Below are 72,089 nucleotides of genomic sequence, written 5' to 3' on the forward strand. Positions count from 1 at the left end.
GCCCTCCGTCAGTCCCGTGCACAGTGGTAATAAGCATTGTACGTGCTTATTACATTTGTTAAATAAATGGATGGATGAATGTTCTAGAGCCTTACTTTCATCGCTGCGAGGCTTGGCTTCCACAGGAAGTTGGAGAAGCTCTATGAATGAAGGAGCTAGAGGGTGTGCAGAGAGAAAAGCTGGTGAAGACAGAGCCTGCGGCCAAGTGTCCAATCTTGCCACATTTCTGCAGCTACCAAGCCAAGCCTCAGGTCTGTCTAGCCTGGGGGTTCTACTGGAATGTTTTAAAGGTGGAGAGTGTCAAAATGCCATCTGGGCACCACATGGTCGCACTCTCCCTTTAAGCAGAACCTCAAGTGTTCGCAGCAGGATGCTGCTTTCTCTGCCAACACCCTACAAAGTGTCTTTGCAGATGTCTCCATTTGACCAGTGAGCATTACAATGGGCCCATTCATGAAATGAAAAAGTGCCTTATTGCACATGACAGACGTTTCTCGCTACACCCAAAATGTGGGCTTTCCAGCCATCATTGTCCCTTTCAAGTGGTTGCACAAGGGCTGTATTTTCTAAGCTCATCTTACATCTAGATGGCTTCATTTGACAACTTCTCACCCATATAATTGTGGCAGATTGTATGATCTAAAGTCATCCACACCAAGAGGTCCCATTTGGACATAGTTTTATAATGTGATGCTGTATTCCTATATCAAGCAGTGAGCTCTGTGTTCTCTCCCTTTCATCTGGGTGAGCTTGTGAGGTTTATCAGGCCAAATCATAAAAGGTGACACTGCTTCTTCCCAGACCTCTTGGGATACTCATGCTGTGTGGCATGAATCACCATGCTGTATGGCAGCCCAGCAGCCACATGGAAAGTCCAAGTGTAGATGTTGTGGCTACAGTCATAGCTGATGTACCAGCAGACACCAGCCTACAATAGAAAGAGGTGAGTTAGCCAACAGCTCTAGCCCTCAGCCTTCAAGCCATCCCAGGAGACACCACACAGAGAAGAAGTAAGCTGTCCCCGCAAATCCCTGTCCAAATCAGAAATACATGAGCAAAGCAAATGTCATTGTTGTAAGCCACTAAGTTTGGGTGATTTGTTACACCAGAACCAGAACAGGCATGTGAGTGAAATTAATATATGTCACTTCCAAAATGAGGCATTGAAGAACTAGGGGTGTCTTCTCCATATCTTCTCTCTTTCCCCAAAGTCTTAGGGCAGCTGGACTGTAAGAGGGAGTGACCCAAGTATCTTGGTTGCCATGCTGTGGCAAGTTTTCCATTACTCAAGAATGCCTGCATCAAACTGTTCTGGAGATAGAAATAAATTTTTGTTGTGTTAAGACATTAAAATTAAAGGGTTTGTATTTTTACAGCATCTAGAGTTATCCTAATTAACTCAATACATTCTTTCTAGTCTCCCCCAAATCTTCTACTCCAACCATTATCTTCCTCTCCTTTATTTTCCCAGTTATCTGTGTCATACTGACTGTTGTCACTTGGGTTTCTGTTCAGTTATCCTCACACCTATAGATGAGTCCTGTGTGTCCTCAGAAGGATAATACTTAAAAACTTCACATCTCCTGGAGGATGTATTGCCAGAGGCAAAGGAAGGATAGGAACTCTCACCTCTTATCTCTCAACACCTCGATGACAAAGACAGCACTGGCACAGGACACAGAGGAAAAGAACCACTCTGGTCCATAGAATAAGCCAACACAGGTCAGCAGACTGGATCACTAAGCTCCCTTCCAGAGGCAGTCTTGTATAATGAAGCCAAAAGTAGCCTATGTTGATATCCTTGCCCCATTACATAACCAGTTCAGGTGGGTAGATCTTTGGTTCCCATGGGCTTTGGTGCCAGCTAGAAGGCTAAAAATTTAGAGGTACAGGGTGGCATCTGCACCCTCACATCAGGTGCCTCTTCCATAGATGTCAGGGATCTGGGTCTAGTGCTTATTTCCTCAGCTCTCCATTGACAAGAATCTTCCTGCTTCCCTGGTTCTCAAGGATCACTCACCCAACCCTCCTATGTAATAACAATGCAATGTCCTATAGCATCATGTCTGATACTTGGGAACACAAAAGCAGAGAATGCTGGCTCATTTTTAAATATTAATATTAGTTGGTGCTACAGGAAGCTTCAATGTGTCTCCTTTTGCATTTCTTTCTTTGTATTATTACTTTTAAATATCATTTATTGTCCAATTGGCTAACGTACAGTGTGTAAAGTGTGCTCTTGGTTTTGGGGGTAGATTCCCATGGTTCATTGCTTAGATACAACACCAAATGCTCATCCCAACACCAAATGCTCATCCCAAAACCAAATGCTCATCCCAACAATGCTCATCCTCAATGCCCCTCACCCATTTTCCTCTCTCTCCCACCTCACCATCCACCCTCAGTTTGTCCTTCTGCATTTCTGAATGCTCAGAGATCCTCAAAGGTCTTGCCCTCTGCCTAGTATTAAAATTTACTCCCTACTCTGGAATGTGCTTGGAAAAAACTGGAGAAATTCTGCTGGGGAGCTCAGATTGTGGCCCTGACACTGTGGAGGGGAATCTTGGTGTGAACCATGCTGTTCCAGGAAGTGGCTTTTCGAATGTTCAGCATAAAATATGTTCAGCATAATATATCAGTGCCTGCCCTGACCTGATACCTTCCCCGTGTATCTTCCTACGCCAGGGGACCTGCCCTTCATCCACCCGCAGCTTCCTTCCTGATGATACCTCTCACCCCTATTACTTAACAGCTGCCTAAAGCCTTCTCTGCTGAATTTTTTCTTTTTCTTTTCAACACTGAATGACAGCTGCCCACAGAGCACTTGGGATCCAATCCAAGATGAGAAAGCTTTACCACTAAATGGAAAAGTACAATAAAAATACCCTTGGTTCATGTTTACTTTTTGAATTACCTTATCAGTGAGTTCCAAATCCTCTAAACTCACAACTGCCTGGCATTTTGGGGAGTATGATCACAAGCCAAGGTCTATGGGGTTCACTCTGGATGTTGCTAGCCCCACAACAGTATGAGACCAGATCACGTGCCATTTCCCCAAATGGCCTGTGGGAGAATTTTTTTGTTTTTTATGCTTCAATGGAGACCACAGACTGGAATTTGGCTTTTCACAGTTCATTCCTAAGTTGAACAAACCCCTTTTCTATGGGGACCTCAAGAATGTTAGAGATTCCCTCATCTTTCCATAGTTCCAAGCATGGTCTAATCCCTTATCTCTTCATGAGCTGTTTGGCTCATGCTGTTTTGATTTCACCGGAACGGCTGAGCCTCTGAGATCCCTAGCTCTGGCCTCCTTTCTTCAATGGGTCCCTCTGGGCCTCTGGGCTTAATGTCTTCAATGGAGATCTTGTGGGATAATGTTTCCAAATTTGTTTTCCAGAGCCTCAGCCCCTGGGAGCAGACTTGCCTGGGTTTTGTCAGCCCCTGCCCGGCCCCTCCCCATCAATCTCTTTCCACCCTCCTTCCCCTCCATCAGCAGCTCTGTCCCCGTTGGCTCCATCACTCACTGCTGACCTTGAAGAAGCGATAAAGGCTTTGGTGGCTGTGCTCAGCCAGGGTGACGCAAAGGTGCCAAAAGCCAATTTCTAGGTTTCAGCCACGACTATCTTTCACTATCTCCTAAAAGATTTGAGGGTTTTAAAGGCTTTGTCACTCCAGGAAACCTCTTTCCACTCATCTCTGTCCTTGAAACTCCTCAGTAAAGCACCAACTCCCTGTTGACAAGACTCTATCTTCTTAGTAATGGAGCCAAGCATGATCTACTTTTGTGCTGCCCAGCACTGGGTGAATGGTGGCCTCACTGGACCCCCAAGATTAGGTCTAGCCATTACCCCATTTCCGATATTCTAGTCAGCCTGAAAACTATGTAGGGATTGAGGGTCTTCCTAGGTGCCCCCCCCCAGCAGTGCTGCCCCCTCCTCTCCTACAGACATGGGTCCTGTTTCCAACCCCAGGTTTGTTGGGCAAATACAAGCATCTGTCCGAAGCAAATGAGCCGAGAGCCTTGACAGATCCAGGTTCTTTAGGAAATCAGATGAAAAGGGATGTAAATCAGGGATGAAGCTCATTATGCTTTAGACCCAGCATCACTCAGGCCACAGGCTCACAGCTGTGGGACTATTTTTTGCTTTCAAGTTATACAATCAAGTTTCAAAACTGACCCTCCACACCTTGCCTAGCACATTGCACAAGCAGAGGCTGTTAAAGGCTTAGAGTCACAAAGGAAATGAAGGACAGACTGTTCTGACATTGTATTTCCCAGAAACAGACCCTCACACCAGAGAGGATGGCTTGATCAAAGCCACCTTAGAGTCACTGGAGCTCTCAGTTTAGGAGCACTTATAAAACAGGGGGGCTTTAATCAGGGGAAAGACACTGTCCCTGGCCTCAAGGAAGCCCCAGCCTATTCAGCAAGATGAGTTTGGAAAACCCAAGCTTCTCCCACACCCAGCCCCCAACCCACATCACTGAGAATCTCTGGAGTTGGGCCTCAGGATATGCATTTTTTAGACACCACAGATTATCCTGATATTCATTCTAGGGTGGGAAGTCCTGGAAATACACACCAAAGAATGTGATGGCAGAATGAAGGAAGAGCAGCTTACCTATCCAGAGAGAAGGAGAGAAGAGTGCAGAGGGCCAGGGGAGTTAAGTAAAGAAATCATTCATTCATTAATTCATTTATTTAAGAATTCAAGGGGCGCCTGAGTGGCTTAGTTAGTTAAGCATCTGACTTCGGCTCAGGTCATGATCTCATGGTTTGTGGGTTCGATCCCCACGTTGGGCTTTATGCTGACAGCTCAGAGCCTGGACCCTGGTTTGTATTCTGTCTCCCTCTCTCTGCCCCTCCCCCATTCACATTCTGTCTCTGTCTCTTTCTCAAAATAAGTAAACATTAAAATATTCTTTTAATTCAATAATTTACGAATCCATTTATTGAGAATTGGTTATATGTCAACCACTCTTCTGAGTACATAAAACAGATTTTAAAAAATCCTTGTTCTGGGGCACCTGGGTGGCTCAGTCAGTTAAGTGTCTGACTCTTGATTTCAGCTCATGTCATGATCTCACAGTTTTGTGGGATTGAGCCCTATGTTGGGCTCCTCATAGACAGTAGAGCCTGCTTGGGATTCTCTCTCCCTCTCTCTCTACCCTTCCCCTGCTTGCATGCTCTCTCTTTCTCTCTCAAAATAAATAAATAAACCTTAAAATAATCCTTCTTCTCATGGGGATGATGGACGTTGGTCTCCATGAATAAGGTCCAGCTTGGGGAGAGGTGAGGGAGGGAGAGTAGATTCTCCATTCTGTGAAATTGAGGAACCCAAGGCTTTGACACTTATAAACGGCAGATGGTAGGTGCAAGGCAGGCCTCCTGACCCTACTGCCACATAAAGGGATCAGTTAAGATGAGGTCATAGAGCCCTGGCAAAACCCACGCAGATGTTGGCATTTAAAGTGGATGAGGGTTTACCCCTTCAGTTATTTTTCCCTTCCTAACAAAACTTTATGGGGTTATAAATGCACCCATCTTTTTGCTCAGCACTTTTAGTATTACCTTCTAGGCCTATTGAACAGACCTTCATCTACACAAATAACACAATTCCCTTAAGGAATTCAAGACATTTTAGAAACTGCAATCAAATTTGTAATATAAGGCAAAGCAAAGCATAACAAAAAAAAAAACAACAAGAAACATCATGTAACCATTTTTTATTATGCAAAGCTATAATTAAGAATAAAATTAGGCAAATATACAAGGAAAGAGCACAGAGTTTATCAGTGCGTTACTTTCAGAACAAAATATAAAAGCAAACAAGTGTATTCAGAGGATTTTTTTAATATGTGTGATATCCCAGACAAATTGAAAAATTCCTGTTTTAACAAAAAAATTATCCTCCACTAGAGAAGTAAAGCATGGAATTCATTGGTACTTTCCAGCAATTTCTTTCTTTCAATTCTATACTGGCTACAGGAAAGCATACACTTTGTTATGACAATTCAATACCAGCTTGGTTTTAAGAGGGAAACTGAGATACATATATACCTACCCATGGTTACTTCCGTTCAAAGAGAAAACAAACCCCAAATGCTTGAAGTAATAACAACGGTTAGTTTTATTTCACTGCTGATAACAGTGTCGTTTCATAGGTAGAAGATACAAAAACAAGACGGTGTGTGACTTCTGTTTCAGCAGATAGACAGGTCCATGTACTTCACTTCTCTGACAGTGGCTCCTACCTCTCTGCCTGGCCATCACTCAGCTCCTACTAGTTACTCCACCTCAATGCCACTTCCCATGGGCACAACTTAAACCTTGTCATCATCTGCCACATGTTCTGTGCCCCTGTCTTGACCTCCCTGTCCCCTCAGTTCTTCCTCTTGTGCCCCCCTTTTCATCTTGCTTACCCTTCCAGCCATCCCTACTCAGGAGAGTTGCTCTTCTTCTCTCACTTACACCTCTCCCATCTTGTTCTGCTACTCTGTCTTTAGAATCTCCTCTCCTTCTCTCACCTTTCCACCAAGGTGGACCCTATTCAAGGAGATCAAGTCTTGCCATTTCCATGAGAACAGGGATTTTTAAAAAAATATCTGTTTAATTCACTGCCATAGTCCCAGCACCCAAAAGAGTGGCTGGCACATAATCAGTTCTCAATAAATACCTACTGAATGAATGAATACACAGCTGNTTACTTCCAGGACTTCTCAATCTTGAGTGAAGTCTGGTGCATAGCAAACACTTGCCATGGGTAGCTGTGTGAATATCATGATCCTAATGTCTATGGGTCGTCTTCTCCTCATCCCCAGCAACCCAAGAGTCTGGCAATCAATCCCAAAGCCCCCTTCACAGCTTCTCCCACACAGTGGAAACTCAACTTGTGGGGGAACTAACATTCTGGCCAAAAACCCTAGACCCCTGTGGCAGTATGGTAGCATCCACATGGAGTCCCAAATAATCCTAGAAAAGAAAAGTCTTGTGTTTTGATCTGTATGGTTTTCCAAAGGAAGCTAGTATATTTCAGAGGGAAGAGCATTGGGTTTGGAGACCTGAGACTGGACTTTGTGATATAAGGAGACTCACTTAACTTTTGTTAATTGTCTTCATCTGCAAAAGAGGATATTATGAATAGCCAACTCCAGGGTTTTTGTTAGGATTACATATAAATGTAAAAATTCAGTATAAACATTGACCAAAAAAAAAGAGAGGGATAAATCAAAACATAAGTAAGGATTCCTTAATGATTACTAAGTAATCTATGTATTTCTTCTCTTTCTTATCACCTTCCCAAACTACCCACACAGCCAACCCCTTGGTCACTTGACTGCATCTTCCAACAGAAAGGATGTATAAGAAATAGTATTCTTACTCTTAAATCCTAATACATTACTTAATGAAAGACAGAAGTTATGTCTGTTTGGGTTGAAACAAGTTTTATGAGCAAGTTGCAGATTGCTCGGTTAGCCATGCCCGCCCCACAGTTTCCATGGAGAGGGGCTGCACTCTGCACCTGGAGCATAGACCTGTCTCCTGTCGTGTTGTATCCGAGTCAGCTCTTCATTTTACACGAGCAGACTTTCTCTTCAAAACACTCCCATTTTGCTACTACATGACCCCCTCTCGTGCAAGGGAGTTTGCCACACACCACTCCTCAACACGGGTCTGTGCTCATAATTGCATCATCTTCTCGCCTTGGCACATCTACGCAAATAGCTTTGATTAGTTTCAGTCACTCTTAACAGTAACAGTTGTGTCTGCCAAGGAGGCTAAACTTGTGCTTAGACTAAACCAATTAGCAACAAGAACCCCACTCCCCATGCCTTTCTGTGCTGCTCCTTCATCGATGCCTGCATTGGCAGCATGAGCAATCGCCACAGTGGCTGTGCCAAGTTCTAAGCTAGGACCTTTCAAAGCCCTTTCTTGGCCACTGTCCTTGCTGGACACAACCTTTGAGAGCACTGGTTGGTCTGCACTGAGCCTAGCCATCTCTGTCATGAACGAACTTTTCTGTAAGGTGCTTTTCTGATGGTTTTTGTTGCTTATATCACAGTTGAATGCCAGCCTCAACTTTTAGCTTCACCCAGTAGAGCAAAGTGGTGACATGGTTGTTTTAAATGTTATTCCAGTTATATAATATGCTTTACACTGTGAAACACAGTGAATATGTAAAAGCCTCCAATTTTAGGTCAGTGCCAAGAGGCTGCACTGGTAATAGATGAGCCACAGGGTGTGTGTAAGCTGGCAGATAAGCTGGAAGTGAAAGTGGCTGCTTTGCCACCTCCAGTCCCTTTGGGCTGGCTGTGCCTCAGAGCTGAGCTCCAAACACAATCTAGAGATGACTGGTTATCTCCTGTTTGTTGATGATCGTTGACTGGAAAGTATTACTGAGTGTTGAACTGGCACAATCTTACCTTGAAATGACTAGGCTTGTATGACCAGGATGAGTCACAGGCACTGCCAACTTTCAGGCACAGGCCCCAGAGTTGGGTTTTTATTACCGAGTTGAGGGTTCAGACGTCATCCAGTTGGGACTCAAGGGCGGCCTATTCCATCTTCATTACAAAGGAGGTGACAAAGTTGAGCACAGCACGGGGTGGATGACAATTTTTATCCCTGGGAAAAGTAAGATTTTTTTTTTTTGCCCCTGCTCATCATTTCTGGTAAAGATTTAGCAAGTCTATGGGTGCCTTTGCTTCTTGCTCATAGCCAGAACTGAGTCCTAACTGATAGTTGGAGAATTTGTTCCTTTCCTTACTTGGTCACCAGATCCTAACTCTGAAACCTCAGGAGATTTGCCTTCAATGACCAGTATATCTTCTTTCTCTTCCCTTTGTATTTTATTTCCAAGGGGGAAGATAGTAGTGGTATGGCACATTTTTATTTAATTAGCTAAAAGGCTCTGTGTCTACCTCCACTTCCCATAAATTAATACCCACTGTAACATGCCATGTATAGAAACATCCAAGGTTAGGATTAGCATGTCAAGAGCTAGAGTTTGATCTTCATCATTAGTCCCTGTCCTGTCCAAAGGAAGCAAGTTACTGAATAGGCCAAAAACAAGGATCTGTGAATCATGTAACATCACATAAGCAAAGCAAAGTAGGAATCACATCGTCTCCAGCTAAGATGAGCAGCTGCTGGACTAGTTTCCAACTGCTCTGCTATTGATAAAATCAGGATTCTTGTGGGAACTAGGGAGGGACATCCAATCCAGTTTGGATGAACATTAGATGGAGGCCACCCCTGCATGGAGCCCCAAGGTTCAATAGGGATTAGCCATTTGCAGGGTGTGAGGTTATCATTTAGAGAGAGCAGCAAACATGAAATCTCAGAGAAGTAAGGAAGTTCAGCATAGCTACAGAGGTGGAGAGCGGTGAATGAAGGCTCTATAGAGGAAGACAGGACTGGATCAAGAAGGGCCTGTGTGGCTTGCAGGAAGGAGTTTAAGCAGGGAAGCAACATGATCAGAAGTGCAGTTTATAGAGCTCACTCTGGTGGAGGAGTTAAGGAGGTAAGAGTAGAAATAGAGCTGTCAGTAGGGAAGCCAGGAAAGAAACATGGATTACTTGGAATCTAGCCGTGCTGGTAATGGGGAAAGAAGACAGAACAGAGGAATGGTGAGATGCTCAATGATATGTGGGGGTTGGTGAGGAACCAGAGGTGCATCTGGTCTCCAAGGCTTGGGGCTTGAGCATCTAGAGGAACATCAGAGCCATTTGCTAAGACTAGGCACACAGCAAGGGGAGTGGGTCAATAGAAGCAGGGTATGAAGGGAGAATGTAGTGAGGACGAGTTTCGTTTGAGAATGTTAACATGTTAAACTGGAAGCTCCTGGGCTCCTCAATTTCTGGTCAAATCAGCATGCACATGTTTGGTCTAATTGCACAGGCTTAGGTAGTTGTAACCGCTTCTGTGCCCTATGTGACCTTCACCACCACCCCTCCCCTGCCCCCAGTAACATAGACTGCAACCTAGTATAGTGCCAGGACTAGGGGATACTGGTGAGCTACTGGCATTCTGTGAATCATAAACACAAAGGAGCTGCATTAGTGTACACCATCAAAATGCTATGCAGTTCATGCAGTCCTAATATAAAGGACTATAATCATTTTTGCCACACAAAGCAAAAACTATAGCTCCATTACAAATTCTGAAAGAGCTGACTGTTAGCATTCAATATTGCTACACTAGTAAAAATTTCAAGATTCAGGTAGCCAACGAGTAAATAATTAATTGTGTTTATTATGTGCAAAGGCATCTAGGAGACACAAAGAGGTGGTGATGGTCCACATCCTGAAAGAATTTGTAATTTTAAAGGCATTTATGAATACAAATGGCTATAGATAAAGGTAATATTTCATACGTATCGATGGCCAGCCATCAGCGAAGCCCGAGGGTCGGAGAGATTAATTGTGATTGGGATGGTTGGGAAGTCATGAGGGGCTTTGCAAGCCTAGGGTGGCATGGGTTACCCATGCTTTCTGAATCAGACTGCACCTTTGAGCAAGAGTAGGATTTCATTCTAGATGCCACGCAGGGTCTTACCGCCACCACGAAATGAAAAGATCACAATCAAGTCTCAAGTGCACACACTAAGTCAAATCACCTTAAACTGTCGTTTTGTATAGGTAAAAATGGTCAAATATCAACAATCTCATGAAGCTCAATATAATAATCCTCTCTGATCTGAAGCCTCAGTTCTTTGAACCCTAACATGTGTTATAACTCCCACAGCCTGCTGAAGAGGCATGGCTGGTGGTCACTACCGGCAGCTTCACATCAGCTTCCAAGGGAGGAGCAACATTCCAAGGAGCCGGTTCTTGCCACTGGAACAAATTCACACGGTTGGAAGCCTATGGACAGTTTGGAAAACTCACTGGTGACATCTACGTCATTCCCCAGATTCAATTCCCAGTCTTGTGGACAGCGAAGGAAAATCAATTCTATTACATCACATTCCTGATGGCAAATGATCCTGACAGTTTCTTGCAGCTGAAATTCTCACTAAAACAAATTCTTCTAAGCCTCAGCAGCTTCTGTGAAATCCATGTTAACTTCCTGCTTAATCTTTTGTGGAGGAGATTAATCACAAGCACACTGCCACTGTCTCAACCTTGCTTTGCTAAAACTTGCCCGGTGTGGAAAAAACCCAGTTTGATCCCAGACTTGCATCCCGCAGGAGAGTCCTGTAAAGGCCAGGGCTGAGTCAGGCCTTTTGAAGCACACATGCTTTTTGGAGCTGACTGATTACTGATGCTGTCACCTGATGAGGATGTAAAGATTCCCGGAAGCTGAGGTCATGAACCCAGAGCTTATTTTTAAAACTGTAATATCAGAGAACCTTTTCAATATCCATGTGGGGATGAGAAGAAACACTTTTTTATATATAAATAATTTAAATGGCTATGTTTTGGCCCTGCCCAGGATGGTGGATTCAACCATAGCTTGTCTATGGGATTACAGTGCACAGCATATTTGAATTCACCCCACAAATGGCCTTGTTTCTTTTTTAAAGGGACAGGCTCATTCTAGAATTAGAAAGAAAAATGCTTTGCAAACCCAAAGATCTCCGAAATGTTTGCAGACATTACTTCATTGGCCCCCACAGCACCTTTTATAGCTCCTGTTTGGCTCGGCTCAGATGCTGAGGCAAAGTGGGGAGCTGAGCCAAGGTCATCCCCCCACACTTGCACTGGCAGGGTATGCCTCGCACAGGATGGCACACGCGCTGTGACAGCCAGAGAAAAGGCTGCCTCAGCAGCTTGGTGGGATTAGTAACTGCTTTCCTTCTGCCCCCATGGCACCAAATGTGGGCAGGAGAGAAAAGAAAAATACTGTTAGAGCTGACTCCAGGGGTCGAATGATTTGGTGATTTGGAGCCTGCAAGTTCCTCAGAGGCTCTCTGAAGCTGCCCGGCTGGGTTGGTCAGGGCCGTTTAGAGAAGGCTCCGGACCCTTGGGCATCCCTTTAGCAAGCTCAGCTCTGACTTTCTGTTCCTAAGCTGTAGTCCAATCTCCTGCTTCTGTGCATGAGGAAAGTGGAGCCTAGCCGGGTAAGGGTCCCTTCTAAGGTCACAAGGGGATGGCAGCAAGCCAGATCTCCTTGTTTCAAAAAACTGGGCGAGGAAGAAAATTTGGGCAAGCAGAAGGGAGACAAAGGGAGAAAAGGGGTAAGATGGAAGAAAATGGGCAGAGGAGAAAATAAAGTGTTGGAAGTGTCAGAAGCTTTTGTGTCCTTGACAGTGGTCCGCGGCCTGCTGGGACCACCCTGTGTGTACGCGTGTGTGGCCTGCACGCGGCCTGACTGGCAGTCTTGTGGAAACCTGCCACATGGGAAGTGGCTCCGGGCATCCAAGGGAAGCATGAACCCCAGCCCCCGTCCCTGCAGGAATGGAGACTCGGGAACTGAGGCCACCCCTGGCCCAGTCTTTATGCATACAATGGATGCCCTTCCGCCTGCCCTTTACTTTTGTGATCCCAAACGAGAATCTTCCACGTNNGGGGGGGAGGGCTGAGAAGGAAGTAACATTGTTTTCCCCAACACTTGAACTCTAAATGTCTGTTCTGGGACCCGGTGTGTGTGTTTGAGGGAAGAGGACAGTTTGTTTTTGTTTTTCTAATGGTGGATAGTGAAGGTTTTCTGGACGGCCTGAACTCCAAGGGGAGACAGTGCTTTCCTGAGCCTTGCGCCGCACCTACTGAGAAGGCTATGGCAGTTCCTCTGCAGGGAACAGAGAAGTATGATCACCAGGACCGCTGGTTAGAGTGGGGGGAGCTCCAGGGGCCCGAAGCTCCTGCAACAGCAGAAGCTGTCGTGCTACATCCTGCCTCTGGGGTCACACACGGCACTTGTTCAGTAAGGACGTGTGGTCAGAAACGCACATGGATAGAAAAGAGTAAGTCTGGGGCGCCTGGGTGGCTTAGTCGGTTAAGCGTCCGACTTTCCGACTTTCGCTTGGGTCATGATCTCGCAGTTTGTGGGTTCGAGCCCCGCGTCGGGCTCTGTGCTGACTGCCAGCTCGGAGCCTGGAGCCTGATTCAGTCTGTGACTCCCTCTCTCTCTGACCCTTCCCTGCTCGCGCTGTCTCTCTCTCTCCTAGAAATAAATTTAAAAAAAAAAAAAAAAAAGAGTAAGTCTTTGTGCCTCTGACTGAAGGTGATTACCAAAGGCTCAGTGTATCAACTGACTCTTGCAGCGGTTAAGAGGGACCCTGAAAGTGAATGTTTTATCTTGCTTTGCATGCTGTTTTTCCTCCATGACTCCCAAACTAGGCTACACTCTCCCTGAGGTCAAGAGTCTTCTGATCGATGGTCCTCCTTTCTGGAGCTGCAGAAGACAGTCCCAGATAGCCCAGCTGTCCCCTGGGTGAGCATGAACATAGCAGAGATCTGGGCATTGGTTACAACTGTGAGGATAAGAGGCAAAGTGGAGTATCTGAATGTCCTTGGCAGGCAGGAAGTGTGAGCTGGTCTTCTTCATATGGCCTAAGGCCTTATGTAACCAACACAGATTTGTGGATAGTGTGTGCAAAGAAGGGTGAGCAGCATGGCAGTGTTTCAGCAAAGTCTGTCTTACACCCAGGGAAAGCCCCGGAATGGAGGCCTCCACCCTCTTCTCTTCCTTTTCTCAAAGGCCTGGCTGACGCATCTCTTGGCCTGACTATAAATTCTGAACTGACTTCCTAAGAACATGTCGGATCTCAAGAGAAAGAGGGTGCTGCCTGAGGAAGCACCACCACATGCCACAGACATGAGCAGGAAGTGGAGGCAAGGACACAACTTGTGGAAATAGTTCATGCAAAGGGAATGCCTTGGAAAATCACCTTCCACTTGCCTTTGGAAGTTATTAAACATGAAAGGAAATTCCCAGAGGAAGAGGTGAGGTATTTGTCCCAGTCCATCTCTACAAATAGCCCAGACACTCAGCATTCTGGAATGATTTGAGACGTGATGGCCCTGGCTGAGGGTGAGGGAAGGATGAGGCCACTCTTCACAGTTCTCCACCCACAGGAGTGCACACTAAAGCTCTGGGTTTGTTGCTCCGGCCAAACTCACAAGACACATATTTTGAGAATTTTTATTCACATTATATAAGTACAGCTGGCTTTTGAACAACAGGGGTTTAAACTGTGAAGGTCTACTTACACACAGTCTTTTTAATAAATACAGCATAGGACTGTAAATGTATTTTCTCTTCTTTTCTCTCTATCTTACTTTATTCTAAGAATAAAGCATATAATACATACAAAGTACAAAATATGTGTTAATGGACTGTTTATGTTATCAGTAAGCCTTCTGGTCAGCAATAGCCTATTAGTAGTTATGTTTGAGGGAGCCAAAAGTTACACATGGGGTTTTGACTCTGCAGGGGGTTGGCATCCCAACCCCAGTGTTTGTTCAAGGGTCAGCTGTAACTTAGTAAGCATCACCTAAGCCTTCCTGGTGCTTTGAAAAGAATGCCCCAGCTATCCACACTGTCCAGGAATGTATGAAGGACAATGTATCTGCAGATCAGCCTACTTCATGGCCTTCAGTGTTCATACCTAAACACCCCTCTCCAGTCCTGGATGTTCGGGCTCCACTTCCGTGCTTCAAATCTTGGCTATTCATTCTGCTTTGTTCTCCAAGCTCTGATGACTGGGCAGTGCGCCTATTAATCTTGAATGGAATGAAGTCTCCGCCACTTCCATTTGAAAAAGAAATAGCTTTGCCTTTTCCATTTGATTCAACAGTATAAAATATTTATGATTCCTCTGGCACCTCCAAGCCCCCTCTCTCCCATCGATTCTCTCAGTCAGCACTAAGTGCTCACTTTGAGGAAAGTACTTCCCGTCCATCAGGGACAAGCCCAGGATGACAACATGCCATGAGCCCAGCTGCCCTGAGTCCACTGGGTCACCAGCAAAGCTCTTGCTCTTACCTTGGGGGCTTTCATGGGTTTCCAAGGCACTCCGTGGAAGAATGCATCCCCTGGGGCTCCGGGGTCCTGATTGCCCTTATACCGCTATTCTTCAGGCAGACAAAAGGTTTTCCTCTTGACTCTCAGGGGTGACTTCTGCTCTCCCCTTGCTGATCACTACACCATACTTCTGCCTTCACTGTGCCAGTAATTCCTCCAAAGTCACTCACTGCCATAGGGGCAGGAAGTGGTGTGGGACACTAACCCCAACTGACCCAAAGAAAGATGTAAAGCTCTTTAAGTCCCTAAATTCTTCTGTGCCTCAGTTCCTGGGGGTAATAACAGTAGTCACCATCTTGAGTGATTAGGATTTATTATAATAAATGTAAAGAGCTTAAAACTGTCTGGCATTTGCTAAGTACTCAGTAAATAGGGGCTATTATTGTGTGATTGTTCTCACTTTTACTAGGCACGGCATTATCAACCCCAACCATCAATGACAAGGTTAGGTCTTTGGCAGATGGCAGAGAAAAACAGTGGGCAAGGAGAACTTAGTATGGGAAAACTGCTGCCTCCGCCCTGGGAGCCCTTCTATACTTCCTTCCATTAACCCAGAGCCAGCAAGTAGAGGCAGATGAAGTATGTTGGGCCATGGGTTACTTAGGCTAACCCCACACCTCAGTGCCTGCAATAACTCTCTGCACATAGTATATGTTCAATAAACCCCAAATGTGTGCCCATATGTTCTTCGCCCCCCCTCCCCAACACATATCCTATTTTTGCCTCTTCGTAGTGTCCTGAGAGTTCTCCCTAACGAAGAATATCATACTCTTTCTCTGTCCTGGCCCTCACTATCAAAACATGACTGCACATATTCTGAACTCCCAAATGCCCAGAGTCCTGCACTTTGCCAACTGGGTAACTGTGCAACTGTACAGTTACACAGTAACTGCAAACTGTAAACAAGAGTTTTAGGGTAGGACAGACTTGGGTTCAAATCCTGACTCTGATATTTTATCCATAGTGCCCAGGGCAAGCTATTTAACCTCCAGGAGACTCCGTTTCCTTATCTATGAAACGAATAGGAATAGTGATTGACTCACAAGGTTGTCACTCATTAGGGATTTTATGAGATACTGCAAAAAAAGAGATCAGCAAAAGGGTCTGGCACATACTAAGTGCTCAATAAATGTTTATTATGGCCACCATTGCTCTTGAGTTAATACACTTAGCTGGAGGACACTTGAATTTACTGAACTTTCTAGAGGTGACTATGCCACAAGACTATCAGAATGGCAGTTAGTTGTGGACATCTTGTTCAGGCCATAGGAAGAGAGATCTTTCAATATGTAATTTTCTGGGCAGACACCCCTTTATTGCCAACAATAGAGTGCCACCTCCTCTGGCCCTGACCAAGGAAAACAGAGGAAAGAAAACCCTGCCACTGGACTGGAAGGTGAACCGAACTCACTCAGTCTTTCACTGTGCCAAGGAGGAAGGATGGGGAGAGACCGAACAAACAGAAAACTGATTTTGAGTCAAGTGTGGTCAACCTGGCAATAGGACCAATTTCAGTCATGAAATTATTTTAAGTGGTGGCAGTAGGAGGCTTGAGGTTGCTTAATTCTATTGCGAAAACTCCAAAAGCTAGAGAACACAAAAGAAATGATTAAAAGTCACTGTGGCAAACACAGTATAGTCCCCCTGAAAGCTCATAAACCGGCTACTGCTCAAATGTCTCCTGCACTGAAATGGTACTGCCCAGTCTCTCCCAGGTGGACCCGGAGAGAGTATTGGCTGTGTGCCTCCCTGATGTGAAACTTTTGAGCCCTCCTGGAAAAGGCTGAGCAAACACAGTTGTTTAATGCAGCTCCATTTGCCCAACCAGTGTCAGCATGTTACTGCATTAGAATGTATTATGCTCGGCCATGCTGGCACTTTCTCCATCTGTTTACATTTAGAATGGGACTCATTGCCAAAGATTAGGAATCCCAGTGCCCACAATCCAGAAAGCACGAGCCAAAGGGTAGAAATAAAAACAAATTGAAAACTACTTGTAGCTTAGTTGAATTCTGAAGGACTAGGCATTTTTTTCCCTAGAGCATTCAGTCCTAGGAGAATGGGCCTTCGTGGCAGAAAACCCAAATGGGCTTCTCAGGGTCCCTCTCCAAGCTTGTCACCTTGACTCTCAAGGCTAGCTTTTCCATCATGACCAGACCGTGAACTCCTCAAGGCAGGCAGGGACACAGTGAATCCATTTTAGTTTTCCCAACCTAGAGCCTGGAATCTGTGCTTAACAAATGCTGGTTGGTTGAATAAAGAAATGAGTAGTCAGTTCTTGTGCTGGTTTTCAAACCTGGCTGCAAACTCTTTGACACTCTTCCATTAAGAAGTAATGTCTGCAGGGGCACTTGGGTGGCTTAGTCAGTTAAGCATCTGACTTCAGCTCAGGTCATGATCTCAGAGTTTGTGAGTTCAAGCCCCAAGTTGGGCTCTATGCTGACAGCTCAGAACCTGGATTCCACTTCAGATTCTGTGTCTCCCTCTGTCTCTACCCTCCCTCCCACCAACTTGCTTTCTTTCTCTCTCCCTCTCTCTTCTCTCTCTCTCTCTCTCAAAAATAAAATAAATATTTTAAAAAAAGAAGTAAAGTCTGCATTCCCTCATTTTGAATCTGGACTGGATTCTGACTACTGTCACCATCCCAGTTGAGCAGAACTGACATTTATATGATTCCACAGCTAAGTAATATAAGGCCATGCAGCTTTTGCATTTGCTGTTGGAGACTAGAGCCGCGTAAGATGTTCAACTACTCTGAAGCTGCAATAATAACATGCAATATTGACATTAGTCTTGATACTACAAAAACAGAGATGCCCAACATGATCCCAGGCATTTGACACATGAGTAAAGAAACTTACAACGATGTCAGCCCTACATTGCAAGTTACTCCTAGCTTTTTAAATCTTTCCAACTGAGTCCCCAGCCATTGTGGAGCAGACACAAGCTATTGTTGCTGTGCCTGTCTGATTCCCTGACCCGCTGATTGATTCCATGAGCACTATGAAATGGTGCTTGTTTGTATTACCCGTGAAATTTTGGGACAGTTCATACATGACAATAGACAAACGTAACATTTTTTGAGACTCAAGGTAGAAGAGCCTGTGCTATTCTAGCCCCTTCTAGTTGGTAAAAATCCCCACAGTCAGGAAGTTGATCTTAAAAAAACTTAAATTCTCTGTTCAGTTGAAGCCCATAACTTCTGTATTTGACCTCTGCAGAGATGGGCAGCAGCTGGTTTCCGCTCTCACTTTATCATAGGACTGCACATACTTGAAAATACTGAGTAAGTCGATTTTCAGGGCTTTTTTTCTTTGGGTCAAATACTCTGAAATCTTTGCAGATCCTTTTATCTTTCTTCATTTTACCTTGTATTTGCCATTCTCTAAAAACAGATGTCAACAGCTTTTGGAGAGATGGAAAACATCATCATGAAATGAGAGCCTTTGATCAAAATAACAATCCTTTTGGTATTTCAGGCCCCTTATAATATGTAAATCATTTTCACCTGTATCATCCTCAGATTTCCATAGCTACCCAGTGACATGAATGAGCTGGACAGTTATTCCCACTTTATTAAAGTTAAGCTCCTTTCTCAGAATCGTATTTGTTAATAGCTGAGCTGAGACTAGAAAACACACCTCCTTGAATTTCAAGCATATCTGTGCAGGACAGAAAGGAAATTAAAAAGAATAAAGTCAGTTGATGTATTTGAATAGTGAATTATTTTTGCTTCAATTTTCCTTAATTACAATTTTGTCCTTTCAATAAACAAAATCAGGATACTTTTTAAAAAGAAATACAGGTTTTTATAAAGTATTTGGACAGTATTGACATATCTTGAATTATGTAATTTTAAGCATAAATTACTCAAATCATAAGCACAACAGAAACTACACAGTGAATTATGTTCTCATTGCTGTCATTGACTTTAATTTTCTAGTTCTGGAGAAAAAGGTGAAAAAAAAATTTTGTTGGTCAAAATTAGAAATATACACTGAGCATTACTAGGTTGGATGTAAAAATATATCTGTACTTACATGCCAATTACAAATGTGTTCTATTACATGAACAATGTAAATATTAGACCATAAAGATGAACCAGGATTTTATGGATACCATGTAACATCTTCACCAACAAACCCTTGAATCAAAGTCCCAGCTTTGTCCTGTGCTATCCTGGAGACAGAGCATAGCAAGTTGAGACATAATGGCGTATGCTTTGTATTGAAGGCATAGGCTCACACTTTTCTCAATGTTAGACCTTCCATAGGCATGATAAGGCAAACAGCTAGATAGGATGTGTATTTCTGTATCCTGAACAGAGCCAAGGGAGGAGAGAAGTGATGATCCAGAAGACAGAGGGATGGAGACGGAGTGTAAGGAGAACAAGGCTGACCAATATTCCTACTTAGTAAAAGGAAGCTACACTCTCAGGATCATATTTGTCAATGGCTGAGCTAAGACTAGAAAACAGAGTGAAGAGACAACTGCCTGAGGCTGTTCCATCACAACCTCAAGAGTCCCATTTGTCTCCACAAAGTGTCCCATGAAGAATGGCCCATCGAAACCTGAATCCCAGCTCTGCTGGAGTATTGGGAGAGAGTCCAGAATCTGCACTTTTAACAACTATTCCAGGCAATTCTGAGGCACACCAAAGCATGTGTGTCTATCCACGTCATCTTCTCAACAAGGTAACAAAGAGTAATGCACGACTCAGAGAGGTTCTGTTGAGTGGTCACCAGAGGAGTCAAACTTGAACCCTTCAGAGTTTAGAAGCAGCTTCTGTTCTCTACCGCGCATTCTCTGGTGGCAACTTACTACCCTTCTCTGCGGTTCAGTGTTCTCGTACACAAAGTGAGAGGTTGAACTACATTAGCTTTAAGAATTCTCTTGTGGATGACATTTGATGATGACTTGAGATGAAACAGTGGCTACGTCCAAGGCACCTGGACACAAGGTGCCATTTTGGACCAGAGAAACTTGTACAATCATTGGGCCAAATGTTTTTCTAGTGGTCTCTGAATCCCTCGGACTGATTTAAAATCTATCCAAGAAGAATAAGCGTATGGCGCCTTTATATCAAGATCCAGCTCTAATTGGCAATGTATCCACCAGATTTTGCAGAGAAGATTGCCACCAGCAACCCAGCTGCAGCGGAAAGGATGTGGGCACAAACCTTTCAAGACTTGGGTGTGTCAATTTAGACCAGGCCAGGGCCATCAAAGCACTGTGCTTTCCTCCACCCTTTCCGACTGCCCCAAGACTGGCACAGGGCTTACTAAGAGTGAAAGTAACACTTGCCTATCTGGGGGCCAACAGTCTTTTGTAGATGGCTGAATGAGGTGCCAGACAGAGAGCTGCCACCAGAGATGAATTTTTCACAGCCTCAAACCAGATACTTCTGCTGCCTGATGTGCCAGCTCACCCAGGCCTGACCTTCTGCTCTACCAGACCACACTGCAGGAGCAAGTACACGTGTACTGTCAGGATTTGACTGCAAATTCTTGTCACTTTAACTTGTCATTCCAAAATGTATAATGGCACCTACTTAGGCCCTAAAGCCTTCTTTTGCCTAACGGTATTTTAGAGATAAATTGGCAACGAGAGGATACTGCATAGTCACGAGGCTGTTTGTCAGTTGATTTCAATTATCAATTTATCAGTGCCATTTTGCAAGAAATAGTCTCCACTTTCAAGATGACACTTCATACATAACAGGGGAGGGTTTGAGTGTTACTCGATCGCCAGCACATTACATAATAGAACGTGTCACCGGGCTTCAAATGAAGCAGTAAGGCTGTGTGTGTAGATGACACCAAAGCCAATATGTGATTAGCCAAAAAATGATTCAATGCCTTCAGAATGTGGGATGCAAAGTGAGATTCTGTAGGAGTCAGGGGTCAATGATGTGGCGCGCAAGAGAAAGGTCTGACAGCTCCCAAGCTCTGGGCAATCTGTTCTCAGTTATCCTGTAGTAGGGGGAAACAGCGAAGGATAAAACACTAATACTCCTAAACGCTTGAATCAGTTTCACTATTTGGCCTGATTTTATGTGTCTGTTTCCCATCCCTCCCTGACTCCTTCTTCGGGCTGCAGAATAGGCCTAATTAGGTGGTTTGGTCATCAGCTATCAACTTTAAGGGAGATAAATGGCAGTTAGGGGATGGTGGAGAAAGGAACCCATCTGTGAAGTCCCAGTGAACTGCCAAGCCAGACAACCATCCCTAATTAATCAAGAGCAAATGAAGGTTGATGGTTTTCATTCAAAGATAGCACAGTGCCATTTTGGGAACTCGTCGGCATATAATACATATAATGCAAAAACACTTAGTTTTCTTTCTAGCTTTCTCTGGTGCTAGACTGAATGCCCCAAACCATCCAGTTAGCCTCTCTGGATCTGTCTTCTGAAAAGGGAGTCTAACCTGCATGTGGGCTTCTGCAGAAAAGGACTGGGGACGAATGATTAAAAATTATTATGAAGCCCTTTGCAATAAAATAGTGGTCATGAAGCAGTAACAAGCTTTGACTAGAAGTTCTATTTTTCATGAAGCAGTTGCTTTAATTGTTCCTGTTTGTTATTAAACTGGTGCCAGGGTGTGGAGGAAGACTGGAGGGAAGTGCTTTGGTGGTCTTACGAGGTTGCAGAATGTGGCTTTTGCAGATATGCAACACTGCCCTCTGTCGGCAAGCAGCATATTAACATGCCGTTGGAGCTGAACAGTCCATTTTCCTCAGCCATGTGTCTTTGTCGCACCGCACAGCAGAGGTCTAGAGAGCTAGTGTGCAAGGGCCTGTGACCAGACCACGCTGCGGAGGGCTTTTGCTTCACAGAGTGTGGTGTGCGTCCATTAGAAAGCTGCTGAGTGGAAATTTTATTCCCTGGGATTTTAAACAGCCACATTTTCTGGTATTTGACATCAATGGGACATTTAGCAAATGGAGTGCCAGATGGAGCTCCTGGCTCTATTTTCTGTAAGACACTTGAGAGTCGGAAACCTCCGGATGTTTGCATTTGATAGGCTTGCTCACCAGAGGGCTGGCTATGGCTCAGTGGACGTGGGGCATTCTGTGGGCTGTGAGCTGAAGGAAGAGCTGAGACACACAAGACAGCAAGAGGCAGCTCTGCCCTACAGTGTTACACATAAAAGCATCCTTGGTAACTCACTTTAACACTCATACACTCACTTCCCTCTGACTTTCTTAAACCACAGGCAAGAATTCAGATAACTGACTACTGCTTTCACAAGCCTCCAAAGGAAGTTAGGGCAGATATTAGAAACACTATTCTACAGATCAGAAAATTGGGCAGAGAATGGTGAGGGATTTGCCCACAGTTCTACATTTGCCACAAGACCATGTAAATACAGGAAAGCAATGAACTCTCAGGTCTTCTCTCATTGCTAAGCAGCCCCCCACCACTTTTTAATGTGACCACATGTACATATATAAGTCATTTTGATATGTAGTGTTACTAGTTCATAGCCCAAGATTATAGTCCCTTGAAATTGCCTTATTAATCACTGTGTTTATGAAGGCTTGGAGAAAATCTGAGTGGTGATATTCCAAGAGTCTTTGGTATGTTCAAAGTTGTCCTATAATTATGCTGAAGATGGCTGACAATGATCAAGTCAATGGAATAGTGATTTTCTGAGAAAGAAGATTTGGATCTTTTCTTCCCATCCAGTTGCTACTGCCTTTGGTGTTTAGGCAAGTAGATGTCACATGGCTTTGTTAAACTGGCATGATACAGAATGGCTGTTGTTCTTTGTCTTATGCAGAGATCATCTAAAATTCTAGAGCTATGATTTATCCCTGAGGATTTTTTACTTATCACACAATAACCAGAAATTGTTTAGGACTCAAACTGTTAAATGGGCACAGCCCTGTCTTTCTGAAGTTTGCATGCTGTTGTTTTTACAGAGGCTCTCCTCAGTTCCCACCTTAATTCAGGTCAGGGGAGTTACTGGGAAATGAAACTGTGTTTCCTCTGTTTCCCTCCTCCTTGCACGGTTGACTTGAATTGTAAGCCCACAGATGTACTCTACCGGTCCACTTTTGAGTTGTTTATCTTCTCAAACAAGAGATGCAATCATTACCTGTTTTTGCTGGCTTTAGATAAGGGTTGCTTTATCAATATATGGGGAGATGGTCCATAGGTTGGGCACTTCTTACCTTCAGCTTGAATTATCCAGTGATACCTACTTCCTTAAAGAAAGGCTACACCAGTCTCAGGCTGCTCCTACAGAAGAAGCTACAATATGTGTCATAATTTAAGATGATTTCCCACACACCAAACAAACTGAACTGCTCAGTTCTAATTCCAAAATAAAAAATGTCATCCCATATGACTCTCTCAACAACAACAAAACTAATAAAGAACACTTTTAGTTTTCAAATAAAACTCATAACAACAACGACAACAACAAAAACCTTCCATTTACATTTATGACACTTCCCTTGGCGCACCTACATTGAACTAAGTGTCTGAGTCGTTTCAGCAAATCTGAAATTTCAGAAAGAATTTTAGAAAGTGTCTCTTCTAATCTTCCAGTTAACACAGAAACATGCTCCCTTTATCAATACACCCCCTGAAAAAGAGTCCTCTCTTTAAAAGGTTGTGCACTCCATTTCTGAAGAGCTCCAATAAAGGATAATCAAAAGGAAAGGGCTTTCTCTTCCTGGACTTTGTAAGTGTTCTTTTCAGATATATTCAAGAGTAAAAGGAGAGTGAACTACAAGACTCAAGAACAGGCCATTTCTGTGAAATAACAGCACAACAGACAATTTGATCAATTTTATCAATTGTGAAAAAAGAAGTCTTTTAGAAGCAGCCTGGGCAAACCCCAAAAGTGACCCTTTTACATGCTTAGTGATCATCTGGATAGAGTTGTGGAATGTGGCATTTCAGTCTAACATAAGCACAGAATATAACATGTAGCCTACACCCAAATTAAGTGAACCACTAGCGAATGGGTCCTGAAAGTCTACAAAAACCAACCACAGGACTGTAATGAAAGAAAGTGATGACAGACAAGTTATAACATATAGCCAGCCAATTTCTGAACACAGTATTTTGGCTGACTAGTCTTAGACATGGGAAGAATTATGTTGCTCAATTTACAACTTATTAAAGAGGGAGAGAAGCCGTCGATACAGATGGCTGGTTCTATATCAAAGAAGACTAGGAGAGGTGATATTACAGAGCCTCTATTGAGCAAACTGTCAAGCAGTCCTTAACTCACTTTTTTCCATACCTAATCATTAGAAAAGAATGAATTTTCAAAAGGTTAAAAAAAATCTGCAGTATTCTTAGTAAGCCCTGGCTTTGCTCTCTTGTTATCTGCAAAAGCCTAGGCATGCTGATAGAATCAGCTTCAGTCCTTAGGCAAGGCAGTAATTACTTTTTCACATGGTGCATGTTCCTTGCAAGCAGTTGCCAACAACATGCAGAGAGGAATGCCTTTGGGGGGGGGGATGAAATGGAAGTTTATGACAGTGTTTTATGCTAGTAGATGAAATCTTCCCCCAAATATAACATAAAGACTACTTTTGATTTACCAGAAGAAACACATTGTACCTTATGTACAGTCTATGAACACTTTTAACAGTAAGCCCCAAAATAGGCACCAGAAGTATCGAGTATATGAAGAAAAGAGCCATCCTGGCCTAAATGGATTTTGAATTTGTTTTATTACTCCATAAAGGAAATTGTGATCACTATTGCTTTTGGTTGATGTAATGGAAGAGCCAGAAGACTCATGTTGTAGGCATGAGTTAAGCATGCATCCCTGATTTTCGATAATCTTACAGAGGCCTTATATAATGGAGAGAACTGGATTAAACTATCTCCAAAATTCGTTCAGTCTTTATGTTCTGTGATTTTATCTTCTCGGATGAATAATTTCACCACCTAGCTGTGGGAAACAAAAGACATCAGAAAACTCTCACACAGCCTTGGTCCATTGGAGGCTTCTGGATAATATATTTCACAAGAGGAATACGATGTTAGTCCCTCCACTTTTGTGTAGGTGTGAATTAATCATCCCCCCACTGAATCATGTGTGACCTTAGAGAGACCCTTAAATTCCCTTTGCTTTAATCTATTTATAAGTGGTGGTAAACTGTCTACCCAATCCAATCTCATTTATAAAAATTAATTAGATAACATTACATTGTTTATTCTATGAAAGTAAATGTTCTAAAAATGTAACTAATATATATTTTTTAAAACAACATGTAAGCAACTTATTGTGATGCCCTCTGTAAGTTAAACTTTCCAAAAGAATATTTTGAGTGCACTCTTGACTCATGAATCAATTATCACTTTTACTTACAACCATGATCTCCAATTTTTTTCCCTGAATTTATAAGCTGTTTATCAGAATAAGTCACCAGCGTGGGCTATATTTCCTTTTCTCTGCAAAAGGATTTCACATGTTGAGTTGGAATTTCCTTAGTTTAAGATGCTTGGAAAATCTGGAATGGTCTCACTGGTTCATTTCTAGAGTGGGGGTATCCAACCAAGAGCCAAAACTTGACATTATGCCTAACAGGTCTCTATGGCTTGGCAGTAATTTATATTTTGTAAATGAGTGGTTAATGCCAAGCAGTTGTTCAGCACATGCAAAACCAAACTTCATAGAATAGAAACTCCTGAGTCAGGAACAGCCTGATGTATTTCAGAACTGGGTAAAGGGCCCAGCACATCTCTAGAATAGCTGTGTAAACGGTGGGGAACCATTGGGCTTTAACTGCCATTAACAAAAAATCCAAACAGTTCCATGGGACTTTGCAAGACTTGTTAGCAATTATTTGGTTTCTCTCCTCCTGTTTGATTTGCATCAATTTATGTGGAGACCCATTTATGTTGAATTATAATATTTCAAGATAATAAATTATGTCATTCATACTAATATCACTGGAACAAGATAAAAAGCAATTGATGATTTTTTATTTGAAGTTAACTCTACCATGACTATTCTTTGCCTTCAAAACCCAGTCACAATTTAGACCAGCAAATTGATTCAGGCCTTCTGTTTGTCTCACATTCTGGGTGGGGTGGGAGGAATTTGTAATTAGTTTCCCACAGGTACACAAAACTGAGAAATACTTTTAGGTAGTATTATTTTTAGGAACGAGTCAAAAAACTTCATTGAATTAATTGAGCTATTTCTGGACTTGAAATAGAAATTTGAGAATTATAGCATGTGGGACTCCAGTGGGATCTTCCCAGTGGGGCACACTCCCCTCAGGAGGGGGAGAATGCCAGTGAGGCAAGGGGCCAAGCCAAAAACACCACTGAGAAGCTAGGACTCAAAAGGAAAAGTTAAAGAGATTGTCTGGTTTTGGTCTGCCAAAGGAAAGGGCAAGGAACTACTGACTCTGAGTCTTCAAGTTTGTGCAGGACTTTGACACACAGGCAATAAGGGGATGTACTCCACCTCCCTAAGGACTCATCAGGAGATGGCAGACACAGACAGCAGCACCCAGGGAAGCATTTCTTGACAGTAAGGGCTGTTAAACACCAGAACAAGATACTAGAGGAGGTTGGACAGGCTCCATTCTTGGCAGGCTTAGAAATTAGATAGATTCTTATCTGCTGGAATCAAAGCCATGAGGAGAGAACTGAACCACCTCGAGAGAGCCCTTTCAAGCATAAGAATCTTCACACCGCTGTGGTTGAAGGAGAGTAAATCATGTAAAAACGAAGAGAGCGCTCAACTGACTCTATTTAAACCTTTCTTTTCTCTGTCAAAATGAGAATTTTTTTTTCTTTGCTGAGAGGATGTGTATCCTGAGGAAATTATTATTTTCTATTTGCTCTTGATAAAAATAGTGCCAACCACTTCTGGGTTTTTAGCAGAAGCCATGGCAGGGATGATGGAAGACTCTATCAGTGGCTACAACAGCTCAGTTATGAGGCCTCCAAGAAGTTTTTCATTAAGTGAGGAGCAAGGGGTAGGGCCACTCCATGTCAGTTTCCAGGACCCCTTAGACTGTGTATCTGTGTGGTTCTTGAAAAGATAAAGGTAATTTGGGTTTTTTCATGGCAGGTACCAGAAGGATTGGGTCACTGCCAATCCACAGCATTCTGAGGACCAAGCAAATTCAAAAGAAGCCTTTTCAGGCCACACTTGCTTTCTATCAGGGTGCTTCTAAGAAACTTGCACGTGTTTCTTATCAACTTCCAGATAAGAATTGTGTAGAGTTGTATTGCATCAAAACATGTGGTTTTCACACATACTGCTACAGACATCACAAGATTTGGACACTTAGAAGAACATCTTAGGAGAAACACCAAGAAAGAAATTTGAACCCCTTTACAGCCTTTCTTCCCATTAAGATTAATCTTAGCCCAGATGTGATCTGCCCCACTCTGTCTGTTCCCATGCCTTAAACCACTAGTGCTATAGTTTGTTACATAAAAATGAAGATGTCCTTGCAAAACACAACACAGCCATTCCTTTAAGTAAGGACAGGAATCCATTTTGTCTCTTTTAAATTGTAGAGTTAATAGTAACTTCAAGATTGTTTCTACAGCCCTTTGTGAGGGAGGTTGAAGCAAATGCCCTTAGGGAGTGATTATCTAGTCTCTCTTGGTTGTTGGTTAGGGTACAATATGTAGTTTTTCCCCTGGCAGCTGGGAAATTATGTTGTGGCAGGAAGGACATCATTCCACTTGTCTTGAAAGGCTTTTCCCAAGAGATCTCAAGCTGAGGCTGTGTTGATAAAATGCGCATAGAGAAAGAGAAGAGATCTTTCTTTGTTTTTCTTTTTCTTTCCTTCCTTCCTTTCTTCTTTCTTTTTCTCTCTTTATAACTTTTTGGTTACACATCTTGGGAAGAAAACTAAAGATAGAAATAAAATGGAGATTAAAGTTGAACACCTAATTTGACTTAGGCAGCCTCTGCCTATGTAGGGAATGGACTAAATTATGGCAACTTTTGGGGCACCTGGGTGGCTCAGTTGGTTAAGCGTCCAACTTTGGCTCAGGTCATGATCTTATGGTTCATGGGTTCAAGCTGTGCATCGGGCTCTGTGCTGACAGCTCAGAGCTTGGAACCTGCTTCCAATTCTGTGTCTTCTCCTATTTCTGCCTCTCCCTCACTCATACTCTATCTCACTGCCTCTCAAAAATAAATAAATATTTTTAAAAAATTTTAATAATAAATAAATTATGGCAACTTTTATAGAACTAGTTCAGTTCCAATGGAAATTGTAGATTGACGCACCTGCCTGCAAATAAACAGTTGAACTTCAACTCTTCAAAGGTTGTTTATGCACACACATCTGAACCCTGAACACAACAGATTGATGAAACCCTCAGGGAACGAATTGTACTGTCTTAATAGGTCTTCTTGACTCTCAAAAGCTGTGTTTCAGAAGCTCTTTCACTCCTCCTACTAATGAACTTCACTGTAACACTTATTGTGTTTACTGACAACCACAAACCACTTCAAGGCCCCATCCCTATAGTCACTTACAATGCAGGTGGTTTTGAAGAGTTGCTCTAATTACTCTCCATGCAGGAGGACAGCACTCACTTAACTATGACTGCAGCCCTCTGTGAACAGACCAGACTGAGAAATGAGTGCAACAAAACAAATTCTTAGCAACTTTTGGATAAATGAGTTCCTCTGGCATAAACTGTTCCCTTTCTGTCCTCCAAGACCCTGGAATAAGTAAAGCAATGTGTTTAGGCGTTGTATTCTGGTAGACCTGTATTTGAACGTCAACCCCCATATCTGAGTTGTATAACTTTAAACAAATTGTTTACCTTCTTTGAGCCTCAGATTCCTTATCTATAAAATGAGCGTTTTAGTCTTTTCTTTACAAGGTCACTGTGAAGATCAAAGGAGATGATAAATATTAGGCATGTGGTGCATAGTAGGCACATTGTCCTGTTGTTGTCCTTTGGTCCATGGGTAAGGATGTGCCCCAACCCCAGACACGTATGAAGACTCTTAGAAGAAAATTAGAAATAAGACTTAAAAGAATACAAAGGAAAGATAAACCTTAACATTAGCACACTAGACTGCACAGAAACCCAAACAGTCCATCTTTCCACTTATCTTTCTGACTTCTTTCTCTTATTTCCCAGATCTTCTGCATGTGTTCCTAGATGTAGAAACTGGTTTAAAGTCTGAAACTTGCAACCTTCATTATAGCGATTTGACTGTTCTGTTCTCTCTTTCCAGAAGAGTTCAAAGTGGCAGTGACCACAGGCTTTCCTAACCAGTTCCCACATTACTGCTTTTCCCATTTTCTTAAAAAGAAATAAAATAAAATAAAAACCTTCTGGCCTGATCCAAATGGAAGGTTATTGTAGCTTTCCGGGCCAGGGTCGCCTGGGGTCAAGTACATTTATAGCCATTCCCTCCTCTGAACCTTCCTGGGAATTTTAGAAACCTCTCTGGTCCATGGTAATGAGTTTTAAGGGCCCTACTTCCCCTTTCCAAAGGACTGTGGAATTTGATTTTACCAGATATACAGCAAGGCTGCATTACCCTCCTTGTATTTTTCCTTCCAACTCCATCAATTTATCATACACCATTTGATAATCTGAGAATTTATGATATCCTCCATTTCTACAAAATATTTTTCCCATTGACTTAATTTTGTTCATTAAAACGAAGTCCTTTTCCAGGAAGGGCTCTACTAAGAATTTATTGATAGGTCTTCAAAGTACTTAGTATATTTATTGAACACATACTTCATAGCAGAGATGGTTCTAAGAACAGCATCTCAATTACTCTTCCTAACATTCCTATGAAACAAGTACTTTTGATTCAGGTAAGGGAAACTGAAAACTGGAAGTCACAGAAGCACCTAAAGACAGGTTAAAGAACAAACTCTGCCACCTGATATCAGAGCCTAAACCCCTTCTATGATCTTCCCCTGCAGTTACTACCCTAAGACATTCACTCTTTTCCTTGAGAGAGCTCTACATTTATGTTTCAGAGAAACTAAAGTCAATCATGAAAAATACTGACACAAAACTGAAGAAAATCCCAGAACTATCAGACAAAAAAAGCAATCTTTCTGTTTGAGCCAAATCACCATGTCTGTTTCCAAAACCCAACAGGTCTTCCACAAAGTTGAATGGGTCCTACAGGAATTTTAAACCATTATTAGGAGCAAACAATCAAAGTCATTTCACTTTGCCATGGCAGCTATTTAATTATGGTGCACAGATTTCATCTCGATCTGCAACAAACAGGTTCCAGTGTCTTTCTACTTTGAGAAAATTAGCATGGGTAGCATGGCGATTATATAGGAAATGTTAAGTTTCTATCAAGTGCAGGAATCAGTTTCAAAACCAGCTCCTAAACACTCACCTCCTCTGGTTCTTGTTGGCTAACCAGCTGTGGTCTCAGTGCCCTCCTCCTGAACCACATAAACTTTCTAGCCAAGGTGCCAGCATAGGTGGCTAGAATCTTGTGAGAACAGCCAGCACAACCAAAGCACCAAGGACGTTTCTGATGTGTTAAATGTCACCTATACAAGAAGGCACTCCTGTATCCTAATAAACAGTGAATGTTTAGTTTTAAATAAACTGCTAATTTGCAATGTTGAACTTGAGTTCAAAACAGTGCTAGTCACCAGTTTGCCTCCAGCTAATTCGAAATCCACTCCCAAATGTCCTTCAAGTACAATGGTAATAAGACCAAGTTTGACGTCTGCCCTATGAGTGCAGTTTAAGAATATGTTCTCTTGGGGCGCCTGGGTGGCTTAGTCGGTTGGGCGTCCAACTTTGGCTTAGGTCATGACCTCGGGGTTCATGGGTTCCAGCCCCACGTCGGGCTCTGTGCTGACTGCCAGCTCAGAGCCTGGAGCCTGTTTCAGAGTCTGTGTCTCCCTCTCTCTCTCTCCTAGAAATAAATAAAAATATTAAAAAAAAAAAAAAAGAGTATGTTCTCTTTGGGGTGCTTGGATGGTTCAGTTGGCTGAGCATCTGACTCTTGATTTCAACTCAGGCCATGATCCCAGGGTCGTGGGATACAGCCCTGTGTGAAACTCCATACTGAGTGTGGAGCCTGCTTAAGATTCCCTCTCTCAGGGTGTCTGGGTGGCTCAGTTGGTTAAGTGTCCAACTTTGACTCAGGTCACGATCTCAGGGTTCGGGAGTTAGAGCCCCATGTCAGGTTCTGTGCTGAGCCTGGAGCCTAATTCCAATTCTGTGTCTTCCTCTCTCTCTGCCCCTACCTTGCTCACATACTGTCTCTCAAAAATAAATAAACATTGTGTTGTATAGAAAGCAACATGACAATAAACCATTAAATAAATAAATAAACATTAAAAAATATTTTTAAAAAAGATTCCCTCTCTCTCCTTCTGCCCCTCTCACCAACTCACTCTTTGTCTCTAAAATTAAAAAAAAAAAAAGTATATTGCTTTTCCCTTCGATTCTACAATTAATGCACATTCACTGCAGGAAATTTGTAAAGCAACAAATATACCAGCCATAAATTCCATAATCCATGTTCTACACATGTGTTGGTGAATATAATTCCAGTATTTTTCATATATATCTTGGACTACATAATACAAATTGTTTAGTAACAATTTGCTATTCACAAATAAGAGTATATTGTGAATATTTTCCCATGTTATTAAATAGCCTTCTACTTTGTTGTTTTAATGACTGACCTATATCCTATCACAAGGGCATACCATAACTTTATCCCACAAAGGCTATTAATAAATGTATTAGTTACCTACTACTGTATTATAAATTATCTAAAACTTAGTGGCTTAAAGCAGCAAGTACTTATTGTCACAGTTTTTGTGGGTCAGAAATCCAGACACAGCTTAGATGGGTTCTCTGACTTACAGCCTCCCACAAAGCTACAATCTGGGTCTTGGCTGGGGCTAGAGCCATCTCAAGGCTCAAACAGGGGATGAGATGCTTCCAGGCTTATTCACATGGCTATTAACAGGCTTCAAGTCCTCACTAACTTTTAGCTGGCAATATCAGTTCCTTGCCATGTGGGCCTCTCCATAAGACTTGTCATAATGTGGCAACTGTCTTCCAGAACAAGGGTTCCAAGAGAGAGGACACCCAAAATGGATGGTACAGTCTTTTTGTACCCTAATTGAGGAAATGCCATACCATCACTTTTACCATACTCTAAATGCTAAAAGTCACTACATCTCCCCACACTCAAAAGATCACATAAAGGCATGAATTCATAAGACAGATATCACTTAGGACCATCTTAGAATGACTAACACAGTGGACATTTAGGAACACACACGTATACACAGTTCAAGTATTAATAACAGAGAAATATGTTTATAATATCTTAGAGGAAATGACGAGTTGAAATTTTCAAGACTTGATGTTTCAAATATTGAGTAAAAACAAGAAAAGATCATCTTGGCAAATTTTTCAAGTCTGTTTAGAATGCAAGCCAGAAAATCACCTGTGAAGTAGATAATTTGTTGATTTTTTGAAAAATTTTTAACATTTATTTACTTATTTAAAAAAATTTTTTTCTACGCTTACAGCAATGGATAGGTCAACCAGACAGAAAATCACTAAAGAAATAATGGACTTGAAAGACACATTGGACCAGATGGATCTGACGGATATATTTATAACTTTACATCCTGAGGCCAGGGAATTTACTTTCTNGAGAGAAAGAAATGTTCATTGTTGAATACAAAAAAAAATGTTTTTTAATGTTTTATTTATTTCTGAGAGAAAGAGACAGCATGAGCAGGGGAGGGTCAGAGAGAGAGGGAGACACAGAATCTGAAGCAGGCTCCAGGCTCTGAGCTGGCAGTCAGCACAGAGCCCGACGTGGAGCTCGACCCCACAAACTGCGAGATCATGACCTGAGCCAAAGTCAGACGCTCAACCAACTGAGCCACCCAGGGGCCCCATGTTTATTTATTTTTTAAAAGACAGAGGAAGACAGAGTGTGAGCAGGGGAGGGGCAGAGAGAGAGGTAGTCAGAGAATCAGAAGCAGGCTCCAGGCTTTTAGCTGCCAGCACAGAGTCTGACATGGCACTCAAACTCAGGAACCATGAGATCATGACCTGAGCTGAAGTTGGCGGCTTAACCAACTGAGCTACCCAGGTGCCCTTGAAGTAGGTAATTTGTAAACATTTTACCAGTGTGGTACTGGATTTAAAGAAGCAAGTTCTACATTAATGTACTTTTATCTTCTTCCTAAACTATTCATCACCCCATCCCCAGCTCATCTTCATCAGGTGACCATAGTGATGGGAGAAAAGCAACACTCCTCAGCCTAGCATTTAGCTCATCCACAGTCCAAGCACTGGCTGTTTTCCAGTCTCTTCACTACACGGTCTCTCTAGTCCATCCTTCAACCCTAAAAACAACAACAACAACAACAAAAACTTTAATATTCCCTTCTTTCCCACCTATCTAAATCCAATCCACCCTTCCAAGTTTAGCCCAAATTAAGACAAACTTCCTTCTTCCTTTATGTGATAGTCCCTACCATTGTCTCAGTGATCACTCCAGTCTTTGCTTTGCGCTCCAGGATTGAAAAGAATGAGACAGCAAGAGTCAAGACAGGAAATGGAGTAGCATAAAGAGAAACCATGGTAGCATGCCTGGTGCACCTTTGAAGATGTATTGAGCTAAAGAAGGGCTTGAGAGGTCCTCATATCAAAAGTGAGGGAATGCTGAGAAAGACTAAAAAATTAAGAAAGCAAAAATCCAAGGACAAAATATTCAGAGCTAAGACCAAGATGTAGATCCGGAGTGAAATGGTGATCAATGAGAGAGAGAGAGAGTTAACCCCAGTCATCATGAAGAACTGCCAGTTACAAAAGAAGACCTATCTGAACACAACATATATAATCAGCCACATGTTTCTATGTAGTCCACCCACATATATGTTTGGCTGTTCTTACACATGTAATTTTTTTTTAATTGCTAAGTGAAAAATCTCCACTGAATCCAAAGCAGTGAGTAAGGTCCAGAAATTCAGGTGCAGTCACAGGAGTTGCATAACCAACCTCAGAGCACCCTATCCTCATTCCCTCAGCAATGTGACTCTATCAATAAAGACACAATGGACTGTACTACACAATTAGAAGGAAGTAAACGAGGCAGCTTCTCAGTCCTTCTATCACTTGGAAAGACAGCAACAACTCAAGTGCTTATTAGGTGCAGACTGACTGCTCTTCAGTCCCTGGACACATAAGAACATTGGGATTAGCTTAATGGAGGACCACAGGGGAGGAGAAGGGGAAAAATAGTGGGGGAGAGAGAAGGAGGCAAACCATGAGAGACTCTTGAATGCCAAGAATAAACTGATGGCTGGTGGGGGTATAGGGAGGTGAAGGGGGGTGATGCGCATGGAGGAGGGCACTTGTTGGGATGAGCACTGGGTGTTATATGGAAACCAACTTGGCAATAAAGTATTTAAATATATATATATGTATATATATATATGTGTGTGTATATATATGTGTGTGTATATATATGTGTGTGTGTGTGTATATATATATATATATAAAATAAAGTACTTGATTGTGCCTAGAAAAAAAAGAACATTGAGATTAGTGTGAGGACTGCAGAATTACTAGAGATGGCCCCCACATCTGGAGTGCCTTTTTCCTGAAGACCTTTTAGAAACCGCAACAACTATGGGACAGAGTTCTCCAGCCTGCATGTATTTCTTGGCTTCTTTCTATGTTTATAGCAATTGATGGGAGTCCATGAGAAGAGCAAAGATGAATAGACGATAGTCTTTGTCCTCAAAATGCTTACAATCTGGTGAAATGAAACACATTCACCTTAAAAATGAAGTGGCATGTGCTGCAGTGTATGATTAAGTACCAAATGAGTAGGTGATCCATCAGTGACATGTCAGGTTGTTAATCTGCATGTTGGTCTGCCAGCTACAGCTCGGTGCACAATGACATGAGTCAGGATGCAGGGGAACTGCAGGTAAAAATGACTCAAGGCACTTAGATGTGTATAATCAACCCAGAAAAGCAACTACATCAGGGAGGGGAAGGGGGGCAATGCAAGAGAGGGAGCTTTCACTGCCTGCATTCCTCTCTCCCTCCCACCTCTACTCCCTCTCCCTGCCATCCTTTGTTAAGAAGGATCCTTGCATCTCTTTCCATCCCCCACCTCATTATAAGGAAGAGGTATATTTAGGTTCTTTTTCAATTTTTCTCAGTGCATTTCAGTTCTGCTTTTTGGCTTGCTCTATCTCAAGCTCATTAAACATGATTTAAAATATTTTACCTTACTTCTTTATTCATTTAGTTCTTTAAAGTTTCCCTTCCCCACTTGTGTTTTATTATCAGCTCTGCATTCTAATCATGTTCCCAGCTGCAAATATCCTCACACAGCCTTGTTTAAGCAATAGGTCTCTCTTTTCTTTCATCTTCTAATTGGAATTTACCTTCAAAAACCTTCCAAGACTCCTTCCTGTAGACTCCCCATTTTATTACCAGCCTTCCCTGTGATTCACACTCTCTCATGTCAAAGCTCCTTCCCTTCAGGAAGTCAAACACTAGCGTTTTCTCTAAGTTTCTCTGTATTCAGTTACTCATTTCTTAGAAAGACCTGTATTAGAACCTGAAATTCAACATAAAATGTCCAGCTTAAGTTGTAATGGAAACCAGCTAATTTCTGTAGGATGAACCAAGAGTTCACTTTGATTCTACTATGTAATAGGCATCTATGAAGGAGGGTTGAAGGCAGAAAGAACAGAGAAAAAGAAACTACATTTGATTGTAATGGTGCCTTATGTGGGTTTTTCCCCCTAAATAAGAAACTAAAAATAGAAAATTTATCTGTTCCTTAATTTGCTAGTGAGCAGTGTCCAGATGGCAAGGAACAATTGACTATTTAACTCCGTACAGAAAGAAAACCAACTGTGAGCATGTCAGTCCATGACTCGAGGAAAGGCCACAGATGACTGTCCCCAGCTAGAGGCCATCTGAGAAACAAGGAGGAACTTGTCCTTGCCAGGACCAGCCAAGTGCCTTCGAGGGGTAGTGATTGCCAAGACAGGCTGTAGAGGCAACAAAAAGGAGGCTGATCCTTCTCAGTTTTTCTTTTCAAATTTTCCCACCCCTGAGAAAATGGGCCAAGGATATATCCTGATGAGGCAATGGCTGCATTTAGAATTAATATCCTAGAATTAACATTCAGAATGGTGGGAGTGGGAAAGACAAGCCTATAAAGTAAATTCTGAGAAATCCCTGAGTGTGGGGAATGGGTGAGCCTAAGTACTAACTAAATCTGCAGTTACACTCACCCAGGGCTGAGATACATTCCCAACAGTGAGATTCCATGGTCTATAATCAAGACGCCTAAATTTTTGACACAAAATAATCAGCAGGATGATATTCTTTAACCATTATAAACAATTTCCCTTTAATAATTATGTGAACTCAGAAGGAAAATAGAGGGAGGGAGGCAAACCATAAAAGGCTCTTAAATACTGAGAAGAAACTGAGGGTTGATGGGAGGGGGTGGGGGGGAGTGAGGGAGAGGAGAAAGTGGGTGATGGACACTGAGGAGAGCCCTTGTTGGGATGAGCACTAGGTGCTGTATGGAAACCAATTTGACAATAAATTATATTTTCAAAAAAGTGAAAATACGAAAAAAGAATATTAAATGAATTAATATTGACACAGCCATTAGAAGAATATCTGGAACATAAATAAAATGCTGGTTTCTCTGATTAAAGAAATAAATGTGATTACTCTCTTTTAAAAAAAGGGAAGGGAAAATAGAGCATTGAAAGATGTATAAGTCATAGAAAGAAATTCATATGTATTCTCAGTGGAGGAGCAACAAGCCCCAAATTAGTGGTAAACATTTCGTGTTGAATGGTGATGTCATCCATCTTGGAAAGTCTTAGAAAGTGTCCTGAACTGGAGCGCCCGGGTGGCTTAGTCGGTTAAGCGTCCGACTTTCGCTTAGGTCATGATCTCGCGGTTCGTGGGTTCAGGCCCCACATCGGGCTCTGTGCTGACTGCCAGCTCAGAGCCTGGAGCCTGTTTCAGTCTGTGACTCCCTCTCTCTCTGACCCTCCCCTGCTCACGCTGTCTCTCTCTCTCTCTCTCCTAGAAATAAATAAAACATTAAAAAAAAAAAAAAAAGTGTCCTGAACTAATCCATAGGGCCTCCATATCTAATAGCAGCACTTACATTTTTTATAACCACTCTCACCCAGCCTCTGTCAATGTCATAGAATTAGCAGACAGTGTCAGTCTTCCAGAATCTGTAGTCATCTGTTTAGAATCTCTTTCTTGACCATTAGAGTCATAGAAAAGGCCATTATACACAGTCGCTGTTTGATAAATAAGTATGAATGTCTAGATTCTTCATCAGTATTATAAACTAGTCAACATTTGATTTTGTCCCTAGGTAGCTATATTTTATTTGAATGTGCTGAGGGTTCTAATGAATGTAATTTCTCCACTAAAGTCTATGATTCTGTGTGCTAAAAACATGTCTTACACTTGGACAATACAAGGACCAAACACAGAATCAGAAGAATGACCACCACAAGGACTGAAAGTCCAGCCTAGGAAGCAGAGGTAGTGTACTAAAAGGCAATGAACAATGAGCCATGTCTAGACAAGCAGTTGGCAATGAGATCCAAGACAAAGAAGGGATATCCTGAGATTGAAAAATTCAGGGTCACAATTCCTATGCCTAACTATCATGAAAATAAAAATCATGGCATAGACTGGGAATAAATCATTTGCAAAACACATCCCATAAAAGACTTATATCTGGAATATAGAAAAAAAACCTCCTATAATTCAATAATAAGTCAAACGACCTAATTTGAACAAACAAAACAAAGATATACAGATGGCATTTAGGTGCATGAAAATACTCATTAGTCATCAGGGAAATGCAAATTAAAACCACAAAGAGATACTACTGCTACCCGCTTGAATGGCTAAAATTAAAAAGACCAACCTACCAAGGGTTGGCAAAAATGTGGAGAAACTGAAACTGTCAATGACTGCTGGTAGGAATGTAAAATGGTTAAACCACTTTGGAAAACAGCTCAGCAGTTTCTCATATAGTTAAATACACACCTATCCAACCATATAACCTAGCCATTTGACTCCTGCGTGGAAAACTGTAATTGTATAACCACACAAAGACTTGTAGACCACTGTTCATAGTAACTTTCTTGGTAATAGCCCAAACCAGAAACATGTCAAATGTCCATCAATAGCTCAACAAATAAACAACTGTAGTATATTCCTACAGTGGTAAACTATACCACCATAAAGAGGAACAGATTATTGATACATGTCCTGAATATAGGGTAATATTGTATGATTCATTTATATAAAAGTCTAGAAACTACAAACTTATCTGTAGTGATATAAAGCAGATCAGTGATTGCTTGAAGGTGGGGGAGGAGGATGCAAAATGAAAGGTTATGAGAGGCACCAGGAACCTTTTGGGACAAAATGTTCCTTATCTTGGGTGTGCTGACCAATTTATACATGTGTTAAAATTAATCAAATTTACACTTTTTACATATGCAGTTTATTGTACTTCAATTGTATATTACACTAGCTTTTTAAAAAATTTTTTAATGTTTATTATTATTGAGACAGAAACAAACACAGCATGAGTAAGGGAGGGGCAGAGGGAGAGGGAGACACAGAATCTGAAACAGGCTCCAGGCTCTGAGCTGTCAGCACAGAGCCTGATGTGGGGCTTGAACCCACAAACCATGAGATCATGACCTGAGCCGAAGTCAGATGCTCAACCAACTGAGCCACCCAGGCGCCCCTAGCAATTTTTTTAAAAAAAGAAATGCCCATGTCTTCAGACTCTCCATTATTTAACTACAAGGATTGCAGTTCTATTTTAATTCAAAAGTTCTAGTGTATACCCACAAGAAATGTGAAATCATAATTGAAACACTAAAAAATAACAACATTAACCTATTACAGCACAGAAAATAGGAACATATCTGAGTTCATGTATATTTAAAGGATGAATTGGACGAAAGGAACATTCTAATGAAACACAAGACAAAAAAAAAAATTGGTTGACAACAGTCCAAGAAAATGTCTTAAAATACAAATACCTGAGTTAAAACTCCAAACCCCCCACCAGTTTCTAGCCTGTGGGACCTCAATCAATTTCAACACTTGTGAGCTTAAAGAATGTTTATAAAATGTATAAAAAAGCAATACTAAAAATGTCAACAACATAGGTGGTAGTGGGGATCAGATGAGAAGATGAGAAAACTTCAGTGGAAGTTTTTACAAAACTATAAAGCATATAAGAATTAACAGCCATCTTCTGAATATGATAAGTAGTGCATGCCAGGCGACATCCTGAGAGCTTTTGACCTGCGCACTCTTGCCAACAGCCCAGGGAGGTGAGTACTGTGACTCCTCCACCTGCAGATGAGTGTACAGTGGTTTAGAGGGTTGGGACAATTTTCTTGTAAGCACATATCTAGCACATGGTAGGGCTGTGACTTTCCCCAGATCTCTCAGATTCCACAGCCCTTAATCGTGAGTGTTGCATAATCATGACTTCTCCTATGATTTATGCAAGAAAGGAAGTCAAATGTGTAAGTAGATACATCCACACCCCAGGAGGCCAGATCCCCCACTGCACTGGCTTTCCCCAGCTCTGTGGAATGTGATGTGTGCTTCATTGTAAAGTACACATGGTATAAAGTGGAACTTCAGATCCTCCCCAACACACACACACACGTACAGGTGGGTAGAAACCATCTCTACCAACAGAATAGAAAACGATCCCATCCTTATAAAAAAGCAGTACTGAGTGCATATTTGTGCAGCCATTTTAACTATTATAAGGAATAGGCTCAGATAAAAGAGTGGCTTCCCATAGCACACAGCTAGATGGAGTAGGAAAGATAGGAAGCAAGGTTTATGTCTCCAACACGTTTAACACAGACTTTAATTTACTAGGCTTTTCAGTTTCATTCACCCATTCATTTTCCTGCCCATTTTCATATATTTCTGCTTTTTTAAAAAACCTTTTAAATTCTCCTCTTCTGCTTCCTACTGTTCTTACACTGACCACTCATTGATGGTTTAATTAAATGAGGCTAATATCTTGAAATAGCCAATGAAATTGTCTTATAAAAACAAAATGGAGAAATGAGAATAAATAGTAGTTGAAAATGATATCCAGCCAGCTTTCAATATCCCCTTTACCCTGGCAGAAACAGAGAACACCATTACAAAAAAAGACTCCAATTAAACCATTAAAAATACTACTTTAACCTTCTTTCTAATCACCTGTTTAAGTAAAAATACTTATTCTATTAGAGTATCACTTAATGAGTTTCAAAATGGCAAACAAATAATAAAATGTAAAGAGAGAAATTGAGCAAAAGGAGAAATAAGACAAACTATATGCTCTACTGTGCTAGGTATATTATATAAATCATATGTTATGTATAGTATATAATTAATTATATATTATTTATTAAGATGATTATGTTTTATATATTATGTATTAATGTGTAAAATAAATAGTGCCATAGAATAAATTGAATTATGTATCAAATGTATGTGTAATATTTATTTATATAATTTATCCTGAAAAGCAAAACCTCATGATAAAGATCCTTGTTGAATTTCATCAATTTGTTAAAATCATGTATCCAGGTATAGATGCTCCAAAGTGCCTCTCTTTTGTAACAGAAAAATATTCTTTCTTATAAAAGATTTTTTTAAGTTTATTTATTTATTTTGAGTGGGGAGGAGCAGAAAGAGAGAGTTCCAAGCAGGCTCCGTGCTGTCAGCACAGAGTTGGATATGGGGCTCAGTCTCATAAACTATGAGATCATGACCTAAGCTGAAATCAAGACTCCGTCGTTAACCGACAGAGCCATCCTGGTGTCCCCCAAATTCTTATTATCATAAAGTAATTGTTCTGTATATACATTTCAATCCACATCTCTACTATACCCCATCTAACCTTATTTGTTGTTCTGCATAATTTTCTAGAGGAAAAATTTCAAATGCAAAAATATAGGAGAGCCTGTTTGCTCTTTTGTAATTATGTATCCTATTTCACATGTGCCCCGCATGTTATGGAACTGCGTCCCTTGGGAAAACAACCAGCATGCCCCCAAAGTACACATGATAGAGATATTCAGGTTCACCTCCATACGGTAAAAGAAGTTGAAATCTGGGTTAATTACTAAAACAAGCCAAATTTTGGTTGCGCTCGCTTGAGAATTTTACCTTCACTGATGTTGAATCTTTGGCCTGAGTTAGGTTTAGGTTTCTGTGTATTTTTAGATATTCAGTGTTAAGATATCCAGCAAGTGTCTGGGGAATTCCCCGGTTAGGTGTTGGTGCAAAGCAGGACCGGCTCCCACCACTGAAACTAGCAAAGGCAAATCCTCTTCCTCTACCTCCTAGCCACAAGGTAGGGGCCTGGGGCCTGGGTTCAGCCAATCGGGTTTTAAAACTGAAGTGCATGATCATAGTGGAACACGCTCAGGGCCCACAGGGCGCAGAGCGCAGCAGGCGCAGGGCCCACAGCCACGGTTCTGGTGGGGTTCCAGGCGCCAGGGTGCCGGATGACCAAGCGAGGGCAGCAATAGGTCCAGAAGGAGCCGACCCGGCTTGCACCTTGGCTGTGGCTCCAGCTAGGCAGCTTCCCTTCATCCCGTCATTTAGTTCTTGAATCTTTCCACTGATTGTAAAAGGTCCGCAACATCATCGAACCAGTTCCACTCTGGCTTAAGTCAAGCAGAATTTATTCTCTTATGTAAAGCCAAAAGCCCTGAAAGTATACTGTAGGTACACCCTTCTCTTAAATGTGTGTTTTGTCCCAATGCAATGTGTTTGCATAATACCATTTATTTTATGTAAAGCAAATCATTACTCAGCGATGTGGGCAACATCTGAACTAATAAAAATACTAAGTGATGTGTTTTTTTCCTAAATGCACAGTATTCCTTTTAAATGCATGAAATGATTGGAATGAGTTTATTCTCATTCCTGGAGGAAAGTGAAGCAAACAAATACATTAAAAATTAGTTCTGCTTGGGGTGCCTGGGCAGCTCAGTCGGTTAAGCCCCAGCTCTTCTCATGATATCGTGGTCTCAGGGTTCTTGAGTTCAGGCCCAGGGTGGGGCTCTGTGCTGACAGCTCAGAGCCTGGAGCCTGCTGTGGATTCTGTGTCTCCCTCTCTCGTCTCTAACCCTCCTTGCTTGCGCTCTATCTCAGGCTCTCAAAAATGGTTAAACATTAAAAAAAATTTTTTTAAATGAGCTCTGCTTAATAAACAAATTACCTATTAACAAAGAGCCACTTTTAGGGTCTTGAAGGTATATTGCAAGTTTGTAATCTTGGGGAAGGCTAAATACCTTGCAGTCTGGTGTGTGTGTGAGTGAGAGAGAGAGAGAGAGAGAGAGAACTAATTCAGTAAACAAAACCTCAGAAGCTAGGATTTGTCTTTAAGAGAATCAGTGAGAGGAATCAACATAGTCTCCCCTTTTAAACTGTTTTTCAAGGTGAAGGCTTTAATGCCTTTGCAAGGGAGAGGGGAAGTAGAAATGCCTGTTTAAAATGCAAATATTTCTGGATAATTGATATATTACTAAAATGGTAGGGAAGGTTCATTACGAAAGAAAGAGGAAGTAGGACAAAAGAGAGTCATGTTTGAAAGAAGAGTGCTAGGAATCTCTAAGACACAGTCCAGTCAGAGGGCCCTGAGGGGACAGAGGAAAATCTGGGCCCCATGAGGGGACATGGGAACCGGGGAGGGAAAGCAGTATCTTCACATGGGGAGACAGGCTAAGAGCCGATGGGACCACCTTCAGTGCTTTGTCCTGGGCCAGCACAGGGCAGGCCACATGTCAGTTCAGTTGATGGCAGAATTGTTACCCATTGTAAAGTAGGGGAACTCCAGTGAAAATTAACTTGCGGAGGGGCATCTGAGTGGCTCAGTCGGTTGAGCATCTGACTCTTGATTTTGGCTCAGGTCATGATCCCAGGGTGGTGAAATCAAGCCCCATATTGGGCTCTGGGCAGAGTGGAACCTGCTTAAGATTCTCTATATCTTTCCCTCTGCCCCTCTCCCCAGCTCACATTCTCTCTCTCTCTCTCTCTCTCTCTCTCTCTCTCTCATAAATAAATAAATAAATAAATAAATAAATAAATAAATAACTTGTGGAGTGAAAAGCTTCATGTGAGTGGTTATAATCCATTTTGCATTTTAAGACCAGTTCATTAAAAGATCCATCTAACCCTTAAAGTTTTTCAGACGACCTTTTAATGTTCTATCTAAATACCATTTTGTAATTATTTGTTTTACAGCTTAGGCCTCTAAACTATGGTTCAAATATGTTGGCACTAGGCCTCAGAGAGAACCATATGAACTCCCTGGACTGGCCAAGGAATATGTAGTTAAGATTTGCCTTGTTCTTGTTTATTGTTAATACTGTTGTTACATTTCCCTCATGAATCTGTCCTTCAGATCATTCATCACTTCCGGGACTCTTCCTGAGCTTTGCCACAATCTGTTCATATTTCCCCAGCCCTTAAAAAACTCTCTCATTTGTTGTTTATTTTCTCCCTTGACTCACCTGTAAGTTTTGTAAAAAATGCAGGAAACATGAATATTAGTGTCCGTCAAGCACAGAAATGCAGCAAGTATCCAGATGCTGTGTACATAATAAGCCAGTGAGCCACATTCTCCCCAGGGTGGACTTGCTCACTGAGGTCAGACCCACAAGATGTCCCTGAGACTGCTGTGAACTCTCTAATAGATCATCACAGGATGATGGTCATGGTCAACATGAAGTCACAATGAGGAAGGGGTGGGGCAGGGCACCAGATTAAGAGTCAGAGGCCACCTGGCCACCTCCTGGGATGAGACTTCTAACCTTTTGGTGTTCTTAGCCATTTCAGAGGGTGGCTGCAAAGGTGCAGAAGATAATTTTAATACCTCCCTACAAAAATATAGTAAGGGCTATAGCTTCAGCAGACCTCAGTTTGAATTTCAGATATCCCCCAACTACATGACCTTAGTCAAGATCTGAACCTCTATATATCTGTCTGTAAAATGGGGATAATATCAGCATCATGGAGGTTTGTAAAGATTAAAAACTATAAAGATGCCTTTTTATAGTTTTTATAGATGCCTTTCTAACCCTTTCCTTTTCTTCCAGTAGGAAGTGAATTCATTTTAAGAATGAATATTGTACGTATTAAATGGTGTATAAATTAAAATATGGGGCCTCCTGGGTAACTCAGCTGGTTAGGCATCAACTCTTGATTTTGACTCAGGTCATGATCTCATGGTCTGTAAATTCAAGCACTGCGTTCAGCTCTGTGCTGACAGTGCAGAGCCTGCTTGGGATCCCCTCTCTCCCTCTCTCTCTGCCCCTCTTCTTCTTCTCTCTCTCTCTTTAAAAATAAACTTAAAATAAAATGAAATAACATAAAATATTAAAATAATGTACCTGAAAATGTCCTATATGATCTAAAGAGTAACATTAAATATAAAACATTTTGAAAGTTAAAGCACTCCATAAAGCAGGGAACTTTTATCATTAATTATTATATAAATTCACTGAAATAATTTTGTCCTAATTTGCTCATCTTAATAGAGCACAGTATTCCCAAAGAAGCTATTACTTATCATTTATATTTGTTGAAAAGAGTCATAGACTAGATATTCAAAGAGAGCAGATAATTTAAAAGTCAATTCTAGAAACTCACCTGCCCATTGAAATGCATTTTATATCACTCGAGGGAAAGATCCTTGGAGGCAGAAATACCAATAACTCCTTTTTGTATTCCCAAATCCTGGCTCATAGGAGATGTCCTATAAACAGTTTTTGAGCTGGGGTGTGTGGGTGGCTCAGTCAGTTAAGTGAATGACTCTTGATTTTGGCTGAGGTCATGGTCTCACAGTTTGGCTCATGAGATTGCACCCCACGTTGGACTCGGTACTGGCAGTGAGGAGCCTGCTTGAGATTCTCTCTCTTTCTCAAAATAATCAAATAAACATTTTGTTTTAAATACAGTTTTTGAGCTGAATTTACTAAGTAAAAAGCCCAAGGTATTTATCAAGTGTACATGTGACATGGGAGAGTCAGAGGACAATCATGAGATTTGGAATTCATCTCATGCATTTGAAGATAAGCACCATCTCATAAGATCTGGACTCAGTGGAGAAAGATCCCCAAAAGACCTCAGTATTAGGTTTGAATTAGCTGTGTGTGTGTCACATGGAGCCGTGTCCATTAGCCGCCTACCTCCTTCTCAGCACATAACTTTGCCTCCTCTTTGTTAAAGTATTAAAACAGTATCAGTCTCCACATACCAAATGTACCAACTCACCTGATCAGCATCCACTTTCTTCTTCTTACAAAGAAAGACATGTTTGCTCCTCATAGGTGAATCTTCAACTTGCCCATGCACCCCCGCTGCCGCTGCCTTCTCTGGGGTCAGGGCCCTCTGGATTAATTATTCCCTGTCTCACATCTGTACCTCACACGTGACCCAACTCTCTTAAGTCAGTATTGGAAACCCTGCAGACACTCCCATCTTAATGAGCAAACAACAAACAAAATCTCTTCTTACCTTTTACTCTAATTCTATTCCCCCCCCCCACACACACACAGAAAACCTGAGAATTCATCAATATTCGTGTGTGTCTGCTTCCTCACCTCCCGTGCACTCACCTGGCCGCTCTTATTACTCCTTGAGAACTCTTCTCACTGGAGTTTCCATCAGTGATCTCCTTCTTGCTAAATGCAACAGATATTTGTCCTTATCTTAAGCCCTCTACAGTATTTTTTAATACATTTTTAAATGCATACTCTTCCCTTTAAACAGAGAGTATCCTCTTGTTTTTCTGCCCCTTCTACTTCTTGAATTTTCTCCTACATGCCATTTCAGTCATATCTGAAGGCTCATCTTTCCTTGCTCGTCCCTTCCACATTGGCATTTCTCGGGTTACTCTGTCCTGGGATCCTTTATGCCCACTAGATTGCACCAGGAAAAAGTGATGTCTACCTCTGGCACTGCTGAATCTGCAGGACCTTGAACTTCTTGTTTAGGGAAGACCTTGAGAGAGGTGAAGAGGACTATGGGTCCACGTGGGCAAAGGGCAGATGTTCAATTCATTCAATTGTCCATTAGGTGCCTGACATGTGCACTTTAAGACAGCTGGCACTCTGGGAACTGGTTACTAAATGAGCCCATCAGGAAGGATTACAGCCTGGAGAGCTGAAGTATGATACTGGAATCATGGATCTGGAAGGTCCAGGGCACCCTGTTTAGGGATCTGTGCACCAGAATGCCACTGCAAAACAGACTACCATCACCAGCCATCCTGCAGAGGATAAGCTTTCAACGGCAACATTTTTCTGACAGTGAGAATCAAAGGTGACTTGTTCAAAACTCCAGAGATTGTTTTCAATTCAGGCCTAGGGGAAAATAGCTCAAGAGGAAGGTGATAGGCTTCCTACTGATTCAGTATGTGGAGGTTTGAGTCATTCATTGAAAAACACAGAGAAGAGTCCATATGTATACTTTAGGTAGGAGCACAATTCATAGCAGGCACCCAGGCTAGGATGCCTAATGTTACATTTATTTCTTAATGGTATTTTCTCTGTACCCAGAAGCCTCAGCAAGAGAGGGAGCAGACAGAATATGTGTTCTCAGTGACAGTCTTAAAAATGAGTAGCAATTTTATCTCTTGCTTATATTTCTCATGAAAACACTCTGGCAAATATGTGCTCCCCCAAGAGCCCTGAAGGCAGCCAACACTTTGACATGCTCAGTAAATAATGAGCAAACTCCTTACAGAATGTCTTGTCATATGATGGCCTGTGACATGATACTTGCTATGATTAGATGGAAACAACTTGCCAAAAGACCAGAGGCATTCAGTCCTGTTTCTATGGAGCTCCTCATGTCTATTTCATTCCTGAGCCTTGCTCAGATTGGAGCTGAAAGTGAAAGTGGTCTGGTTCCTTCAAGAACCCAATGCAGCATGGATTCATCCAAGAGTTGGGGCATTCATACTGTGATGTATCCCTCAGGGATAAAATCCCCTCTTTTCTTTGTCTCACAGGGGACACATTTGCTCCAAAAGGCTTTCCGTTTTTACCTAAAAATCAGCTCCTAGGATCTCTTACCACCCTCAGAATCTCAACAGAATTGGAAACTCTTGCCTTTCCCTTCTGTATCCTTCTTCCTTTTTTTCAAACTGTCCCTTTGCAACTAATTCTGACCTCTGGCTGTGCAGGAGCTGCAGCCCCTCATCATCAAAGTCAATGTCCAGACTCACTCTGACACTCAGGTCTCCACCACCACCCTGGTCATCCACTTTGGTCAGTTTTCTCCAGAAACTAATGCCTCACTGTGCTGATTTGTTAATGTGTATTAACCTAAAGTACTTTTATTTTTTAAAACAACTTTCATAGACAAGTTTATTCTAAAGCTTTGAGATATGAGACCTGAAAATGGGAACTAAAAAGGTAGAGAAAAGGTCCACCTTTGCTTGGAAGCTGGAGAAACCCTGGTACTCTTTAAGATCAACTCTAGTACTACAAAGATGGCTGCCTCTTGCTTCCATTGGTAAACCCACAAGCTAATCAAAATTATATTAGTTCATAAATTGAGATAATAAGGCCTCATTAGAATTTGTAGAACAATAATCTCAGACAGCCATCTCCCTCCTGGATTATTCACAGAAAGTTCCAACTCAATATGCCCTTATCTTAATTTATTGTCTACACACCACCTATCCCTCCACACACAAATACATATGCATACTAAAATAAAAATAAACACTGACTCCCAGCCATTCCCACAACCTCTCCCTGTCCTTACGTGCTCTCTGAGAAAAAACAAGAGGTTGAGAAAAAAATCACTTAATATGGGAAAAATACTCCTCAGAGTAAATCTGTACTTTAAAATACAAAATATTTACCAGAGAAATGTTATTTTTAACTAAAAAAGGCTGTTATTTTTAACTGAGTTACCTGTGTTTTCACCATCAGCAAAAATGAGATCAATTACAAGAAATATGAAGATTTTTCCCTTCTATTACATATTTATTCTCCACCTTTTTCCATAAAATATATAAAGAAAAAATATAAAATACAGGGTAACAGAAATTCAAAGGCAAGACTAGAAGAAAGCAAAATATAAATGGAACCAGGGGTGGTGACAGTGTACATTTTGGGACGATTTCCTCACTTATAGTTGTTGGGCTGCAAGGTAGTTGTTATGTTCTCCAAAAATTAATGACAAAAGGGTGATTCACAGTGTCCATGACATTAAAAACAAACCACTGCTTAGGGGAAGTACAACTTTCTCCTCAGGAAGTGGGAGGGGCCCTTCTAAGTAGGACACCATTCTTACAGCAAACTCATAGTAGGTTACATAAGGCTACATTTTACAACAGCCTACTTCTAGTGGGTATGGCATTACACCAAAATGTTCTTCAGAAGAAGCAATTCTTTAGGGGAACATTAAAGTGTAATATAAGCCTTCAGCTTCCAACTATCCCTTTTGATCCAGGGAGTAAAATTTTTTTAATTTCTGAGAGAAGTGATGGGTTTAGCCTACTTTGATCCACTGAGTTTCTCATAAATATTGGGCAATAATAACCACTCCCTACCACATATGTAGTTATCTGTACATCCATCTTCCATTACAGGTAAACCAGATTTATTGACACCTTTTTGTAAATGCACAAAAAAAAGGGAGAGTGTGGTCCCAAAGTACTAATAAAATTGTATGAACACACACAATTACAAAATAGGTAAAACCACATGATCACCTCAGGCTAACTAGTCACATAAAAAGAATATTTCATTCTGAATAGGGCTGCTCTTTTGTCTGACTTCCAAAATAAACTACTTGGAAATATGACCCAAGGAACAAACTGAGATTACTTCTTGTGGGGGAGTTATTATCGACCAGATGAAAAGTAGGTAATACCCGTCAAATATAATAGCTTTAAATTCTGAGTTGTTCTTATATTATCTAACTAGTAGTTGATTTGCTGTGGTAAACACAGCCATTCTATTTCTTCTCCTTCCTCATAAATAGGAGGATTGTGTTTCCCTGCCCCCTTTAAAGTTAGACATGACCATGCGACTTGAGATGTGAGCAAGAACAAACTGCACTCTGCCACTCTCAATTGGAGGATTTAAGAGCCAGTATTCAATTCTCCACTATCCCTTTTCCCCCTTGGCAATCACTGGAATGTAGACATGGAGCTTTTCTTCAACCAGAGTCTCTGCATGAGGTCCACACCAACATCTTCAATCTATCACACCAACATCAAGTGCATATTCACACACGTACACCTTTTCTGACTTGGCAGCCTTGTGGATGCTGAGCTGTCAGCCTGGAAGGCCTTTTCATATCCTATTCCTTCAATATTCCCACAGGTAACTACTTCTTATAAGATCCAAGTCAGATCACCTCTTCCAGAAGGCATTCCCAAAACACCATCCCATTCTGACACAGCATTAGAAACACATTTTTTATGCTTCCAGTACATCTTGCACTTTGTTCTAACGTTGTATATCAAATTGAAATGATGGGTTCCTCTCTCACTTGGTTTTTAGCCCCTGACATAGAGACAAACTTATTCAGAACCTTTGTATTCTCAGGTGCCAATTCAGTACCTAGCACATGGAATGTGCTAGTAAATGTTGGACTGAATATAACTGACTTAATGAATGAGTGAATGAAAATTACTGTGTTGAGGCAGAAAGAAGTTTTCTCCCCAAGAGCTATGCTAAAAACTTTAAATAGCCTATTGCTACTAGTTGCCAGATAATATATGATGACCACTGAATAAATATTTATGGAATGAATATCAGATTAAAGCCTTTCCTCCATCTTGTTACATCCCTATTTACCACCCATTTCAGAGAAGAAACTTCACTGTGGGAAATCTGTTATTTGGGATCTCCAAGTTCTGTATATCAATACTAATGAATTCTAGTGACAGAATTCTGGAGCTTGTTCAGTGTGCTGACATTGGGCAAACCAATTAACCTCTCCCTTTCTTCATCCGTTAGATAAGAAAACAAGCCTTCATACCTCTCAGTCTTTAAGTGCTGAGAAACAACTCCACACAAAATTTTCAATTACAGGCACAGAATAGTTGGTCAAGGATTCTTTTGAAATTGAGCCAGAGAACAAAATCCTGGAATGAATATCTGAAGTACAGATTATGTGTATATTGTGCCTCCAGCCTACTGATAAAGATTATGTTGGTCATTCTCATAAAACAACTAGTATGCTAGCATTCTTCCCTGTGCTTGTGAAGGTCAAGGTTCAGGGTGTGAATTGTGTCTCTCCCATTATATTAATGTGTTCAGACACCACACTGGCATTTCAGGCTGGTTTATGAAGGAACAGAAAAAGGTCAGGATTTCAGTTCTTTATCTTCATTATTACACTATTTATACAACAAACAACCATAGGCTCTCTTCTCTATTCATGTTGCTTAGTGACAAGAGCATCACCTTCTCCCCTTCCAATAAAATATATTAAAAAGGAAAGGAAAAAAAAGCTGGGTCAAACTTTCCCAAAGTCTCAGGAAACGAGAAACCACAAACAAATTAAAACAATTTAAGATCCTTCTAAGAGTAATATGAAGTGTACTTTTTCTGATAGATCTCTTGTGGGAGAGGGTGGGGCCTGGGGGTGTTGCACATTTTATGTTCTTCTTTGGATAAACACGTTTTACTATTCTTCACAGTAACTGTGCAAACGGGCTCTAGTCACTGAAGCCTGCTTACCCACACCCCACCCCCGCATTCACCCTTGGGAGGGTGAGTAAAAGACAATAAATGTTGAACTTTCTCTCAAGATGAAATTCTGCATTCTAAATCAGCCGAGTAGAGAAATCCAGCCAGAAGGAGTACCACGGGGTCACAGATATTCAGGACCATGAATCACAACCAGGAAACAAATGCTAAAATAGGCCCTCCCTGGAAGAATGAGCTCATTGTCACACTGGGGTGCCCTCTGTGAGAGCAATATTGAAACTTCCCTGGCACCATCCTTCTCCAGCTAGATGTTAAGAAAAATAATAATGCTACCTGTCATGGAAGGAGAACATGATGCTTATTCACAATGACAACAGATTCAGCTGGCAGTTCACAATCTTTCTAAATCACTATTTTATAGATGAGCTAACAGTTACCCTAAGCAATCCCAGAGTCTGACACAGCAGGACTGGTGTCTTATCTGTGGGCCTGGCCTCCTGGTCATGCATACGGTTAGGAGGCTAATCAGATCTTATAACCTGGAAAAGCCAAGAGCAAACTGGTTGAGCCTTCACCTACCTCTTCTCACAGTGGTTTGGCAGTATGAGGAAGTTAATTACTGTCTTTCTAGAAAGTTCCTCAGGAGAATGAGATTCAAAAAAAGGGGCTAAATAGTAAAGAAGAACAAGAGCAATAAGATTAGTGAGGACAGGTTTCATTTTTGTTTATTTTGTTTTAACCACACAGGGCAAGGTACAGTATCTGCAGCCAGAGGTGCCCTATGATACCCCAGCTATTTCCCAGGAAAAATGATTGCATGGAGTTGGTCAACAGTAAATATAGGTGAATCATAGTGTAGATAACTTGGCTTTCACTCCAGCCCAGGAGTGAATGAGGAAGGGTAACTGCCTATTTAGTTCAAAACGAAACCTCTCTCAGCATCATAGCCCCACTGTAGCATGTATTTGAACACCAGTCAGAATCCACCTCATCGTTGCCTTTTGTTCTCTTCACTAGGGTTCCCCAACGTTCCCTGCAGCAAATAACTTCTACTCACCAGTTTATCCTATGTGGACAGCAAATAGCATTCAATATTGAACCTACAAATAGAGCATCGTAGAAACACACACTATGCGTACATCCATAACTGGTAGATTGTGAATGATGGTCCATTATACAGAATTCCCACCTAGGTTTCCATGTTAATCTCTTGGAGATGTTAGTGATGACACCAAAGCAATTTGCAAGCAAGTATTTCTCAATTCTGAATCTTTCAGGCATCTCAGAATTGCCCTGATTTTGCAAGAAAAGGATTTGTTACACTCTTCAATTCATCTGATTATTAGATAAATCCCTTCCTTTTTTCTTACTTCAAAGTGGCCTCAATCCCCACTTTCAGCCTGATCTGTTTTTAAGGCATGACTATTAACCTAAGAGAGTCACATTTGAAATGCATCTGTAATGTATGAAGAAAGCATTCAGAAGTATAAATTTTCTAAATAAAAGTGTCAAGTTTCTAGTAAAATAAGATGGATTTATTTTTCTTTTGTATCACTGCAGCATAATTTGTTTCCACCATTACAAGTCTTGTGCAGAATACCAAGATTCAGGGTTTTCTTTTAGCAGAAGACATTAGCTTAATTCCTCCACTTAAAATGATTTAACTTCCCGGCAGATGTCCTAAGCAGGCTTGGGGTATGTTTAGAGGCTCTCAGAAAATTAGCTATAGTCATGTCCTGGGATGAGGAGACCCTTTGAATGCCTAAAGCAGATTATTTAAGAGATGAAGGGAAGCAGACCAGCACTAGAATAATAATTGTGAAAACCCTCTCCAAGCATCTGTAATGCAGCAAAATCTTGATGTAAAGAATGGCTTATTATTTCACAGATACACATATGCTAAAGGCCACACCATGTCTCTAAAAACAACTGCATGCAGTGAAGCCTGGATAAAATGCACTTTGACCACAAGGTGCATGTTAACGCTGTCTCCCAGACTTTGTTCAAAAGAGATTCCACTATTTATTCCAATTCAATAGTGGGGCCTGGTGCTCTGGTTCTCCATTCACACGCTAGAAGGGATATGTGTCCTCCTGTGTTAGATTCTAAGTTGTCAATGGATGACTATACTCTGTAATCAACAAACTATTGAAGGAAGCCAAGCATACCTATAAATTAAGTTTACTGTTGTAATCAAATAAAACTTACAATGGTACTCCGGGGTATATACTTCATTATTGCATATCATAGTAATTAAGAATAAAATTGGTGAGTTTATGCAGATGAATTTAATTAGCATTACTTTTACACAGTTCTGTCAGTAGAAATTAGGTTTGGCTGCTGGTGACAGAGAATCCAAAATAACAGAGATAAAAAAAAATAATTGACATTAATTCCTCTTGTTTATAAAAAGATTCTGGCTGGAAGATACAGCACCTTCCCCTCTACCCGCAACCCCCCCCCCATCACCACCAGAAACCACACTGAAGTTTTCTGCAGAGGTGAAGTGGTGGCTGCAAAGCTTCTGGAATCAATTGGCATCCTTTGAGAAGAACCTAGGGTAGAACCCACTGAGTAGGGTGACCAGCTGTCCTGGTTTGTTAGGACTATCCCTTTTTATCACTTAAAATTTCCCTTCCTGGAGATTCCACTACCCAGACTGGAATTACTTGTCAGCGACCACCAAGTACCTCTCCACAATGCGTGGAAAAAGATGGGTCTGGCAAGATGTCTCCATGGGAGTTCCATGAGCCTTTTCGGCAGTAGCTCCCTGATCTATCCTGGGTCAGGCCTGGGGATAGCTTGTGCCAACCATCCAGGGTCTGCAACTAATCTTGCCTCCCATATCACCTTTCCCCAATTAACAAACACTTGTAGACGCTCATTCTACAATCAGACAACGTCCAGGTCCACCTCACACTGTACCCTATTCCTAATGAATTTGGTACACCAGGAACAGCATATGCCACATGTTAAGCGTATTTTTATTTTCCTCTTTCTTCCATGGGAACTTAAGTCATCATTAACTGAAGAGGAAAAAAAGGCCATAGAGACTCTGTCTGAAAAATAGAAGGCAAACCCCCAAATCCTCAACTACTATAGCATTTTAAGAATATTGTAGACTAGGGTGCCTGGGTGGCTCAGTCGGTTAGGCGGCCAACTTCAGCTCAGGTCATGATCTCACGGTTCGTGGGTTCGAGCCCCGCATCAGGCTCTGTGCTGACAGCTAGCTCAGAGCCTGGAGCCTGCTTCAGATTCTGTGTCTCCCTCTCTCTCTGACCCTCCCCTGCTCATGCTGCCTCTCTCTCTCTCACAAATAAGTAAAACATTAAAGAATATTGTGGATGGATATAAAATGATTTAGAAAGATTTTCTCAATGCATTGTTAAGTGAATAAAATGAGTTTACACAATAATGTGAGCAGTGAATAAAATGAGTTTACACAATAATGTGAGCAGTATGATCCTAATCTATAAAAACATATGCATAATTTTTATCTGCTCATTTACTTCATATAGTGATGGGGGGGAAAGCTGGAAAAATATGCACCAAAATGATAGCAGTTATTACCTCCGAGTGGCAGGTGTAGGGGAGAAGAAGCTATGAGGAAGAAGACCCACCCACAGCTATTGTGAAGGTAGAGTATAAGGACTTGGCAGTGAATTTGATGCAGAGAGTAAGAAAGAAGGGGCAGCAAAAGATAATAGGCAGCCTGGGTAGAGAACAGCGGTTCAATTAATAAAAACAAGGAAGTTAGAGAGAGGAGAAATAGGGGTGGGAGAGAAATGACCTGACCTTGAGATACAGGGAACTGTACAAGACTGTGGACCTTCAGGTCAAGATTCCCAACAGATACTCAGAAACACAGAACTAGAGCTCGGAGGGTAGAGAGAGCCAGTAATGCAGTTTTGGAAGTCATCCAGAAGGAAATAAATGTTGAAGCCCTGGGAATGCATGAAAATCAATGGCCAGAGTAGAAAGAAACAAGAGAAGTAAGTCAAAGGCAGAAGACTGAGAAACATCTATACCTGAGGGGAAAGCAGGGAAAGAGGAGACAGAAATTATGCAACATGATGGACAGGGGCATGTTGAAGCTGGAGAAGCTGGGGAAGCCAGGGTGAAATAAATAAAAGAAAGACAAGGAGGGAAGGGAAGAGAAAGTTCCCAGTCTGTCTTGGGCTGCCCTCTTACTCTCTGGGCCTGGCAGAACTTATAATTGATTCTCTCATGGGTTCTCTCTGGGTTCCCTCTATTGGGGATCTTCTATCTACAGTAAAGACAGGCCTGGAATATTCCTTTACTTTTCCTCTCTTCTCTCCTTCAACTTCACAGAGGTAAGAAACCAGAGTGTGGGGAAGGGGGGCTGGTGGATCGAAGTAACAACTTGGAGAAAAACGAAGTCAGCCACTCCCCTCCAGCTGCAAATAACCAGTACGGCAGTTGGGAAAGAGGCGCAGCTGTAACCTTGAACTAAGTTGAATGCTTGGGCTATTACCCTGAAATGGACATATTAATTACTGATTAGAAGACCTTTTATTACCTGAAGGTGACCATAAAAGTCATGGTCATCCAGGAGCAAGAGACGAATTAGTTCCACAGAACAAAGGAGTGGTGGGAGCAAAAATAAAATCTCTTAACAATTATACCCTGGAGTCACACTTGGTCAACATAATAGTTACAAAGGGACGAAGCTATCTGGACCAGTGCCCTATCCTTGGGTAGTAGGATATTGAGCAAGCCTTTTGCTTTTGTCTGGGAATTGCAACTAAAATCCAAAGTTGAAAATAATAATGCTAAGTGCCCCTACATTCTAAAGAGAGCTGAGGGCCCTTGGACCCTGTTACCGTCAACCCACCATCTACCTCCAATCTGTACGTGCAAACAAATGAACAAACAAAACCCATTAGTTGGAACTGGGAACTGTTGAGTTAGTTGGAGAGCATTGGAGTCTTCTCCCTCTTCCCTGTTAGCGGGAGAAGGAGCAGTTTTCTATTGCTTTGTCACATGTTACCAGAAATTTAATGGCTTCAAACAACAGGAGCTCATGAGCTCACAGTTCTATAGGTCAGAAGCCCAGGCACAGTGTGGCTGGGCTCTCTGTTCAAGGGCTCACAGGCTGAAATCAGGGTTTTGGCTGGCCATAATCTCACTTGATTCTTTGTGTTCAACTCCAAGCTTGCCTGGTTGTGGCAGAACTTGGCTCCTTGTAGTGTAGGACTGAGGTCCCTGTTTCTTTGTTGTTAGCTGGGGGTTACTCTTAAAGGCCATCCATGGCCCTCACCACGTGTTCCCCTCTACTTTCAAAGCCAGAACCAGAGCTCCTATGTCCAATCCCTCTCCCACTTCAAGTCTCTTTCCAGGAAGAGCCTGATACCTCTTAAGCACTCCCCTGATTAGGTCAGGGGCACCCCCATAGTTTCCCTTTCTTAAAGTCCACAGTGCCATATGACTTGACCTAACCATGGGAGTAAAACCCATCATGTTTGCAATCTTGGGATAATGCAGAAAGTACACACCAGGGCAGGGATCTTGGGGCTGTCTCACTGCCCAAGACAACTACTCCCTCCGAAAAAAACCAAGAATGCCAAAGTCTCATTTATGAAGAATAAGAGCAAATGCAAGAAAAGTTACTGGTGGACATTCTTCAGTTGACTTGCTGGTCTGCCCTTAGTGCCTTTCCGAGAGACTCGACAGGATGGCCAGACCAGCAGATTTGCACCCCATCATTTGCCTCACCAGGATGTGTGAGCTGCTCATGCACGTTGCAGAATGTGGTCAGTTTCGAGTGGGCTTCCCACTGTGCCATCCAGGAAGTGGGCTTGCTGTGGGTGTGCTGGAGGGCATAGGAACTGAGGACACAGTCAGAAAACATCAAGCAAGGGGCACCTGGGTGGTTTAGCCGGTTAAACATCCGACTTTAGTTCAGGTCATGATCTCGCTGTTTGTAGGTTCAAGCCCCGCATTGGGTCCAGTGCTGACAGCTCAGAGCCTGGAGCCTGTTTCAGATACTGTGTCTCCCTCTCTCTTCCCCTCCCCTTCTCTCCCTCCCTCTCTCTCTCTCTCTCTCTCTCTCAAATAAACAAACATTTAAAAAAAAAAAGGCATCAAGCTAGTTGGGTTTCCACATCAGGAACCTGTGTGGGGTGAGGCAGCACATCACCCCCCAGAGCACCCACCTGCCCCCCTTCCAGAGCCAGCCCTCTGAAGTCTCGATATAGGGACCACCAATAACCAGGAGAGAACTCCAGCAACAACAGCTACATAAAAGCTTTTGCCCCTTTTCTCTAATTACACCTCTTCCTTCATCCCAACAGAGGCTAGAAGCAGAGATGAGAGCAACAAAAAAGCCAAACACCCCCTCCTGTCTACAAGATCCTGGGTGCCTGCACAGCTCTTGGGGAAGGGAGTGAATGAGCCCTAAGGCTGATAATATATTATGTTTTCATCTGGACCAGACTATGTTTTTTGGATGCCTGACAATAACGGAGAAGCTGTGGGATCTATCATTAAGGGAAGGAAATGGAGGTTTGACAAAGCATAGTGGAAGGTTGTGTTTGGAAAAATAATAAAACCACTTCTTGTGTGTTCCTCACCAAATTTATAGCATTTAATAAACCAGTTACACATACGAACACAGTGAGTTTTTAGCTTTCAGGAGTGGACACATGCAGTTCCAGCTACCTTGAAGAGTGGAAGAAATTCAGAGACTGGCCTTATGACCACAACCCAGACACGGAGCCTCATGAATGTGTGCAAGTGTACATGTATGCATGCATGAATGTGTGAGAGGGTGTGTGTTCACATGTGAGTATGGGTTAGGAGTGTGTGGTGGGCGAGTGTGAGGGAATCCACATGGGTGAGCAGGTGTGCATGCGTGTGTTCACACGTGTGGTGTGTGTGTGCATGTGAGGTGTGTGGTGGGTGAGTGTGAGGGAATGCACATGGATGACTGTGTGTGCATGTGTGTGTTCACAAATAAGTGTGCTTGCATGTGCAAGTGTGAGGGGTGTGTGTGGTGCATGAGTGTGAGAGAATGCACATTAGTGAGCATGTGTGTGAGTGTATTCAAACATGTGTGACGTGTGTGGTGGATAAGTGTGGGGGCTGCACACGGGTGAGTGCGTATGCATGTGTGTGTTCAGAAATTGTGTGTGTGAGTGTAAGGAGTGTGTGTGGTGAGTGTGAGGGAATGCACATGGGTGAGTGAGTACAGGTGACAGAGAGCACCACACGACGGTGAACACAACTCTGTTTGGGATGACGGGACAAAGAAGATGGCTCAGGGCCAAGAGAAATGGAATGAGATGAAGCCATGTACTCTGAGCTCTGACAAAATAAAAACAAGAGGGTAAAAAAAGGGAGGTGAGTAAAGTAAAAAGTTTACTGTAATTTGGATTCTCACTTAGGAACTGGGATCTTAATCTAGGGATAAGACCAACATGCCGAACTGTTATTGAGATTTCCAGAGTTGCTAACTTTATTCACTCCCAAGCCATTTGTCTCTCTGGTAGCCTAATAATTTTGCACAGCTGTGTGTAACAGAACTACTGCTGCACTCCTGAGCCTATTCCTCCCAGTTGGCCCTGCTTCCAAGGAAACTAACGGGAAGAGACAGCACCAGGGTCTTCCCCGCAAGCCTGTGAGAGCTTGCACATTGGGTCGCAGCGTGCTCGGTGCTGACGGCAAAGCACAAACACTCTTGCCACTCTCATTCACTCATTCACTTCATTCACTTCAGTTCCCTGCGTCCTTCCCTTTCTCGCAACGCACATCTTTCTCTTTGACTTCTGAAGAAATCTCTCCCTTTCTCATATCCCTGGTACTTTAAGGGAAAAAAAAAAAAAAGCAAAGCTTAAAAACTAAAGATATTCATTTAGGCACAGCTCACAGAAATAGTCATGCAACGGCTTTTGATTCTTTCTATAAAGAGCACGGCTTCTATTTCCATCATCTTATGTCCCCCTGAAAGCATTTTACGGTTATTTCTTGTTCTCTGTTTTCCCAATTGGATGACTTAAACACCATTCCTGAGAGGCAGCCGTTTCCAGAATATTGCACAGTGTATTGAGTGCATGAGAATTGTGGCCGTCGGCAGCACCGACCTTTACAGAGAATCAAAGGTGCTCTTGTTCCAGTTTGCTGACTTACAGAGAAAGCAATTTCTCTGGGTGTGTCCCTTCATCCAGGAACAGGACCCATCACAGTGTCACAGACAGAAGGGGAAGGTCTCTTTGCCACCATTTGTGTCAACCCTCTCATTTTACACACACGAAAACAGACCTAGAGAACTTAGGTTACTTGTTAAGTAGCCCCCAGTAGGGAGCTGCAATTAGCTCTTAGCAAGCCTGAATCTCAGCCGAAGGCTGTCAACCCCTAATCTCTGCAGCTCCCTAGATGTTGGTCTTCTTAATATTGAAATACAGCACATTTGCCCTGTGAAACTTCCTTATTCTTAAACAAAATGATTTTTAGAATTTTTTTAGTGTATATATAATTACAGCCATTATTTATTAGACTCCAACTGGGTGCCAAGGTGTGTGCTGTTTTGTTCACATTAACACATGAGAGGATTATTGTTTTTCTCCAAGCTATGAAGTCTCAGAGATTGGTGAACGGTGTAAGAAAAAGATAGGAACATTGATAAAACAAAGCCTCGGCACAGAACATCGTCCCCCTCGATATAACCATGGAAACTAGCCTGGTCAATATTTGCAGTTCACAAAAGAAATCAAGGGCTTAAAGAAATATTCTCAGCCACAGAGTTAGGGGGCTGGCCAATGAATTTGGTGTAGGTATATAAATGCATGTGCTAGTTGTGTATGTGTTACGGGAAGTTAAGTTAGAATGAAGCTGGGGGGGGGTCTTACAGATGATGGGAGGAAAAACAGCTTTTCAGGAGGGAGTTGGAAAAGTCTGGGCATGGAGAGAATGAACAGGCTCATGTCCAGTCACCTCATCTGCTCAGTTCATCATAGCAAGGACAAGCCACAAACTACACAGTCTGCAAAAGGGTTGTCTTGCTCACCATAACCCATAAGGACCGGTTCTAGCCTACCTACCTGTTACTGTTACTTTTCTCTCTGTTACTTTGGCAAAATAGCTCATGGCTGCCCCTGAAAAAAACCCTAATGCCAGTCTTCTTCTCAGGAATTGTGTGGTGGTTTCTCTAGAACTGTATGGGTGTGACGAGTCTTGAGGAAATTGCTACTTCATAATCTCGCCCCAGATTTGACCTTGCCCTCAAGGTGAGGAGGAATAAGGATCCAGAGAGATCCAGTCCACCGCTATAGGTGGTCAAGGGAGGGCGGGCTGTGCAGACAGCCCCCACAATTAAGTGCACACCATCATTTGGTATTTAAAGAAAACAAAACAAAACACCAAAGACTGAAGAACATCGACAGGGCCAAATGACATCAAACTGCAACGGGAGACCCCCTCCAGGAGGTGTTTAAGTGAGTGAGAAATCAAGGTATTCTAATTAAACACGTAGTTTGAAAGAAGTGTAAAGTACTTGGCAGAGAATTACTGAGGTAGGAAATTAATAAAGTTCACTCCTAGTGTTAAATGAGCTTTCTTAATTCTAAAATCCAAAAAAAAGTACCTTTGGTTGTGTTATAAATTTAGTGGAATTAGGGGTGCCTGGGTGGCTCAGTCAGTTGAGTATCTGACTTTGGCTCAGGTCATGACCTCACCTCCATGGGTTCAAGCCCCGCATTGGGCTCTGTGCTGACAGCTCAGAGCCTGGAGCCTTTTTTTTTTTTTTTTCTGTGTTTTCCTCTCTCTCTCCCCCCCCCCCTCTCATGCTCTGTCTCCCTCTCTCTCTCTCAAAAATAAATAAACATTAATATTTTTTGATTTAGTGGAATTATATTCAAGAGTAAAGAGAGACAAAGCCTCTCCCTGCAGAGGACAGTATGGCCGTTGATTGAGAGTCAGGAACAGGTGACTATGGGGTCAGATGCTGCTTTTATTTAAAATTTTGATATTTTGTTAACTTTGGGTTTTTTATTAATTTTTTAAATTTTACTATTTATTTTTGAGAGAGAGGGAGAGAGAGAGAAAGAGAGAGCATGAGCAAAGAGAGAGGAAGTCACAAAATCAAAAGCAGGCTCCAGGCTCTGGGCACAGAGACCAATGCAGGGCTCAAACCCACGAATTGTGAGATCATGACCTGAGCCGAAGTCGGACAGCGATCCCCTAATCCAATGTGACTGGTGTCCTTATAAAAGGGGGACATTTGAGGACACACACACACACACACACACACATACACAGAATGCTGTGTGAACATGAAGGCAGAGGTGGGGTGGCTCATTTCTACCAAAGATTGCCAGGAAAGTACCAGAAGCTAGGAGAGAGGCATGGAATGGATTCTCCCCCCACAGTCCTAAGAAGGAACTAACTCAGCTAACACCTCAATCCCAGACTTCCAGCCTCTAGAACTGTGAGATGATAAATTTCTGCTGTTTAAGGCACCCAGTGTGTGGCACTTGATTATGGCAGCTCTAGCAAACTAATACACCATCCTTGGTCTCAAGGAGAAAGAGTACCCCCATACCAGCTGGTCATAAGGGTTCTATTTCAACCTTGTAACCAGGGAAAACTAGATCAGCTCTCAGCCCTGAGATGTAAATATCCAGCCAACTCCAGAGGCTAAGCGGGTAAGGGATACAGGTGAAAAGGGATACGGGGTAAAAGCTAGTTCATTGTAGGGAAGATGTGGCAGAGTTGTAGTTAAGGCTGTGATCACTGTCAGACATGACAACCCCATAAAATGCCAGAGCCAGAGAGGTCAGAGTAAGGAAATTCTGAGGGTGTGTCTGTGGTCAAAGAAAGGGAAGCCTCGGAGAGGCGAAGTGCATTCAGTATCCCCCTCTGACAACTACTGTATCCCCACAGAGCCTTTATTTATCTGGGAAGTACACCTTTGAGACTGGCATCTGGCCTTACGCTTTCTCAAAGCTCCTACTATGTGCTCAGCTCAGTGCCAGTCGCTGTGTCAGACAGTCTGTTAGAATGCAGGAGTCATCTCAAAATCTAAGGAGAAGGAGAGATATGAACAGTGGGACTCCCTTGACCTTGTCTTAAGGGTGCTTCTCATGAAGAATCTGTAATGGACTTGTCAAAAGAAAGAAACCTAAAGGCAGGCGGGGAAGAAGGAAATGAGAGGAGAAGTGGACAGAAAGAAGAGAATCAAGGATGAAGGGCAGTCTTTTACCCGCATCATCTGATTTCAGACTTAGTCTATAGAGGAGCCGATTCTCATCCATAGCTTATACCCTTCTCCACATCCTTACTTGCAGGAGCCTGAGAGGGACACTGGTCTCATTTGTGAAAGCCTGATACTCATGGGTCAGGACAGCTATGCTAAAGGTTAGTTCCCTTGCAAACGTGGATTTTCCCCTCTCTTGCATTTTCTGGATTCCAACTGCTGGTATGATAGGAGGGAAAGGATTGCTCTCTGCCTTGGGACAGGAGGCTTGGCCATCTCCTGTCTGGTGTCAAGGGGAGACTTGCTGGCCCAAACCATTGGCTTCACATAACCTAAGGGGCCTGCATTTTAAAGATTTCTGAAAAGATAATCTAACACAGTGTTTCTTAAATTGAGGTCCGTGTATCACTAAAATCAGAATCTCCTGGGATACCTATTAAAAATATATATTTCTGCCCAGCCTGCCTCAGATAGGAGTTTAAACAAGTTCCCAGATGACTTTTATGCATCTTGAAGTTTGAGGTCTAGACTGTTGTGTGATTCATAGTAACATGGCTAGTTGCTTTCTTGCCATGAGAACTTAATAAGTCCACTTTGACTGTTTCTCAGGGAGCTTCTGTTCCAAAGAGCCCCCTTTTGGATGACTTAACTCAAATGGCTTCTCTTCTGACTGACTCAAAGTCTCCCCTAATTCAGAGTCCTGATCCAATCCTTGCAGATATTCTAGAAGAGATCCTAACACCCATGGGATTACTTGGGTGGAATAACTACCAAGAGCTCTTTAGAGTTAAAAGGCTTCACACATAGAGATAAGGACTTATTAGATGCACAGTACCTAAGATGTTAAATTTAGTCAAATAACACTGCTTTCTAGTACAAAAAAAAAAAAAGTCATTATCTTGAATGATCTCAACCAAGAGGGAACCATAAGATTGGTGAACCTTAAACATGAAGAAGGGTAAAGGGTAGATGCCCTAGTTTGGGGCTACATGACTTAGTTTTCCTTTCCTCCTCAGGGGACATATGGCAATGTCTGAAGACATTTTGGGTTGTGACAACAGCATGTACTACTGGATAAAAGACAGAGATTTTACTTATGATCCTATAGTACCCAGGACAGCCTACCTTTCCCCCTCAACAAGTAACTATGCATCTCAAAGCGTCAAGTACCAAGGTTGAGAAATCCTGTAGTAAAGCATAGGGCAGTTAAAAAAAATTTTTTTTATGTTTTATTTATTTTTTGAGAGAGGGAAAGAGAGCACGAGCAGGGGTGGGTCAGAGAGAGAGGGAGACACAGAATCCGAAGACAGGCTCCAGGCTCTGAGCTGTCAGCACAGAGCCCAACACTGGGCTCGAACTCACAAACTGAGATCATGACCTGAGCCGAAGTCAGGTGCTTAACCAACTGGAACACCCAGGCACCCCAGCATAGGGCAGTTTTAAAAGGGGTCAGCCAGATACTCTAAAATTATAGGAGAACTGGGTGATATTAATGATAAATAAAAATTGAGGCACTCTGGAAAGCAAGAAACAGAAGCTGTAGGATATTGTAGTGGAGGAACAAGAACTGGGGATTCCTTGAGTAGTTGATACCTGGAAAGAAAAGGAATTCATGGTGTGACAGATGTTGCTGGTTTTCCTCCAAAATTCACTCATCCTTTATTCCAAAGTCATGGGGTTTCAGCCTGACATATGGTTGCCCAACTAAATACTGCACACCTGGCTGTCAGATATGACCACGTGACCAAGTTCTCACCACCGAATGTGAGCTGAAGTAATGTGCACAACTTCCATATTAAAAGGAAATTGTTGCCCTCGGATTTCTTTTCTTTTTTAGAGAGCTGGAACATGGACACGGCCATATCTGAGCCTCCACCATGCAGATGAGGACTATAGCAGGGATCAGCAAATGTTTTTCTTAAAGATCTAGGTAGTAAATGTTTTATTTTTAAATCTCTATGGCCCATTTAGTCTTTATTGCAACTACTCAACTCTACCCATGAAAGCAGCTGCAGAAAGTATGTTAACAAATGGGCATGGATGGTTTCCAATAAAACTTACTTACAAAGACCATAAATTGCAAACCCCTACCCTAGGAGATGACAGAAGATTGAGATAAAAGGTGCATGGGTTCCCCAGTGGACTTCATGGAGTAAGGGACCCCACCAACTCAAACCATTACCAGGGATAGATAATCATGAGAAAGACATGACCATCTCTATTCTTTAAGTGTTTTTAGCTTCGGAAGTCTTTTTGCAATCACTTAAACATTACCTTCATAGACCCTAATATTCAGACTGAATTAGGCACCTTACATATTTTTCAATTAATCTTTTTAAAAACATGTTAAGTCTTATTCTGTTTTATAAGTAACAACACTGAGGCTCAGAGACACTTCTAGTGCCTCCCCACAAAGGTAGGAAACGGCAGGGCTGGGCGTGGTGATTTGGATTCAGGTCTATCTTATTACCAGACTCTGGAGTCTTCCCATAGCACCATCCTGCTCTAGTAAGCAGCTCCTGTTCAAATCACATGCAAAAAGAGGTGTATGGGGGTTCTCTTACTTATCAGCTGCAGGTCTTCTGGTTTGTCCTTTCAAAATCCAGCCCAACACTCACTTTTTCCAAAAAAGGCTAACCTTCTTGCCTTCAATTCTTGCAGGACAAATTTGTAACATTCGATGAATATTTCACTTTCAAACTCATATGGTTATCTTTGCATTGATACGGCAAACCTCCCTAAATGGATGGTGAGCTCTTCTATGGCAGAGCCTGCCTTGGTATCTCACCAACCCCTCAACACTGAAGACCACAGCTCACACACAGAACTCTGCCCTCAGTGAATATTGCTCTCCCCACTGCGGGCTATGCACTGCAGGCCAAGGTTCTGGGATTCTAACAAGACCTGACAGGAGAAGAGACACAATGCGGGTGGGGGATTTAATCTGTTCACATCTCTGTGTTCTTGCTACTGCTGGACATCTACCTCGTGGGCAAAATACTCACATGACCAACCGAAGCATTCACATACTATAATAATCAGATCCAATTGAATTGTTTATAGCATCACATGCTTCTTTAAAGCAAAACCTGGGGGGATCCAAGCACCCTCTTCGCTCTGTGGCCCGCAGAGGTCTGCTTTGTTCTCCTTTGTGGCAGGTTCGCATGTTACTCTCAGCGTATGCCCAACACAGACTTTTTGTTCATAGCTGGATTTTCTGTTGGTCTGATTGAATTCTTTTTCAGATTCTCAAACTACACATGTTGTGAGCTAAATGGTTCCCAACAGGAATCGAATGCTGTGGGAAGACCACCCAGAACGATTCTCCAAGTGACGTCACCTATTCTCAGGTGATGGTTCTGCTACCAGACCATCTATCTCACTGCAGTGTTTTCCAGTGACCGAGAAGAACCTCCAGGTCTGCTTCTTTCTTCAACCTCAGAAACTATCGTGTTAGCCTCCTGCAAGAAGCTGGCTTCTTAAGTCACCATTAGCTTTCTTGTCACCAGCACTGCTAAACCAAAATAACTCATCAGTGGGAGATAATTCAAAAACTTCAGAGAAACTCCCTGTGTTAGGACTTCTGCTCTTCCTTCTGAGACTGAGGACCCTGCAGTCTGCATATCTGAATCCTATTAATCTTTAAACTCCTAATGACTAGCCTGACATTTACTATGTGATCAAGAAACGTTTGTGATCTACAATGATATTCATCATCCCCTGCATTGAAGAAAGACAGCTCTCCCTGGTGGGAGCTCACTGCAGGAGTGAGCCCCTGGGGACCGCAACTTTGAAAGTCAGACACTGTCATCAACCTCCCCCACCCAAGGATAACCTGCCTGTTGTCCTTTATCATGGTAAGTACACATACTGCATGTGTTATGACTGAGATGCTGAGGGGCAGTCAAATATCTCCTAATTAATTAAGGTGGATTAAATAACCTAAATAGAAGATTCTGAGTAGTCTGTTGTTTTAGCTTTATAGTTAAATATTCAATGACTACCTGCTCCTCTGTGTGCCATGAATCATGGCGTGAATAAGTGATTTAAGGTGACTACTAGATTATGCCCAGGAGGGCCTGTCAATATGGCTTGCTATCAACTGCCACTTTATATCAAGGCTAATGGAATGAAATGTAATATGAAATTCTGGTTTGGAGAAAAATAAAATAGTGGTTGTCCATTGATTAAATTTACCTGAAAGTCTGACATAGTCATCGACCAAATGTTGTATTTCTGAATGAGTCATGTGCTTTTAAGAGGCTGCCAGTAAAATGCTGCTTGCATTTTAGACTGAACACTGAAAACATTTGTGCCTTAGATTAACTCCTGGACTCCTAGTTCAGACTGAGCACTCAAACTCCAAACATGCCCAGGCAGGAGTGTGAGCCTTGAGTGATCCTCTCTGTCTCCTGCTGAAGATCCAAACCTGGTGGGCTTAGACTGCAAACCGGAAAGAGCCATGGGCCTAAACAGGCCCAAAGCTCACATTTCACAGATGAAGACACCTTTCTGCTACACCATCTTCATTCATTTCCTCTTGTGGCTGTAAGAGATGACCACAAACTTAGCGACTTAAAACAACACAGTGATAATAATAAGATAATGATCTTACAGCTCTGGAGGTCAGTAATCTATAATACACACATAGCACTGGGTTCCCTTTGCAAGTTTCAGGGAAGAGTTCCTTTCCCTTCCTAGCTTCTAGAGGCTTCTGGCTCTTGTCTGCCTCCTTCATCCTTAAAGCCAATAGCATAACACTACCCTCCCCCTGACCTCCTGACTTGCTCTTGTAAAGACCTTTGCAATTATATGGGGTCCAGACAGATAATCCAGGACCATCTGTCCATCTCAGTACCATCAACTTAGTCACATCTTTAACATTCCTTTTGCCATATAAGCAACATATTCCTAGGTCCCAGGGATTCGATTACAGATATCTGGGCAGGGGATATTACTCAGCCTACTATGCTGTCGTCAAAAAAAGGAAATGTTGCAAACAAGGCACTGAAATTACTTCATTTTCATGGAAAATATTTCTGTCCATTAACATAATATTTTCTACCTTCGATGAGCATGGCGGTGAGAACCTAAAGCATCAGCACAAGGATCATGCGGGCTCCATCTGGCCTGGCTCTGCTGTTCACAAGCTCTATAAGCTTCAACCAAACAATTCATGAATTGTCCATGTGGCTTAAGAATCTGCATCTTAAAGGAAGTGACAGGAAATGAGGAAGGAGAGATAGTATGAGTGAACCTGAAATATTATATTGAGGAATCACAGGCAAAAATGTGAGTTCCATAAAAGCAGAGCTCTCATTGCTATTTACCCCTGGACCTTCAGTACCTAAAATGGTATAACATGATGAATATTTCATGAATGAAAGAATGTTGTTTCATGAGCCTGTACTATGAAGGCTGTTATGAAAATCACTTATGCATCTCTGTCTTTCCAACTAGATTATAAACTCCTTGAGCAAGAGAGCCAAATCTTCTATTTCATATGCTCACAATACCTAATAGGTGCATACTTAGATACATCTAACAGGTAAGAACCTACTAGATGCATGCTTACGTGCGCTTAATCGTCAAACTACCAAAGGACTTATAATTTAGTGTTCTCAGTTTTCACATATAAATGTAAATTTGAAAGAAATCATCTATTTAATAGCATATTTATAAACTTTCTTACACTGGACTCTTTGGGAAATCTTTTTAGCAATATATTCACTGGTTTTAATATAAAATGAAATAGTCTCAAAAGGAATCTTTTTTTGTTGTCTATTTATTTATTTTGAAAGAGAGAGAGAAGAGAGAGAACATGAGCAGGGGAGGGGCAGAGAGAGAGGAAGACAGAGAATCCTAAGTAGACTCAGTGAGGTCAGCATGGAGCCTGATGGCGTGGCTCAATCCCACAAACAGTGAGATCATGACCTGAGTTGAAATCAAGAGTTGAATGCTTAACTGACTGAGCCACTCAGGAGCCTCCCAAAGAAATCTTAAAAACACCATCTACTACAGCAAATGTCGGGGCCTTGCCCAGAGTACCTATGTCTACCCCCTGCATCTGCCAGTCCTACAGCTCCTTCTACTATGTTCTAAAGGCTCTCACTGGCCAACAGCTTGCAGGCACTGCAGATCTGCCAGGGAGTTCATTCTTCCCAGAGTAGCCCTCAGCCAATGGCTGATGGGAATTAGGATACATGTTTAAGCCCCACCTCTTGGATGAGAGAAGCCCAAGGCCCATTCTACATAGTCTTCCAGCATTCCACTGTAGGATGGAACCCTGGTTGACCATGGTGGTAATATGCTCAAAAACACATGTTTGCTCTCTTTCTTCCCTTCTCTATATCACTTTCCCACTCCTCTACCAGGGCTTTCTGAAATTACCTACCAAGTAAAGCTACCTACATCAAATCTTTGTCTCAGGGTCTGCTTCTGAGGCCACAAATCAAGGCATACCTACAACCACCAGAAGATGGAAGAGGCAAGGCTCCCCAAGAGCCTCTAAAGGGAACACAGCCCCGCTGTCACCTTGATTTAAGCTCAGTGAAGCAGATGTTGAACTTCTAGCCTCCAGAACTTTGAGAGAATACATTTCTGTTGTTTAAAGCCACCAAATTGTGGTAATTCGTTACAGTAGCCCCAGGAAACTAATATAGTTTTACACTGAATAAGTCATTCCGTTAGCAAAACTGAAGCATCTTGAGAAGTGCTTACTTCTTTTAGACCTCTAGGATTTAATTTCTCAGTTTTGAAATGGAAACTGACACATTCTGAAGCAGTTATCTGAAGCAGATAACACTACTCCCTTGTATAAAATTCTCTAGTGGTTTGCATCTATCTTAGAATAAAATCTGATCTTTGCACGGGGCTGCAAAGTGTCACATGGCTCCCTGCGTGACCCCTCTGACCAGCTACATGGGATTTCTTGCAGATGCTTGAGCAAGCCTCAGAGCTGCTAGCCTAGCTCTGACTTCTGCCTGGAACCCTCTTCTCCTTGACAGCTGCATAACTAACCCCCCTCCTGCGTTCCCATCTCAGCTTCCACACTAGCCCACAGAGAAGCCTTCCCAATTCCCCATCTGAAGTCACTATTAGATCACCCTGCACAGTGCTGATTGGTGTGCTGGGTTTCTCCTTTGCAATGACGATTAGTTTAATGTTCTCCTCTCTTAGATTGTAAGTTCCAATGCAGGAATCTTGTCTATAATTCACTGTGCTATCCCCAGTGTTAGAATAGGCTCTGGCATGAAGTCAGGGTTCAATAAATATTTGTAAGTGGGTGAATAGAAGAATAAATAAATTGTGGTGGAGATGAGATTTAGTGGCTTTAATTATTTCCTCTTTAATACAGGTTGCAAACCCAGATCTCTGCAGTGCCTGGGGCTCAGTAAGAGAATGCGTGGCTGGTGGACAAGGCACAGACCCTGACAATTCTGCCACAAGGAATTTGGACCCTGTGTGTGGCCAGCTCTTCTTATTTATTATTTATTATTATTGTTGTTGTAATGTTTATTCATTTAGGAGAGAGTGCAAACGGGGGAGAGGCAGAGGGAGAGGGACAGAGGACCCGAAGGGGGCTCCACACTGACAGTACAGAGCCTGATATGGGGCTTGAACCAATGAACCGTGAGATCATGACCTGAGCCGAAGTCAGATGCTCAACCGACCTAACCACCTAGGCACCCTTGATTTTTTTTCTTATTTAAAGATACACACCCCAGGGGTGCCTGGGTGACTCAGACAGTTGAGTATCAACTTGGGCTCAGATCATGATCTTACAGTTCATGGATTCAAGCCCCACGTCCAGCTCTGTGCTGACAGCTCAGAGCCTGGAGCCTGCTTCAGATTCTGTGTCTCCCTCTCTCTCGGCTCCTCCCTCACTCATACTCTGTCTCTCAAAAATAAATAAACGTTAAAAAAAAGAAAGACTCGCCCCAAATCCAGGCTCTCATACAAAGCCGCCAGTTTTAAAATATTGCCTCAAATTATTTTAAATACTGTTTGAGCCAACTGAATATGTCTACCAGTCACATTCAGCCCAAGACTCTCATTTTGCTGCCTCCTCTTCAGCCTCCATTAGTTTCCAGGGCAGTAGGAGGTGGATTACAGAAGTACTTGAACTGCTAGCTTATCAGAACTTAAAAAGGGAAGAGGAGAAGAGCTGTTTCAAAAACATACACACATAGAAGCACATGGTCTGATGAAAATATCCTGTTGGCCTTATCCTAGAAAGAAAGAAAGGAAAGAGAGAGAGAGAGAGAGAGAGAGAGAGAAAGGGAGAGAGAAAGAGGGAAGAAAAAGAAGGAAAGAAAAAAAATGAGAATAATCACCTCTTGGAGGAGGCAAGGCCTACTATCAGACTCCAGCATCCAGAAAACACAACTCTCTTCTTGTGAGATGCTCTTGCTAAATTAAGCAGAGCCCGAGGACAGTTGTGGATCCTAAAACTCGACTTAAGTCGTCACTTTGCAATTACAGTGATCCCCCCTCATCCACAGGGGATAAGCTCCAAGACCCCCACTGGTTGCCTGAAATTGCAGATACTATTGAAACCTATGTATACTGTTTTTCCTTGTACACGCATACTCATGATAAAATTTCATTTATGACTTAGGTATAGTAAGAGATTAACAACAATAACTAAAAGTAAAGTAATTAAAACAATATTATGCTAAGTGAAATAAGTCAGAAAGGGAAAGACAAATACCATATGATTTCACTTACTTAGAGAATCTAAAAAACAAAACAAATGAACAACAGAAAAAAGTAGTAACAGACCCATAAATACAGAGAATAAACCAATGGTTGGCAGAGGGGAGGGGGTGGGAAGATGGACAAAATGGGTGAAGGGGAATGGGTGACACAGGCTTCCAGTTATGGAATGATAAGTCATGGGGATGAAAGCCACAGCATTAGGAATATAGTCAATGACATTGTAATAAGCTTGTATGGTGACAGATGGTGGCTACACTTGCAGTGAGCACAGCATAATGTATAGTCTTATGGAATCATTGTATTGCACACCTGAAACTTAAGTAATGTGTCAACTATACTTCAATTAAAAAAATAAAACTATAACAAATGTTATAAGGACATGGTCTCTCTCAAAATATCTTGCTGTACTTTACTCACCCTTCTTGTAATGAGGTGAGATGATAAAATGCATGTAATGTGGTGAAATGAGATGACTGGCACAGACATTGTGACATAGCCTTAGGCTATGACTATTGACCTTCTGATGACTCTGCTTTCAAGCCACCGGTGACCATAGGTAACTGAAACTGTGAATCAGGGGGAACTACTGTATCAAGTAAGAAATGCTGCTTCGAACTTGTTGCAGTACATGGTCTTCATTATTCATGTGCACGTGCTTGTTTACTGGCCATGGATATACTTCATTCAAACGTGTGTCTTTCACTTCCTGGGATTTCTGATAACAAAGTGTTACTGATCCACCCCTCTAGGTGTCCAGGACACTCTCAGATTTTTAGGTCAAGTGTGTGGTTGCTACTCATTCAGGTGCAGACTTAAGAGGATGGGAATTTAGATTGGACGAACTCCCTGAAATCTCACATGTCAGTATGGAATGGGGAAAAGTCCCAGGTTGTAGCCTCAGCTTTTCCAAGAATGATCAAGTGACCATGGAAAAGTCAGTGACCCTTCCTTGGCCTCAGTTTCCAAAGCTGTAGAATAAGGAAGCTGGCTCTGAAATGCCTTGCAGATCCCTCCCTGATGTGACAGTCTCTGATTTTTTGACTGCCTCACAGAGGATGCCACCTGTTGCTTCCATTGTCACTTGTGGGCTTCTGTGATGCTTACCAACATCTGCAAAAGTGGAAGCAGTGGAGAGTGAGTGCAAAGATCCAAGGAAGGAGAGAAGTGAATCGGCTTCGTCTACATCTTCACTTAACCAGATCAGGCTTCTGGAGAGCAATTTCTGTAGTAAACCCCTGTCAGGTGCGCCCACCTATTTGTACCATAACCTCAGAGCCACAGCTGTCTCCTTGAAGGAAAAGAAAATTGTTCTGAACAGTTCTGGGAAGGGTGATGGGGAAGATTATTTGTGATCACAGACAAACTCAGAAATATATTCGCTTCTTAATCTTTTGAATAAATGATTCATAGAATGCATGCATTTTAAGGAAT

The 72,089-nt window shown here is 42.1% G+C and overlaps 2 long non-coding RNA genes across 2 annotated transcripts; both read right to left on the minus strand.

Annotated features, from left to right (window-relative positions):
- Positions 1-27,413: 27,413 nt before the first annotated feature.
- On the minus strand, positions 27,414-43,717 carry LOC144238011 (uncharacterized). The gene is made up of 2 exons (XR_013336974.1): positions 43,556-43,717; positions 27,414-27,822 (listed from the first exon to the last, which is right to left on the minus strand). It is a non-coding gene; the product is annotated as an uncharacterized LOC144238011 (long non-coding RNA).
- Positions 43,718-65,169: 21,452 nt separating this feature from the next.
- Positions 65,170-67,134, minus strand: LOC144238026 (uncharacterized). Its single transcript, XR_013336982.1, has 3 exons — positions 67,003-67,134; positions 66,135-66,483; positions 65,170-65,448 (listed from the first exon to the last, which is right to left on the minus strand). It is a non-coding gene; the product is annotated as an uncharacterized LOC144238026 (long non-coding RNA).
- Between the last annotated feature and the right edge of the window lie 4,955 nt (positions 67,135-72,089).

Source organism: Crocuta crocuta, unplaced genomic scaffold, assembly GCF_008692635.1.
Source record: "Crocuta crocuta isolate KB4526 unplaced genomic scaffold, BGI_CrCroc_1.0 scaffold457, whole genome shotgun sequence".
Classification (NCBI taxonomy): domain Eukaryota; kingdom Metazoa; phylum Chordata; class Mammalia; order Carnivora; family Hyaenidae; genus Crocuta; species Crocuta crocuta.